This window comes from Engystomops pustulosus, chromosome 3 (assembly GCF_040894005.1).
Source record: "Engystomops pustulosus chromosome 3, aEngPut4.maternal, whole genome shotgun sequence".
NCBI classification, from domain to species: Eukaryota; Metazoa; Chordata; class Amphibia; order Anura; family Leptodactylidae; genus Engystomops; species Engystomops pustulosus.
Genome location: NC_092413.1, coordinates 199,231,768 through 199,297,656, shown reverse-complemented (window position 1 = coordinate 199,297,656; position 65,889 = coordinate 199,231,768). Strand labels below are relative to the sequence as shown.

The following is a 65,889-nucleotide window of genomic DNA, read 5'->3' as shown; positions in this document are numbered from 1 at the left end:
TTCTAGTTTCTACTGGTGACCAAATCTGGTCAAGAATGTACAGGATTTTGTGGGCTACTGCGTTTCCTGTGCCTGAAATAAGCCATCTTGTCTTGTCTCGTTCTTCCATCACATCTTCCGGCTTCATGGACTTCCCCAGAATATTGTTTCTGATCGGGAGGTTCAGTTTGTGTCTAAGTTCTGGTGTTTCCTCTGTAACCAGCTTCAAGTAAAATTGGACTTTTCTTTCACCTATCACCCACAGCCTAACAGTCAGGTGGAAAGAGTTAATCACACTCTGGGCTGCTATCTCCGCCATTTTGTTTCTGCCCGTCAGGACGACTGGTCCACTCTGTTGCCATGGGCCGGAGTTCTCTAACTCTCTGGATTCAGCATCTGCCGGCTCTGCTCCATTCTTTATTAATTATGGACTGATTCCTAGCCCTCCTTGGACGTCCCTGCTGTTGAGGAGTTGGGACAGGATCTGAAGTCCATTTGGGAGCAGAAAAGTTGCACCTTCCTCCCACCATGCAGATCCTGAACTCCTTCAATGGAGTTGGATATTCACTAAATGTTTAGAATACCTTTCATGATCCCTGGTTTTGTAATTATTAGTTGATATCTTCAGAAAATCACTTGAAAGAGAGATCATATTTGCAGATGTTGTAGTGTCATAAGAGAATGTTTCGGTCGTCATATCCCTGAGGGTGCTCGTGTGAAGGTAGACTCCAGTATATCTGTATACACGTCACTCCGCTTGGAAAACAGTTGTACAAGTAGAGTACCATCCCGATTCAATATTGAAGAAGTAATTCGGCACTCATATGTTGAACAAATTCAGTTATCTGTTGTATTATACCTTTTCATACCCTGTAGATACTTTTTTACTTACTTACTGTACTATTTGTATATATTTCACAGTTTTTTTGAAGAAGGTAATGAATTAACCGAAATGTCAAAAATTAAGTGGATTGCATATATTTGGATGGAATAAAATATTTTTCGAATTTGTTCAACATATGAGTTACTTATTCTATATTGAATCGGATTGGCACTCTACTTGTGCACCTGTTTCCCAAGTGGAGTAATGTCTATGCAGATGTCACGATATCACCGATTCATGTACAACTCTAACGCACTTCTTGCAGTTTTCAGAACATGTGCTTTCTAGGAGTGTCCATAGAAGATTAACCAATTGACCTTGCGTACCCCTCAGGGGGTCGGAAAGGTCATGTTTTTGTCAAACATAAAATCACAAATCAAATAGTCATAGATTCATGGAATCACAATGTCATGGATTCATAGAATCACAATATTAAGATTCATAGAATCACGATATTGTGATGTCACGGATTCATTAACATTGCCTCAGGGTTCCAAAAGGTCACGATTTTGTCACATAGAATTACGGATTCATAGAAGCGCCCTTTCAGGGGTCTAAAACGTCACCGCTTTGTCACACATAGAATCACGATATCATGAGATCACGGATTCATAGAATCACGATATTCTGACGATTCCTAGAATCACGATATTCTGACGATTCCAGGCATCACAATATCACGGATTACTGGAATAACGATATCACGGATTCCCAGAATCACGATATCACATATTCCCTGAATCACAATATCATGGATTTTCGGAATCACGATATCACGGAAACCCGGATTCCTGGAATAACAATATCATGGATTCCTAGAATAACGATATCACCGATTCCTGGGATAACGATATAACGGATTCCTGGAATCACGGATTCCTGGGATAACGATATAACGGATTCCTGGAATCACGGATTCCTGGAATAACAATATCACGGATTCCCGATATCACATATTCCCAGAATCACGATATCACGGATTCCCGGAATCACAATATCACGGATTCCTGATATCACATATTTCCGGAATCACGATATCACGCATTCCCGATATAACGGAATAACGATATCACATATTCCCGGAATCACGATATCACGATTTTCGGAATCACAATATCCTGGAATCACGATATCACGGATTCCCGCTATCATATATTCCCGGAATCACGATATCACGGATTCCCGGAATCACGATATCACGGATTCCCAGAATCATGATATCACGGAATCACGATATCAGGATTCCCGATATCACAGAATAACAATATCACAGGTTTCCGGAATCACAATATCACGGATTCCCGATATCACGGAATAACGATATCACATATTCCCGGAATCACGATATCACGGATTTTTGGAATCACAATGTCCTGGAATCACGATATCACGGATTCCCGATATCACGGATTCCCGGAATCACAATATTACGGATTCCCGGAATCACGATATTACGGATTCCCGATATCACAGATTCCAGGAATCACGGATTCACGATATCACAGATTTTCGGAATCATGATATCACGGATTTTTGGAATCACGATATCACGGATTTTCGGGATCACAATATCCCGGACTCCTGGAATCACGATATCATGGATTTCCGATATCACGGATTCCCGGAATCACAATATCACTATATCACAGATTCCTGGAATCACGATATCACGGATTCCCGATAGCACAGATTCCTGGAATCACGGATTTCCGGAATCACGATATCACGGATTCCCGATATCACGGAATCACGATATCACAGATTCCCGGAATCACGAAATCATGATATCCCGGATTCCTGGAATCACGGAGTCCCGGAATCACAATATATCACGGATTCACGATATCACGGATTTTTGGAATCACAATATCCTGGAATCACGATATCATGGATTCCTGATATCACATATTCCCATAATCACAATATCACGGATTCCCGGAATCACGATATTACGGATTCCTGATATCACGGAATCACGGTATCACAGATTCCCGGAATCACTATATCATGGATTCACGATATCACAGATTCCCGGAATCACGGATTTTCGGAATCACAATATCCTGGAATCACGATATCATGGATTCCTGATATCACGTATTCCCGGAATCATGATATCACGTATTCCCGGAATCACGATATCACGGATTTTCGGAATCACAATATTCCGGACTCCTGGAATCACGGATTCCCGATATCACGGAATCACGATATCACGGAATCACGATATCACGGATTCCCTGAATCACGATATCATGGATTCCCGGAATCACGATATATCACGGATTCCCGGAATCATGAAATATCACGGATTCCCGGAATCACGATATATAACGGATTCCCGGAATCACGGATTTTCGGAGTCACAATATCCTGGAATCACGATATCATGGATTCCGATATCACATATTCCCGGAATTGCGTTATCACGGATTCCTGGAATCACGATATCACAGATTTTCGGAATCACAATATTCCGGACTCCTGGAATCACGGAATCTTGATATCACGGATTCCTGGAATCACAATATTCCGGACTCCTGGAATCACAATATTCCGGACTCCTGGAATCACGATATCACGGAATCTTGATATCACGGATTCCCGGAATCACAATATCACGGATTCCCGGAATCACGATATCACGGATTCTCGATATCACGGATTCACAATATCCCGGACTCCTGGAATCACGATATCACAGATTCCCGGAATCACGATATCACGGATTTTCGGAATCATGGATTTTCGGGATCACGATATCACGGATTCACGATATCACAGATTTTCGGAATCATGATATCACGGATTTTTGGAATCACGATATCACGGATTTTCGGGATCACAATATCCCGGACTCCTGGAATCACGATATCATGGATTTCCGATATCACGGATTCCCGGAATCACGATATCACATATTCCCGGAATCACAATATCACGGAATCACAATATCACAAATTCCTGGAATCACGATATCACGGATTCCTGATATCACAGATTCCTGGAATCACGGATTTCCGGAATCACGATATCACGGATTCCCGATATCACGGAATCTCGATATCACAGATTCCCGGAATCACGAAATCATGATATCCCGGATTCCCGGAATCACGATATCACGGATTTTCGGAATCACAATATTCCGGACTCCTGGAATCACGGATTCCCGATATCACGGAATCACGATATCACGGAATCACGATATCACGGATTCCCTGAATCACGATATCATGGATTCCCGGAATCACGATATATCACGGATTCCCGGAATCATGAAATATCACGGATTCCCGGAATCACGATATATAACGGATTCCCGGAATCACGGATTTTCGGAGTCACAATATCCTGGAATCACGATATCATGGATTCCGATATCACATATTCCCGGAATTGCGTTATCACGGATTCCTGGAATCACGATATCACAGATTTTCGGAATCACAATATTCCGGACTCCTGGAATCACGGAATCTTGATATCACGGATTCCTGGAATCACAATATTCCGGACTCCTGGAATCACAATATTCCGGACTCCTGGAATCACGATATCACGGAATCTTGATATCACGGATTCCCGGAATCACAATATCACGGATTCCCGGAATCACGATATCACGGATTCTCGATATCACGGATTCACAATATCCCGGACTCCTGGAATCACGATATCACAGATTCCCGGAATCACGATATCACGGATTTTCGGAATCATGGATTTTCGGGATCACGATATCACGGATTCACGATATCACAGATTTTCGGAATCATGATATCACGGATTTTTGGAATCACGATATCACGGATTTTCGGGATCACAATATCCCGGACTCCTGGAATCACGATATCATGGATTTCCGATATCACGGATTCCCGGAATCACGATATCACATATTCCCGGAATCACAATATCACGGAATCACAATATCACAAATTCCTGGAATCACGATATCACGGATTCCTGATATCACAGATTCCTGGAATCACGGATTTCCGGAATCACGATATCACGGATTCCCGATATCACGGAATCTCGATATCACAGATTCCCGGAATCACGAAATCATGATATCCCGGATTCCCGGAATCACGATATCACGGATTTTCGGAATCACAATATTCCGGACTCCTGGAATCACGATATCACGGATTCCCAATATCACGATATCACGGATTTTCGGAATCACAATATTCCGGACTCCTGGAATCACGATATCACGGATTCCCGATATCACAAAATCATGAAATCACGGATTCCCGGAATCACGATATCACAGATTCCCGGAATCACGGATTTTCGGAATCACAATATCCTGGAATCACGATATCATGGATTCCTGATATCATGTATTCCCGGAATCACAATATCACGGATTCCCGGAATCACGATATCACGGATTCCCGGAATCACGATATTACGGATTCCCGGAATCACAATATCACGGATTTTCGGAATCACAATATTCCGGACTCCTGGATTCCCGATATCACGGAATCATGATATCACGGATTCCTGGAATCACGATATCACAGCTTCCCGGAATCACGAAATCATGATATCCCGGATTCCTGGAATCACGGAGTCCCGGAATCACAATATATCACGGATTCACGATATCACGGATTCCCGGAATCACAGATTTTTGGAATCACAATATCCTGGAATCACGATATCATGGATTCCTGATATCACATATTCCCATAATCACAATATCACGGATTCCCGGAATCACGATATTACGGATTCCTGATATCACGGAATCACGATATCACAGATTCCCGGAATCACTATATCATGGATTCACGATATCACGGATTCCCGGAATCACGATATCACAGATTCCCGGAATCACGGATTTTCGGAATCACAATATCCTGGAATCACAATATCACGGATTCCTGGAATCACAATATCACGGATTCCTGGAATCACGATATCACAATTTCCGGATTCCTGGAATCACGATATCACGGATTCCTGGAATCACGATATCACGGATTCCTGGAATCACGATAACACGGATTCCTGGAGAAATCTAACCTCCTGCGCCTTTCAGAACCTGTGCCTTCTGGGAGTGTCTATAGTAGAATAATTAATTAACCTTGCCTCAAGTGTCCAAAAGGTCCAGTTTTTGTCACACATAGAATCACGGATTCATAGAATAATAAAATCACAGATTCATAGAAGCGACCTTTCAGGGGTCTAAAACGTCACGGCTTTGTCACACATAGAATCATGAGATCACGGATTCATAGGATCATGATATTCTGACATCGCAGATTCCTGGAATCACCATATTACAGATTCCTGGAATCACCATATCACCGATTTGTGGACAAATCTAACCTCCTGCGCCTTTCAGAACCTGTGCCTTCTGGGAGTGTCTATAGTAGAATAATTAATTAACCTTGCCTCAGGTGTCCAAAAGGTCAAGTTTTTGTCACACATAGAATCACGGATTCATAGAAGCGACCTTGCAGGGGTCTAAAACGTCACGGCTTTGTCACACATAGAATCACGATATCATGAGATCACTGATTCATAGAATCACGATATTCTGACATCACGGATTCCTAGAATCACTATATCACGCATTCGATATTGTGAAATCAGGGATTTTTAGAATTAGGATATTGTGAAATCACGGATTCATAGAATCACGATATTGTGATGTCACGGATTCATGGAATCGCAATATCACGGATTCATGGACAAATCTAACCTCCTGCGCCTTTGAGAACCTGTGCCTTCTGGGAGTGTCTTTAGAAGAATAATTAATTAACCTTGCCTCAGGGGTCCACTAAGGTCATGCGCCCGATGTCCACTAGGTGTCGCTGCTGCGCTGAAGTCCGCCGGAATTCGGCTCTTTCGTGTCGGTGTATGTGAGTGCTATTTTTTGCGACACAAATTTAAAAAAAAAATAATTACACGGCTTTTCCGAATCCGTTGGGATTTCTGACGGCCACGCCCCCCAATTTCTGTCGCCTGAAAGCCGGCGCTGATGCACCACAATCCGATTGCGTGTGCCAAAATCCCGGGGCAATTCGGCGCAAATCGGAAAAATTCAGGAAACCCGACGGAGAAACACGATTCGGACCCTTAGTAAATGTGCCCATATTACGGATTCATAGATTCGTAGAATAATGAAATCACTGATTCATAGACCCCTTTCGGGGGTCTAAAACGTCACGGCTTTGTCACACATAGAATCACGATATCATGGAATCACGGATTCATGGAAACTTGATATCACGGATTCATAGAATCACTCTATTATGCATTCATGGAATCACAATATCACGGATTCATGGAATTACAATATTACAGATTCATAGAATCATTAAGATTAAGTGACCTTGCGTACCTCTCAGGGGTCTGAAAAGTCACTCTTAAGTCAGACATAGAATCATGAGATCAAGGATTCATAGAATCATGATATTCTGAAATCGCTGATTCATATAATCACTATACTGTGAAAGCACGGATTAATGGAATCGCGATACGATGGAATCATAAACCCCTTAACGCTCTGTGCCGGTATAAGGAGTGTATGAAGAGGGCTCACGGGCTGAGTCCTCTTCATACAAAGGTGGGGGTTTTTGCATTTTGCAGAAAACCCCCACCCCCATTAACCCTGTCATTGTCGCCGGCAGCGTTTAAAAGACGGCGGCGCGCGGACGCCGCCATCTTTATTACGATCGCCGCGCCCCCGAACGTCATCGGGGGGCGGCGATCGGTTGCCATGGTAGCTTCGGGTCTTCTTTTGACACGAGGCTACATGGCTTCTGCAGATTCGTTACAATGAGCCTGTGGCTCATTGTAATGAATGACCTGCAAAAATGCCATATATTGCAATACAGAAGTATTGCAGTATATGGTAGGAGCGATCTGACCATCTAGGGTTAATGTACCCTAGATGGTCTAAGAAATAGTGGGAAAAAAAAGTTTAAAAAATAAAAAAAAATTATAAAATATTAAAAATTCAAATCACCCCCCTTTCCCTAGAACTGATATTAAACATAATAAACAGTAAAAATCACAGACACATTAGGTATCGCCGCGTCCCAAAATGCCCGATCTATCAAAATATAAAAACGGTTACGGCCGGCGGTGACCTCCGAGGCGGGAAATGGCGCCCAAATGTCCGAAATGCGACTTTTACACCTTTTTACATCACATAAATAATGAAATAAAAAATGATCAAAATGTCGCACAGACCTCAAAATGGTAGCAATGAAAACGTCGCCTCATTTCGCAAAAAATGACACCTCACACATCTCCGTGTACCAAAGTATGAAAAAGTTATTAGCGTCAAAAGATGACAAAAAATTTTTTTTTCTTTTTTTGTACACATTCGTTTAATTTTTGAAAATGTATTAAAACACAATAAAACCTATATAAATTTGGTATCACCGCGATCGCACCGAACCAAAGAATAAAGATGAGGTGTTATTTTGAGTGCAAAGTCGAAAAAACTGAGCCCACAAGAACGGCACGTGCGTTTTTTTTTCAATTTTTCCACATTTGGAATTTTTTTTCAGCTTCGCAGTACACGGCATGTTAAAATAAATAACATTACGGGAAAGTAAAATTTGTTACGCACAAAATAAGCCCTCACAGGTCTGTACACGTAAAAATGAAAAAGTTATGGATTTTTGAAGTTGGAGAGCGAGAAATGAGCGGAAAAACCCTGCGTCCTTAAGGGGTTAAGATTAATTGACCTTGCTTACCCTTCATGTTTTTGTCACAAATATCATGAAATCACAGATTCATAGAATCAGGATGATATGAAATCATGGATTTCAAGAATCATAATATCACAGATTAATGGAATCACAATATCACCAATTCATGTACAACTCTAACGCACTTCTTGCGGCTTTCAGAACCTGTGCTTTCTGGGAGTGTCTATAGAAGATTAATTAATTGACCTTGCGTACCCCTCAGAGGAACAGTGGATAACTCTAACTCACTTCCTGCACCTTTCAGAACTTGCACATTCTGTGAGTGCCTATAGAAAATAAATTTACCTTACGTACCCCTTGGTGGTCCGAAACTTCAAGTTTTTGTCACACATGGAATTTTGAATCACGGATTTATACACTCACTATATGATGAAATCACCGATTCATGGAATCACAATATCTTGTATTTATGGATAACTATAACTCACTTCCTGAGCCTTTTAGAACCTGTTCTTTCTGGGAGTGTCTATAGATGAATAATTAATTAACCTTGCATACCCCTCAGGGGTCCGAAACGTCACAGAATCATACAATCACGGATTCACGATTTCATACAATCACGGATGCATAGAATCACAAAATCGTGAAATCACGGATTCATAGAGTCACGATGTTGTGAAATTACAGGTTCTAAGAATCACGATATCACAGATTCATAGAATCACGGAATCATACAATTACAACATTGTAAATGCCTGGTATCATGTAGTCACAGAATCATAACCATAATATCATGAAATTACACAATGATATTAACACAGAATTATGATATTGCGATTATACGATTCAGTGATCAAGCATGAAATCATGCAATATCATACGAACACAATATAATGGAATCATATTCACAATATCAAGGAATCGTACAATCATTCAATCACAGAATCATTTAATTTTGCCAGTTTTTAAAAATTCCCCCAATTATCTCGGAATCAGACAATCAAGGAGTCACAGAATCAATAAAATATACAATTATGATATCACAGATTCAATAGCTCAATGCAATAGCTTTAAATCCCTCTCTTGTTGGCTGCTAACAAGTTCACAGTGGCTGACCTGTGTCAATTACAAGCAGCATCAACAGCCTTGCTTTTCACAGGAACGTTTGAGGGACTGGCCGCACAGTTTGCCATAGAAGCCAATGGTGCCACAGTACCATACCATCCACAGGAAAAAGATAGAGATAGACGGACACCGTGCCTCCCTATGGAGAGGGGAGTGTGGGCGAGTGCACGTCAGTGTGATGAGGCCCAAGAGTAGTTGTATGACATATAATTCCTCCTATATACCAGCAGACTGCACTGTTTCCTGTAGAATTCCTCAATCATTTGCACTAGTTAAAAAATAGCAGTTGTACATGATAGAAAACATTACTTTTTCCAAATGTGGGAATTTCTTAGCCACTCGACAAACTCCATTAGCATGTCCGGCTATTCAGGCTTACAGAATATTGACCATCAAGGTAATTTCAGGGCATGCCTATTTACTTGGAGCCACGAGTACAGGTCAAGCAATTCCTTTATTAGAGAATAAATGTAACAATCTATTCTGCGGATGGAACTAAAGATAGACCAAAGAGACACATAAGTCTAGCTCAAAGGGAATGCCCGGTCTGTCACACTCATCTGACCTTGTGGGACTATCTCTCAGCTGACCATAACCCTTTAAAAGATATTTATCACTATTGGTCTACTTGCACGCAAATGTAGGCAGCACAGTGATCTAGCCTCAAAAACAGCAGCTAGTTTATACGGCTTGTATTACACCCGATCACGATACACGGTGTCACACTGACCGAGCCGTGTAGCCACACTGTAAAATATAGGACATTACCTATATTTGGCTTTCTATGGAGAGGGGAAGGGGTGAGGAGCTCTCACCCCACTCTCCACCACATATTATGCCGGACCCCTGTATGCACGAGGCCTTGCTAGTTTGGCACCACCTTTAGCTTTCTATTGAATATCCCAGCCTTCTAATTTTGTCATTGACTCGGGAATTCCCTAATGGATATTTGTCTTGTTTACTGCAGTGCGATGATATGTTCTGCTCTCTTCATTTTATTACAAAAATCTTAACCAATTGAACATAAAAATGGTTCCGAAAAGGAGTCCTGTGCTTTAGTGGTCACTAAGTCAGTACTAATTTCTGTCTGATGCAGAACATGAAACATTTTCCACTTCACTACCTCATTCTTCCGTCTCTTTTACTGGTTTAATATTAACCCATGAAATCACATTGACCTTCACATAGATCTCCGCTGTCCTTGTGAAATATCATTTGTACAAGTGATGCATTGTTTTATGTCCTAGGCGGAGCCTCCGCTCTCAGTCCAGAGAACATGAAAACATTTGCAGTGACCCTAAACCTTTCTTGGTGTTAGCAACGTACAGTACAACAAGCTACAATAGTGCTATGGCGACTTCCTATAACTTATCCCCGTCATGGCTGAGTAGAGATAGCTTTAAGGGATAAGTGAATATAAAAGGTCGCATAACTTTTACTATTCATCACTAGCAGTGTAGTTCTTAACCCCTTATTAACTCCTTTTTGATGTCAACATCAAAAGTTCTTGTTTCTAAAATAAAGCATTTCAAGGGCTAATAAGTTTATAATGCATATTTATACGTGGCTTCGGTCGCTCCAACTAATCCGTATTTAACGTTCAGATTGTGTCGCATGCTCTATGTTAGATGCACCACAAAAAAAGATGGTGAACTGTGTCGGACCTGAGCGGGGAAGCGACACATTCATGATTTCTGGCTCTGCACAATCTTAGTGAATCGCTGCAAGCAGCATTATAGACAGACAATGCACTTTCAGTGAACTCGAGCGGCCATGTTAGTAAATTTGCCCCAGTATTTCAGTCACCAGGCATAAGGCAGTGTGCTATTGGACGGTACTTTGCCTGCATGCTCCGGGATAACAAAGGCAGCAATAACGGCTTATTCCTTCTCCTAGTAAATGTAATTTACATCACTCAGCATCAATGAGTTTGGGTGCACAAGCAGTCTACCACACCATACTTATTCAAGCAGAAAAAACTGGAATCATGGACTCCAGCGCGATTCACTAAGATTGTGTGCCCGATTACCTGTATGTGTTGCTTCCCTGCTCAGGTCCGCCGGAGTTCACCTTCTTCTTCCTAGTGCATTGTCTTGCGACACAATTTAAATGTTAAATCCTGCACTCAGTCCAAATCCGTCGGATCGTCCAACGGCCTGCCCCCGATTTCTGCCACATGAAAGCCGGCACGGATGCGGCAAAATCCGATCGTGTGCGACACAATCCCCTGCTAAATTCCTGCTCCGGCGGCGCGATCCCCGAAAAGTGGGAAAACCTGACGGAAATACGGCCGCGGGACCCTAAGAAAATAAGCCCCAATATCTTTTTTTTTATTCAGGTTAAAAAATAGTGTTTGTAGCGTTTTGGTCAATGCAAATCAGACCTTCATCAGGCACGGATTGCAAGGCATATGCAAGGGAAATGGGAGGATCTGGTACAATGACCGCTCTGGCGCTCAGTGAAGGTTCCCCCTAGAGATGAACGTCTGATTTGCTAAGACCGAAACGTTGCATACACTTTTTGGATTGCTATACTTTTTTTCACTTGAATTAAAATAAAATTCCTTCCCCTACATCACACTGCTTGTAGCTTTATAGGCTCAAATGTGATGGCTTACTTCCTTTAAATTTTATGTAGAGGCAACCCGGCCCAGTCACAGCCGTAACGCATCTGCATTTTCACCATGTGCTTGCCTCAAAGCTTAGCTTGCCGGGTTTCACAGAAGGTAGATCCCCACAGGAAAAACATAGCAGGTGCTGAGGCACTTTGGTTAAAATCTAATTTAGTTATTCAGTTAAGAAACTTGTTCAGACATGGGGGGTCATATACTAAGGGCCCGATTCGCGTTCAACCGACGTGTTACCCGAATATTTCCAATTTGCGCCGATTTCCCCTGAATTTCCCTGGGATTTTGGCGCACGCGATTGGATTTTGGCGCACCGGCGCCGGCATGCACGCGACAGAAATCGGGGGTGTGGCCAAACGAAAACCCGACGGATTCGTATAAACGCTGCATTTTTTTAAAAAAAAAGTGTCCCGAATCCACCGCAGAGAACGCGCCGCTGGATCGTGAATGGGCCAGGTAAGTAAATCTGCCCCATGGTGGTCTCACTCTTGCAAGCGTGTTGAAGCTGAAACCACTCCATCCGATTAACGGCTTACTGGTCCTGTAGTCTCCATGTGGTGGCCTCCCCACTCACAAGCAACCCAGACCGAGGACAAAGTATAGACATACATGCTCTTCATTCTCCTCTGTCAGCACCAAATTGGGGCCCTCCATAACTTTGACAACAGCAATTGTCGGCCGATCTGCAACACCTGCTGTACGTTGCGTCCCTTTGAGGAGGCCACATTATTTGGGAGACTGCACAAGTCTACTGAATTAATGTTGTCATTCAACTCCCACACGTCCTGGAAGGGGTGCGAATACCTGGCTTGCGGGAGGGACACAGGATATGTCCCCTTAGTTGACTGAACTGGCCCAAGAGGAGGATGAAGTGAACAAGGTCAACAAAGAGGTGCATACCCAGGAATTTGCCCACGAAGGATGTGTTTCATCAACCCAAGCGAGGCGCTAGAGGAGATGGACAAGTTGCTCTTGATCTTCTGGTGCCATTTTGGCAGTGTGGTTCACACTAATGCAATAGGAAGTAGACCCCAATATAAAATTATATCACAAGCTCTTGTATATTATTCCATGATCAATTGCATCCAGCTAGATAAAGCAGTTGTAACCTCCATTTCTGTTGCCTGTTGCTAAGATCTTCTTAAGCACAAAATCTGCTCCAGTTACTTGCTGTATAAGTTACTGTTCTTCCCTTTTCACAGGAACGTTTGAGGGACTGGTATCTGGCCGCACAGTTTGCCATAGAAGCCAATGTGTCTTTAACATATTGTATATTGTATTGTAGGCTTTTTAGTGAAAGTAGCCGTTTATAGTATTGCTAGGAACAGGCTTCCCATTTTGTGCTGGACATTTCTCAGAATTACCAGTAATTTTACTGTATGTGAGACCCTTCTGCCCCCTTGATCCCCCACTCTCACTCTGGTGTTTGATGGGCAGTCAGTAAATATACATGTGACTAGAACCCACACAAGGATTTTGTGTACTCAGCAGACACAACTCAGCTCTGAAGGAGGGGGCGACTGCAGTGGAGGAGTCTAGTGAAGAAGCTTACTGGAATTAAATACATTCTTAAGGCTGCATTCACATGGCTGTTGGGGGGGCGTATATAAGTCGTATATGTGTCCCCCATAGGCCTGCAATGGGTGCACCATGATATACGGAGCGGTACGGTGCAGCACTGTACCATTCCGTAACTGGGGAAAAGATAGGACATGTCCTATCTTTCCCCATAATAGGGCGCCAAGCGCCATGTTTCTCTATGGAGAGGGGCATACGCACCTACGTGTGCCCGCCCTGCTACGGTACGGCGGGCACACGTTCGCCTGAATGCAGTCTAAGGAATAGTAGCCCAGCAATCAAAACTTTGACATGATTGATGTCCAAGTACAGAAACGTTATAGTGTAAATAAATATTAAAAAAAAAAACATTATTGTTACAACAATGGGATAGAGGGTGATTTTCGACCTTAATTTACTTCCAGATGTCCTTCCGAGTAATAAATACAGATCTGTTCTGCTGGAGGCCAGCTCTGGAAAGACTCAGTCTCCTCGGTCGCTGATAATATTGTTTCTTTCTGATGATAATGATTTAGATTGATTGCTCTTCAATAAAGATATTCTACCATCAAAATACATCATGATAAACCAGGGACAATAACTCCATAGATCCAGGCACCGTGACTGTGGCTGTATATTTGTTATCCATGGTCTTTTTCCTTCTAAAATTAACTTTTTACCAATGTAACATTGCAACAAGCTACAGCACGGAGAGGCTTCCCAGGAGCCCTTCATTCTCCTTAGCATAATTTTAAGGAAGGAGTCTATGGATAACAAATATAAGAAGATTGCCACAGTCCCGGTGCCTGGATCTATGAGTAAGTGTCCCTGGTTTATCATAATGGATTTTGATGGTAGATTTTCTTTAGAGAGAGACCAGGCTGTAGAGAGAGTAACTGAGCATGTGTGTCCGCTAACACCTCAGCTTATGGGGACGTGCATATTGTTTTATCCAGTTGGTAAATGTCGTTGATTTCCCTGCATTGTTACATACAGCACTTGCATTACATTTATTAAGGGAAATGTCGTAAGATAACGCACTGTGCGCCAAATTTAAAATCCACCATTGCAGGCTGATAAATTTTTTGCATTTTAAGACAATGGGGCAGATTTATCAAGCAGTCTGAAAGTCAGAATATTTCCAATTGCCCATGGCAACCAATCACAGCTCAGCTTTCATTTCACCAGTGCTCATGAATATTTTAAAGGGGAGCTGTGATTGGTTGCCATGGGCAATTGGAAATATTCTGACTTTCAGACTGCTTGATAAATCTCCCCCACTGTATTGCACAAATGGTAAGTTATCCTTCAAGGGATAAACCCTTTAATTTGTAGTCATGATCATAGTGCTAAGTGACTCTTCGGCCTACTGAAATGGCGCAGTTTGTTTTCCTACAATTTGTACTTGCAGAACTGAAGGTTTGTAGGATTTTCTTATGCACAGATTTAATCATAACCTCTTTTTTTTCCTTAAAGGAAACCTACCACTTGTAGTGGCAGGTTTCTGATGGAAATACCGGGCACCAGCTCAGGGTGAGCTGGTGCCGGAGCTTATCTTAGTTAGTGTTTTAAACTTTATAGCCGGCGCAGGCAGGTACGCGCTCGTCGCTTACCGTGTGCGCGGCTACATAGGAAGTGAATGAGAGCCGCACGCAAGGTAAGCGCCGAGCGCGTACCTCCCTGCGCCGGCTATAAAGTTTAAAAAGTGTTTTAAACCGCGATACAGCGGTTTAAAACACTAACGAAAATAAGCTCCGGCACCAGCTCACCCTGAGCTGGTGCCCGGTATTTCCATCAGAAACCTGCCACTACAAGTGGTAGGTTTCCTTTAATTATCCTAATGTTTTCCTGCAATAACTCCACCTGACCTCAATCTGTGCAAGACTTCTGTTGTTTCGGGACAGAGCTACAAATCTCCTGCCTGTCACCACATCAGCTGTTGTGAATGGTGACTATTTAGAGATGTAAACCAGAGGGATTCCCCCTTCCGGAATGTCAATGCCTCTCAAAGAAGGTTAAAAGCAAAGAACAGATCATCCCATTCTGTTCCCTTACTTGGCTTATGCATAACTTGTCTGTAGCCCTATGCATAACTTGTCTGGGTTACCTAAATTTGTTACTCCTGTAATAATATATCCACTAATTCTTCTTTATTCGGGCACTGTACAGATAGACTATGGCCTGATGAGAGTTGTTTTTGAATACCCTACAAAAATAAGATACAAGAGGATTAGTAAATCTGCCCTATATAATATAGAGCGTAAACTTACATCATACAAAAATATCCAACTTTACACCACTTATTGGTTGGCTTATAATAGTAATTCCTTTATTTATATAGCGCACCCAGATTACACAGTGCTGCACAGAGTTGCCAAATCAGTCCCTGTCCCCAATGGGGCTCACAATCTAATCAACCTACCAGTATGCTTTGTAGTGTGGGAAGAAACCGGAAGACCCGGAGGAAACCCAGGCAAACATGTGACCTGCAAACATGCTGACCTGGATGGGACTTGAATCCAGGACCCCTTAATTTGCTAAACTGGTTGAGCTTGAGCAACCACAATAAGTGGCTACAACATATAATATAAAAGGTGCAGCATGTACTACACTTTTTGAGTGCAAATTATTCCATACAGGATAGATAAATTTTGGTGCATTACTAAATATTTCCTCTTGAACTGCAATCTTATGTAACGTTTTTGCTTTCTTACTGCCACAACTTATCATAGTTAGATAGGAAAACTTGGCATTCCCTTATATTTTCATTAAAGAGCTGAATGAGGCTTTGTTCCTGGATCTCCGGGATGCTCCAGGTCCCGGGCTGGAATGCATCACTTTACTCTACACAATGGGAATTTCAATCAACTACCACTAGGATACCGAGCAACACATGCACGTGAAAAGAGAGAACGCTGGAATCGATCACTTCATTGTATCAGCGAGAAGAAAAGATCAAACATGGGTCACATATGGGGAAAAAGAATGAACAAAAGTACACACAGGAATATAACATTGTCTAACGGGGGAACTGTGCAAATCAATAAAGTCCTCATTTTTATTGCTCCAATCCATCCGGTATGAATAATGTAGCTGTGTTTGATGAAAATCATCCTGCAGTTTTTTGTACACAGCTTTTAGACCTATTTGTCTCTTGGCTTCAGACTACAGAGGCCTCCTGTGTGAAGTTGGATCTTGCAGTCATTTGTTGTTCCCTTTAACCTGAGAATTATAAATCCTAGGCAGAAGTTGAGAAGTTTTTGTGGTGTATAACACAGTAGAGACATACACCGCCCTTAAGTGCCCTCTGCAACTCCTTCAGAGTATTAGTGATTCCCCCTTTATAGATTGCAGTATGCTCAATCCACAAATTTCTCTCCATATAAGTTTTCCAGGATGGGATAGGTAGAACCACACTTCTTTTAGCTACCTTGTAAGACAGCTCCCTTGATATCAAGCATGACCTTCAGGAAGCCTTTTGACATGTTGTGGGATTAAAGCCAAACCAGTATATCTATTTCAGAAGGTACAGACTCCCAACTGTAGACAACACTGTTTTGACCTGATTGGGTCTCTTCAGTACAGTGTAGGGAACTGGTTTGGCTGAGTGGGAAGCTTGTGACTAGGGCCAGGAAGTAAGAGCTCTCCTTACTGCCAATTAATGCCGACGTGAGGAGACTTATAACCATGGACGTTCCAGTAGAGGATTCTAGGAAAATAAGCAAATATGTTTTCCAAACCACGCCTCTTGTAGCTACCTTGTAAGGCAGCTCCCTGGATATCAAGCATGACCAACAAGAGGCCTTATGGTATGATGAGGGATTAAAACCAAACTACATGGCGGCCTTAATTGGCAAACTCTCTGTAAGGAGAACTCTTACTTCCCTACCCTAGTCACAAGCCTCTCACTCAGCCAAACCAGTTCCCTACACCAGTTCCCAGTTGAATTAGTGTCTACAGCTATGAATCTGCTCCTTCTGGAATATATATACTGGTTTGGCTTAATCCTTCATGATTGTCATTAGACTTCTTGTAGGTCAAACTTGGTGTTAAGGGGGCTGCCTTTTAACGTAGCGAAAGAAGGCATTGTTTTACATTTCCCATGTTGGAAAGGTATTTGCATATTTCCCAGCATTACAACCTATCTGAGAACAGAAGCCAGAATTGCACAGAATATATTTGTTTGACAAAATTATGAAACTTTATTCAAAATACATATTAAAATTTACAAATAATTCATGGTGAGACAAAGGTTTGCACAGAAATGATAGCTTGTGCTGGAGGAATGGTACAAACATCAAGCAGTCAAGGTATAGAAATGGCATTAAAGCAGACTTACTAGACTACATAAGGTCATTTTAACATAATTTTGAGGTGCCAGGAAAGAAGTGCAAAAGACACCTCGGGCTGACAGATTAGTATCTGACTAAAACCTGATAATGCATTCAATTTTATTGTTACCTTGGCACAATGGAATCACAACCTCCCTGGTGGATGACACCCCGACGCGCGTTTCGGCACGCTGCCTTCGTCAAGGGGCAGCATTCCCTATTGGAGCATCAATAGCTTTAAGTCTCCACACGCCTATAAGCCTTAATCAGCAAACTGAGGAGAACTCTTACTTCTGACTCTAGCAAGAAGCCACCGACTTGGCATAATCATAGGCATAATCTCGAAGAGCTTGACCTTATGAAAACTGCCAAACCCAGCAAAGATCTGGATCACTATTGCTCCCTTACTCTAGAACCATCAGGGCAAGCATCGCTTGTGGCTGTTTCAGATTGTACTGCCAGACATGGGGACCACAACTTGAAGACCCTCACCATTAATGTAAACTCTATTTCTGTTCAATTAGTTTTTACAAGTGAGAACAGAGCACATTGCAAACGTTACTTACATCATAGGCACAAGTACAGCCCGCCAAATCCGTGTCCCTCCACATCCAGCCTTGTGTGTTCAGCATGTTACAATATAAAGGGCCAAGCATTCCTCAGCCTATACAGTTACTGTAAGTCATCGGGGCGGTGACTGCAGGGATTACTGGAAACAAGTTTCATAGTAATAAGTTGTTATACCTATATTTATTATTTTTGCCCTTTTAATATTAGTTTGTGGCTGATCTCCATAAAATCTGTAGTCTAGTGGCGTCCCAGCTGCCTGAAACAGGATCTAATCCACCTGGAAACTAAGATAGAAGGAAAGGCTAAAATCACTTCCTGACAGATCTCATCTTGGACTTGTGTAATGGAAAACAACAGGCGCCGTACACCCCAACCAGGATGTGCGCTCTGTAATACACTGACCCAATTAAAGGGGATTTAGTGGTGTTTTGTGTCATCAAACTCTTATATATACTCCACAGTAAATAGGGGATGCACTCTGATTTGTGCTCTAGGCTGGTGGTACAGGGACCTATATAAGTCTATAGGGCACATTTATTTACCCGGTCCCGTGGAGTTCACAGAAAGTGCATCGTCTAACGATAATGCCCTGTGCCGCGATTCACTAAGAACGTGCGCCCGATATCCTGCATGTGTCACTTCCCCGCTCAGGTCCTCCGGAGTTCACCATCTTCCTGGTGCATGTAAGTGCTTGATCTTGCGACACAATTTGAAAGTTAAAACTTGCGCTCAGTCCGAATCAGTCGGATCATCCGCCGACATGCCCCCGGATTTCGGTTTCATGGAAGCCAGCGTAGCTGCGCCACAATCCGAACGCGTGCAACATAATCCCAGTGCAGACACCTATTAAATACCTGTCAAAGCTGCGCAAATCCTGAAAACCGTGAACAGTCCGTCGAAAGTGCGATCCGCGACCTTTAGTAAATAAGCCCCACAGTGTCTGAGCGCCTCAGGTAGTTTGGAATATTTTTGTGACTATTTAAAGTTAACTACAATTAAGCTGACGCCCTAATAAACTCAATGCAGAAGTTTGCCGGGTCACAAAACATACATCAATGGTCATTGTATAACACAGTAACTGAGTGGTGGAGGAGCTTGACGGGGAAGAGGTTGTATAACACATAGAAGGCTAATGCTAAGTGATCCAATGGTTGCACGACACAAAGACTTGGAGAGAATTGTTATGTCTTTAAAGGGATTCTCCAGGCACAGAGAAAAAATGGTCACTGCACGCCTCCTCGGGACTTCAAATCCCACAATCCTTTTCACCACTGCCATGAGCTCCTGTGCCTCCATGATACTCACAGCCTATGAATTGTAGGCGTGAAACACGCCTGAACACGCACGATTGTGATTGTACACCGTCAGAATTTAGTAATTTCCTGAAAGCTGACTGTGTGCATCAAACACAACTACATCAAAATGGTGTCACAACAAACCCCCCTGAACCCCAAAAAGTACTGTAATATATGAGATACTCAAGTGTTCCCTTCACACACCTAATTTCAATGTATACATTTCTATTTTAATATACAGTATAGAGATCCATATATATAAAAAACGTACATTGTGTACACATCATATATATCTATAAACATATCGTTCTCATTTTTTGGTGTGTGTGTACATATATGTAATGCACATGCCTGACTGTACTATCCATAACATTTTTATAGGGACACGTACAAATACATGTATCCTCCAACATAATGTACACAAATCATTCCAGTCCCACCAGAGGTTCCGATATGTAACCCTGTATATATCACTGATACAATTACACGTATCTGCGAGGGGGAATACTGAGGTCTTTGGGTAGATCTAAAGGCAATTGGGGGGTTAAAAATGGGTGTTACAAATCACCCTTTTATTACCTGTATATCGGCACCATAGTCTGTAGCACTGTACAAAGCTTGTCACCAGTCAAATCAGTCTCAGTTCTTAATGGACAATGTAAGTTAGATTGGTGTATCCTAGTTCATATACATTGGAACAATAAATTGTGACCTAATAAACTGGTAGTCATGTGGGTTTCTGACATAGGGGAATGACATCATTTGGGTTCAGGACTGTTGCAAATGGAGAAAATCTCTGCAGAATACATTGCCTTTAATGTAAGTCAAAGGGCCTAAGCTGAATGTGTATGACCGATACAAATGGTGCCCAAAGGACTCCATTGGCATATTATGGGCCATATAGACTTCTGTTAAAAGTTTCTATACTTTACAAGAATAGAACACAGAAGGGCAGTGTGAATATAGGGTTTTTCAGCTTCCATGCCAAAATATGGTAGGTTGTTCAACTTCACTATTTCTCAGTGGGGAATAGATTGTATTTTTCTTGTTGCTGACAACTAAACACGTCAAACTTTTCTGAAATAGTCCCAAGTTTGCTTGAGACTATTATAAGTGACCTAAAAATGAAAGCTGGACAATATCACCAAATAACTACAATATTACATGTTTGTGTTTAAACTCCATTATTGTATATGTACAAAATCAAGTAAAAAATTTCTCTTGGTGTCCTATGTATATTGCACCTCCACCTACATCCCGATGTCTATAATTATCCTTCGTGTTCCAGAACACACAGATGCTTCCAATACACAGCAAAATGTAAGCAGTTTGTATTACACTTTCCAACTTTTGGTGAAAATCCACCAGTTCCACCCAATTTCCGTTGCTGTTTTAAGCTTAGATTCCAAGGTTTCACATTTTCCATGCTGTATTATTCTAGGCTCTTGTCCCTGCTCCGCCTGCTGTTGGCCCAGACACTCCTCTGTCTGAGTTAACTTTTTACTGCAGCTTCTGGCTACAGAGCAAAGTGCTTTTTTTCTTCCAGGCTGACTTTAATATTTAACTGTGTGAGGCTGGTGCCTGACGGAGAAACTCTGGGCATCGAGGAGGAACAACTTAGTACATATCACAGTGAGAAATGCAGATTTTAAAAGTGAGAGGTTTTCTATACAGAAGGAGCAGAGGTTCTCCAGACTTGGACTTTGATGGCTAGAGTCACAGATGTCCTTTTTGGATAACTTTTTACACCTTTGATGCTGAAGACGAATTCTAAAAAGTAAGGATATTTGCCTGATGTTATGTTCTGCATGTAAGACCCTACACTTGTGTATTGTGCTGCTATGGGCAGTGGCAGCAGCAAGTCCAAAAGAAGAATTATTACCTTCTGCAGCCAACAGCCTCTGCACCCTACAGAGATACCCAAAGGAGAAGTACAACCAAGAGTCAACTACGAGAAGGAAAGTCATGAAAGGAACGAAGAAGGGGCCACCCAGCCTGTTTTGGAAACTACACACAGCAGGCACCCTCTAGTTGACCCAGATCTGCAGCTACTAGATGACATACTGACCGAGTCTGAGGATTGCTTGTCATGGCAGGAGCCTTCATCTAAAGGACAGAAGATGACAATTTCGTCCCATGAGTCGCTGTCACAGGGCCAAGAAGATCAAAGGCCGGATAAGGAGGTCCGTAGAATGCAGAGAGTTATACCAGGGCTACAACAAGGGTCTCCTGAAACCGAGGAAACCCAAGATAGACGCCAAAATCTGGGGGACAGCTGCGGCAAAACAGTGAGTAGAAAGCATACAGTATAGACTGACACAACGCAGGACTACAAAGCTGCGCTGGCATTTCTACGTAACGCAAAAACATGAGATTCTATTCTTTAATGTGACACAAAAAGCATGTTTCTAGGTGCTATAGAACAGAACATAAAGGCTTCCAAAGTGACCCTCCTCCTGCAACCACTAAACATGACTCATCTCATGTGAAATGTTATTAGAAGCCTCATATTTGCCTGACTTTGGGTGAGATTTTTTTAATGAGAGTTCCCATAAAATAGGGAATTTAAAAAAGGAAATTTTCCTTTAACATTCAACTTTTCTACTCTTTATTCATTAAAAGGGTTTTACAATAATCAACATTTTTCCTTTTATTTTTTAATCATCTTTTGTTAAATTACATGTTATTTCATTACGAAACCATTTACAATACACTAAAGTCCAACAAACAAAATATAAACCATTATAAAAAAATAATGAATTCATTGACCTTGGAAGTTAATGATCTTTAGGACACCGTTAACATCCAAAACATTGTTTGTATCAATATATCTTGTTCATTATGTCAACTACATTTATATTTGGAAATGTAGCCAATTTCCCATTGGCCACAATTAGCCTTTTTGTGGCTGCAAGTAGTCTCACCAATAAGTGATGGGTTGTGGACCACAAGTACCTCTTAGCTGCAGACTTCCATGTGTGCCTCTTTGTAGTCTTTGGGACTTCAGGCTCCGCTTATAGGAGGAGCTGGTTCTGAGATTTGCCATAGCAAGACAGCTATAAGGTCCTCAGCTGACAATCCTAGATCCTGTGAATTCACTTTGAAATACTGTAGCAAGTAATTGTGCTACATGTAAAATACATATGGGGACGATGATGAACTCATATCCCCTTAATTACAATAACTAATTAGTGTGGGGCCGACTGGTAACACAAGACAGGTTATTGACATTAAAATTTTTACATTATAAGATCCAAGGTCTTGGCATTCATGCATATCTGTTACAATGTGCTGATGGCACATTGTAACAGATCATGTGCAAAACCACCATATACTGCTATACTGTAGTATAGCTGTATATGGTAGGATCGATCAGACCACCGAAGGTTAAAGTAACCTAGGGGGTCTAAAAAAATAATAAAAAGTTCTAATGGCCCCCCTTTTCCTAGAAAAAAAAAAATATAAAAATCATAAACATATTAGGTATTGACATGCCCCAAAAGTCCCAAACTATCAATAAATGTAAACAGTTATTCCCGATTGGGCACTCTATAATGACAAATAGCGCCCAAATGTCTGAAATGCCACAAATGTAACTTTGCAACTCAAAAAAAACCAAAAACTTGTGCAGTCCCACAAATGGTATCAATGTAAACATAACCCGCATAGAAATGACCCCTTAAAAAAGCTCTATATACTAAAATCTGAAAAAGTTATTAGTGTCAGAATGTGGCAAAATTAAGGAATTATGTTTGTACAAAATTCAAACCTACATCATAGATGACCCAATACATCACTGGGGTTGTTGCTGGTGTGATACACAACGATCAAACTGTGCGTCCAAAATGAACTAATATATATGTATAAAATAACTCCTGCCCCGACAACTTGTATATACCTCAAGATCAGTACAGTGAAGGTTGTGGCACCTATACTAACATGAAACGGATGCCCTACAGAATAAACACTAATACTTCATGTTAAGTAGAAAGCGGATGTCTCTCAGGATCCTGGTAAAGCTGGGGATCTCATGTCCTGTGTCTGAGGTGCAAGTGTAGAGCGGAGGAGCCCCGGCCGGTAGATTGACTCGATATACTCTGTGTAAGGACCTGCCAGAAGTGACACTGTGGCTACTTTGGGGGTCACTATTGCTAAAAATGGGGAACACATTATTAATCACAAAAACTGTTACTGGCCAGTGAGGGGACCCCAGCACAAAAGCGAGCGCCATGTCTATATCAGCACAGACTTCAGTGATAGAAAGTAATAAGCGATAAGCCATTACAGCTGCCCAGACATAAGATATCCATATGTAACCATCAGCATTGCAGAATGGCATCCAGTGTGTAGAGAAGTAACAGGTGACTTGCGTCCAAGGTTTTTACTAGGAAAGCAAATATTCTTCATGCAGAATTGGCTGCCGTCCAGTACAAACGACCTGACTGCGTATACAGATTGTACAGGATATCTGCTTCCAGCATCACCTTGTAGGAAAGCCAAGTCAAAGTGCACACAGTCGTAATACAGATTCCATCAAGAAGAACCCATGAAACATAAAATAAAAAAACTTTTTAAATGAATTCCCTAATGTGTGATGGTAGTTGTGATATATAGTGGGGCACATTTACTAAGGCTTTGGGACACACTTTTTTTCAGACTGTGCCCTTTTTTCAAAAAGCACAGGTATTTAAGTAGCGGTTGCATTGTGATTGTGTCGCACGCAACCTTTTTTTGGTACAGCTGCGTTGGCTTCCATGCGACACATTTTAGGGGACGTGCCGTGAGACAGATTCGGACTGAGCGCAGCTTTAACTTTCAAATTGTGTCGCAAGACAATGCACTTACATGCACCAGGAAGAAGGTGAACTCCGGGGACCTGAGCGGGGAAGCGACACATGCAGGATATTGGGCGCACAATCTTAGTGAATCGCAGCACAGGACATTATAATTGGACAATGCAGTGTATCTGAACTCCGGGGACGGGGTAAGTAAATGTCCCCCAATATGTATAGTCGAGGGCAAACAGGGCAAGTATGGTCTTTGTAGTGTAGAAGGGGATTTTTTTATTTTTAAATCCGATTACGTATGACACAATCCCAGTGCAAACGCCTCTTAAATACCTGATGAAGCTGCACAAGTCCCGATAACGGCGAACAGTTGGATGAAAATGCGATCCGCTATCCTTAATAAATGTGCCCCAGTAGCTCTGATTAACCCCTACAGACCCCACAATCACGTGACTTATGGTTCTGTAGAGCCAGTGGCAGTGCCGGTTCTCCTCCTCTCTACATCGTGCTGTGAGGATCAGAGAAGGAAGAAGTGGTAATAAACTGCTTCTGCCTTCTCCTTAGGGTCTCCAGCTACCTCTGATTGCCTGAGACCCAATCCTGCGACTATTGGGACTGGTAGGAGAAGACTACTACAGAAGAATACTACAGTAAAGTTTAAAGACGTTGCTTTAGACTCGAGACCTGCACCAGCTAATTTCTAAAATGAGTGGGTGGTTGGGATCGAGTTAATGAGACCCTACTGTATCAATATTGGTGCTCAATATCTAATGGCGGGGGACTCTCCATAGAAATTTGATTTCAAAACATTGTGATTGGGAGAAGGAGCCACAGCTTGCTATCCCAACCATGGTATAGCTAAGACGGGAATATCTGTTTAGTATGGAGTTGGTCCCACTTTAGCAGCTAAAACAACTTCTTCTCTTTTGGAAGGGTGTTTTACAAGATTTTGGAGCGTGCCTGTGGGAATGTTTTTCCCATTCATCCAGAGGAGCATATGTGAGAACAAACACTGGATTTTTGGATAGGAGGTTTACAATCTCCATTCTAGTTCCCAGGAGGTGTTTGATGGGGTTGAGGTCAGGGCTTTTTATGGCCACTCAAGTTCTTCCACTTTACACTTGCCCAACCATGTGGGAGGGCCATGATGAGTCAAAAAAGGGAAGTTACAATTGTCCAAAATGTCTGGCTATCCTGAAGGAAAAAAGTTATGAGTTCCCCTCACTGGGACCTCAACGATCATTCAAGTGTTAAAATGCTCTTGGGGAGATAACACATATAAAATGACAAGTCGATTCGGATGGAAGCCTTCATCAGGTACACGGTAATTATTAAAAATGGTGGCATACAGTATACCTCCTACCTGATGTATGCAATGTATCAATATTAGAGATGAGCGAACACTAAAATGCTCGGGTACTCGTTATTCGAGACGAACTTTTCCCGATGCTCGAGTGCTCGTCTCGAATAACGAACCCCATTGAAGTCAATGGGAGACTCGAGCATTTTTCAAGGGGACCAAGGCTCTGCACAGGGAAGCTTGGCCAAACACCTGGGAACCTCAGAAAAGGATGGAAACACCACGGAAATGGACAGGAAACAGCAGGGGCAGCATGCATGGATGCCTCTGAGGCTGCATAATCGCACCATTATGCCAAAATTATGGGCAACAGCATGGCCATGACAGAGTGACAGAATGAAGCTAGATAGCATCTAAAACATCCAATAATTGACCCTGACACTATAGGGGACGGCATGCAGAGGCAGCGGCAGCAGGCTAGAGAGTGTCATGGCGACATACCCTAAATGGACTCAGGCTTCAAACCAATGGGTGGCAGAGAGGAACCAAAGGAGGTGAGCAAGAAGCGCTCAAATAATATCGGTACATGATAAAAGTTTGCCAGTATATTTTGTGGATTACACAGCAGGGTGGCGACAAAGTTAACATGGAAGCCATGAAAACAACCCAAAATTCTGCCTGACACAGCTCGTTTGATAAGGGGACCATGTATGGAGGCAGTGAACTAGTAGTAGATTAAAGGTGCTGCAGTTAAAACTATGTTAGTTGGATCTTGGCATGGAGCTGGCGCTCCGCTGCCAGGCGAGCTTTCGCCAATCCAAGCCCCTGTCTATAGGCTACTCCCCAAACAGCACTTCTAAGAACCTTTTGTATAAGATCAAGTGTAGTAGCGTTCTTATAAGTTTAGGATATGGCGGGTGAGGGGAATGTAAACAGATGCGCAAGAAGCGCTGAAATAATATCCCTAAATGGTAAAAGTTTGCAAGTATATTTTGTGGATTACACAGCAGGGTGGCGACAAAGTTAACAACTTTGATGTGGAATGCCCTGTAATAGCTCTTGGGCGGTGTGCCTTTTATCGCCTAGGCTCAGCAGTTTCAGCACCGCCTGCTGTCGCTTAGCGACGGCACTGCTGCTGTGCCTAGAGCTACCGACTGATGGCGCCATGCCCACGGATGGTAATTCGGAGGAGGAGGAGGTGGAGGAGGGGTGGGAGGAGGTATAGTAGGCCTTTGAGACCTGGACCGAGGTAGGCCCCGCAATTCTCTGCGTCGGCAGTATATGACCAGCCCCAGGGTCAGACTCGGTCCCAGCCTGCACCAAGTTAAGTGTAGTAGCGTTCTTATAAGTTTGGGATATGGCGGGTGAGGGGAATGTAAACAGATGCGCAAGAAGCGCATGATGCGCATGGAGCTGGCGTTCCGCTGCCAGGCGAGCTTTCGCCAATCCAAGCCCCTGTCTCTAGGCTACTCCCCAAACAGCACTTCTAAGAACCTTTTGTATAAGATCAAGTGTAGTAGCGTTCTTATAAGTTTAGGATATGCCGGGTGAGGGGAATGTAAACAGATGCGCAAGAAGCGCTGAAATAATATCCCTAAATGGTAAAAGTTTGCCAGTATATTTTGTGGATAACACAGCAGGGTGGCGACAAAGTTAACAACTTTGATGTGGAATCCATGAAAACAACCCAAATTTCTGCCTGACACACCTCGTTTGATAAAGGGACGATGTATGGAGGCAGCTATATGGACGACTTTTGGAGGTAGCAATGGAGACAACGTGTGGAGGCTGCTATGGAGACAATTTAATTTGGATAGTGCCTGTATGTGGCAGTCCCAAACATTTTTCAAACCAGAGGAGCAGGTAGGTGGCCCTCCAGTAAAATGGGATAGATTGAGTGCCTGTATGTGGCAGTCCCAAAAATGTTTCAAACCAGAGGAGCAGGTAGGTGGCCCTCCAGTAAAATGGAATAGATTGAGTGCCTGTATGTGGCAGTCCCAAAAATTGTTCAAACCAGAGGAGCAGGTAGGTGGCCCTGCAGTAAAATGGAATAGATTGAGTGCCTGTATGTGGCAGTCCCAAAAATTGTTCAAACCAGAGGAGCAGGTAGGTGGCCCTGCAGTAAAATGGAATAGATTGAGTGCCTGTATGTGGCAGTCCCAAAAATGTTTCAAACCAGAGGAGCAGGTAGGTGGCCCTCCAGTAAAATGGAATAGATTGAGTGCCTGTATGTGGCAGTCCCAAAAATTGTTCAAACCAGAGGAGCAGGTAGGTGGCCCTGCAGTAAAATGGAATAGATTGAGTGCCTGTATGTGGCAGTCCCAAAAATTTTTTAAAACAGAGGACCGGGTAGGTGGCCCTCCAGAAAAATGGAATAGATTGAGTGCCTGTATGTGGCACTCACAAAAATTGTTTCAAACAGAGGACCGGGTAGGTGGCCCTCCAGAAAAATTAAATGCATGAAGTACTATAGCAAGAGCCAGTGGGCCCTGTCAAAAAATAGCCATTTTCCTCTGCTTTACTGTACAAAGAGGAGGAGAAGGAGGAAAATGAGGAGGAGGAGGAGGAGTGGATCAATTATTCAGGTTGAGCTTCCTTCACCTGGTGGAGATTGGAAATTCTGAGAAATCCAGCCTTTATTCATTTTAATAAGCGTCAGCCTGTCAGCGCTGTCAGTCGACAGGCGTGTACGCTTATCGGTGATGATGCCACCAGCTGCACTGAAAACCCGCTCGGACAAGACGCTAGCGGCAGGGCAGGCAAGAACCTCCAAGGCGTACAGCGCCAGTTCGTGCCACATGTCCAGCTTTGAAACCCAGTAGTTGTAGGGAGCTGTGTGATCATTTAGGACGATGGTATGGTCAGCTACGTACTCCCTCACCATCTTTCTGTAAAGATCAGCCCTACTCTGCCGAGACTGGGGACAGGTGACAGTGTCTTGCTGGGGTGACATAAAGCTGGCAAAAGCCTTGTAAAGCGTACCCTTGCCAGTGCTGGACAAGCTGCCTGCTCGCCTACTCTCCCTCGCTACTTGTCCCGCAGAACTACGCACTCTGCCGCTAGCGCTGTCAGAAGGGAAATACTGTTTCAGCTTGTGCACCAGGGCCTGCTGGTATTCATGCATTCTCACACTCCTTTCCTCTCCAGGGATGAGAGTGGGAAGATTTTGCTTGTACCGTGGGTCCAGGAGAGTGAACACCCAGTAATCGGTGCTGGAATAAATTCTTTGAACGCGAGGGTCACGGGATAGGCAGCCTAGCATGAAGTACCAGCCATATGCGCCAGAGTACCAACGCGTAAGAATTCACTCCCCTCACTGGCCTGACTGTCCATTTCCTCCTCCTCCAACTCCTCCAACTCCTCTTCTTCTGCCCATACACGCTGAACAGTGAAGGACTCAACAATGGTCCCCTCTTGTGTCTCGCCAACATTCTCCTCCTCTTCCTCCTCATCCTCCTCCACCTCCACCTCCTCCGATATGCGCTGAGAAACAGACCTCAGGGTGCTTTGGCTATCAACAAGGGAATATTCTTCCCCCGTCTCTTGTGACGAGCGCAAAGCTTCCGACTTCATGCTGACCAGAGAGTTTTTCAACAGGCCAAGCAGCGGGATGGTGAGGCTGATGATGGCGGCATCGCCACTGACCATCTGTGTTGACTCCTCAAAGTTACTCAGCACCTGACAGATATCAGACATCCACGTCCACTCCTCATTGTAGACTTGAGGAAGCTGACTGACCTGACTACCAGTTCTGGTGGAAGTTGACATCTGGCAGTCTACAATCGCTCTGCGCTGCTGGTAAACTCTGGATAACATGGTCAGTGTTGAATTCCACCTCGTGGGCACGTCGCACAACAGTCGGTGAGCGGGCAGTTGGAGGCGGCGCTGCGCTGCCCTGAGAGTGGCAGCATCTGGGCTGGACTTCCTGAAATGCGCACAGATGCGGCGCACCTTCGTGAGCAAATCAGACAGATTGGGGTATGTCTTGAGGAAACGCTGCACTATCAGATTTAACACATGGGCCAGGCATGGCACATGTGTCAGTCTGCCGAGTTGCAGAGCCGCCACCAGGTTACGGCCGTTGTCACACACAACCATTCCCGGCTTGAGGTTCAGCGGTGCCAGCCACAGATCAGTCTGCGCCGTGATGCCCTGTAATAGCTCTTGGGCGGTGTGCCTTTTGTCGCCTAGGCTCAGCAGTTTGAGCACCGCCTGCTGTCGCTTAGCGACGGCACTGCTGCTGTGCCTAGAGCTACCGACTGATGGCGCCGTGCCCACGGATGGTAGTTCGGAGGAGGAGGTGGAGGAGGGGTGGGAGGAGGAGGAGGCATAGTAGGCCTGAAACACCTGGACCGAGGTAGGCCCCGCAATCCTCGGCGTCGGCAGTATATGAGCAGCCCCAGGGTCAGACTCGGTCCCAGCCTCCACCAAGTTAACCCAATGTGCCGTCAGCGATATATAGTGGCCCTGCCCGGCAGCACTCGTCCACGTGTCTGTGGTCAGGTGGACCTTGTCAGAAACGGCGTTGGTCAGGGCACGGATGATGTTGTCTGACACGTGCTGGTGCAGGGCTGGGACGGCACATCGGGAAAAGTAGTGGCGGCTGGGGACCGAATACCGAGGGGCGGCCGCCGCCATGAGGTTGCGAAAGGCCTCGGTCTCTACTAGCCTATAGGGCAGCATCTCCAGGCTAAGCAATCTGGAGATGTGCACATTAAGGGCTTGGGCGTGCGGGTGGGTTGCACTATATTTGCGTTTCCGCTCCAGCGTCTGGGGTATGGAGAGCTGAACGCTGGTGGATGCTGTGGAGGATCGTGGAGGCGACGATGGGGTTTTTGTGCCAGGGTCCTGGGCAGGGGGCTGACTAGCAGCTGACACAGGGGAAGGAGCAGTGGTGTGCACGGCCGGAGGTGAACGGGCTTGTTGCCACTGAGTGGGGTGCTTAGCATTCATATGCCTGCGCATACTGGTGGTAGTTAAGCTAGTAGTGGTGGAACCCCTGCTGAGCCTGGTTTGGCAAATGTTGCACACCACAGTCCGTCGGTCATCCGGTGTTTCCTTAAAGAACCTCCACACTTCTGAAGATCTAGCCCTCGCCGCAAGAGCCCTCACCACGGGAGCTTCACTAGTTGACAGTGGCGCTGATGCACCAGCTCTGGCCCTGCCTCTCCGTCTGGCCCCACCACTGCCTCTTCCAACCTGTTCAGGTCGAGGACTCTCCTCCGTCTCAGAAGCACTGTGTTCACCCGGCCTCTCAACCCAGCTTGGGTCTGTCACCTCATCATCCTCCGATCCCTCAGTCTGCTCCCCCCTCGGACTTCCTGCCCTGACAACAACTTCCCCACTGTCTGACAACCGTGTCTCCTCATCGTCGGACACCTCTTTACACACTTCCACTACGTCAAGAAGGTCATCATCACCCACAGACTGTGACTGGTGGAAAACCTGGGCATCGGAAAATTGCTCAGCAGCAACCGGACAAGTGGTTTGTGACTGTGGGAAGGGTCCAGAAAACAGTTCCTCAGAGTATGCCGGTTCAAATGCCAAATTTTCCTGGGAGGGGGCAGACTGGGGGGGAGGAGGCTGAGGTGCAGGAGCTGGAGGAGTGGGGATTTCGGTGACATGGGTGGACTGCGTGGAAGACTGACTGGTGGTGGACAAATTGCTCGAAGCATTGTCAGCAATCCACGACATCACCTGTTCGCACTGTTCTGGCCTCAACAGTGCTCTACCACGAGTCCCAGTAACTTCAGACATGAACCTAGGGAGTGTAGCTCTGCGGCGTTCCCCTGCTCCCTCATCAGCAGGTGGTGTCTCACCCCGCCCAGGACCACGGCCTCTGACCCCTGCAGTAGTTGGACGCCCACGTCCCTGCCCTCGTCCTCTACCCCTAGCCCTCGGGTTAAACATTTTTAAAATGAGAGTTATAACTTTTTTGTTTTTTTTACTTCTTTTTGTTTTTTTTGGTGTTTTTTTGTGTTTTTTTTTTTTTTTGGTGTTTTTTGTTTTTTTTTTTGAGTTTTTAAAACCAAACAATCCTATCCTATTGCTATGGCTATTTTCTAGCCAAGTATCAAAGGAAGCACACTACTATGCCAGATGAGATGACACTGAGTTATTGCCTAATAGAAATCCAACCCCTACTGAATTTTGCCACTTCGGCCTTTGCTATGGATATGTGCGCCACTAAGCGCAGAACACAGCGGTCGCAAGTCTCACTACAAATTGCTCAGAATTGGCAAGTACATGCACTGCAGAAACTACAGCCACCAGCAGATCAACCAGAAATCAAATATATAGAACGCTACTGTAGGCTTCAAGAAGCTGTTTGTATTCTCCTATGGCTATTTTCTAGCCAAGTATCAAAGGAAGCACACTACTATGCCAGATGAGATGACACTGAGTTATTGCCTAATAGAAATCCAACCCCTACTGAATTTTGCCACTTCGGCCTTTGCTATGGATATGTGCGCCACTAAGCGCAGAACACAGCGGTCGCAAGTCTCACTACAAATTGCTCAGAATTGGCAAGTACATGCACTGCAGAAACTACAGCCACCAGCAGATCAACCAGAAATCAAATATATAGAACGCTACTGTAGGCTTCAAGAAGCTGTTTGTATTCTCCTATGGCTATTTTCTAGCCAAGTATCAAAGGAAGCACACTACTATGCCAGATGAGATGACACTGAGTTATTGCCTAATAGAAATCCAACCCCTACTGAATTTTCCCACTTCGGTCTTTGCTATGGATATGTGTGCCACTAAGAGCTAAACACAACGGTAGCAAGTCCCCCTGCTAATTCCTCACAAAATGGTAAAAGATGCAAATTAAAATAAAAAAAGTAGAACGTTATTGTAGCCCTAAGAAGGGCTGTTGGGTTCTTTGAGAATCACTCCTGCCTAACAGTAAGCTAATAGAACACCCTAACGCTTTCCCAGCAGCAGCTCTCTCCCTAGCGGCATCCAGAGACAGAATGATCCGAGCAGCGCGGCCAGCGGCTAGTCTATCCCAGGGTCACCTGATCTGGCCAGCCAACCACTGCTATCGACGTGTAAGGGTACCACGTCATGCTGGGTGGAGTGCAGAGTCTCCTGGCTTGTGATTGGCTCTGTTTCTGGCCGCCAAAAAGCAAAACGGCGGGAGCTGCCATTTTCTCGAGCGGGCGAAGTATTCGTCCGAGTAACGAGCAGTTTCGAGTACCCTAATGCTCGACCGAGCATCAAGCTCGGACGAGCATGTTCGCTCATCTCTAATCAATATCCAAATCTACAGTAAAGAGAAAACTGCAAGCAGTTCATGAGCTTCAAGAATAAAAAGGCCAGAACAGTTCTGGAAGAACAATCTTTGGGCAGATGAATCCAATATCAACCTCTACCAGAATGATGGAAAGAGAGAAGTATGGCGATGTGACACAGGACGGAAGCAGATGGATGAATTTTGAGGTATCAGAGACTATAGAGACCTACTATGTGCCCAGCCAAATGCAGTCAGATTGACCAGATTGGTCTGCGTTTCATGATACAGATGGACAATGACCCAAAACATTAAGCCAATGTAACCCAGGAGTTTATTAAAGAAGTGGAATATTCTAGAATGGCCGAGTCAGTCCCTGATCCCAAACCAATTAGGCCGCATTTCACTAAAGTCTAAACTTCAGTAAGGACACAAACAAACAGCAACTGAAAACCGCAGCAGTAAAGGCCAAAGGAGGAGACGAAGCGATGTCTGGTGATGTGCATGAGCTCAAGACTTCAAAGGGATTTCTACTAAGTATAAGAAAGTGACATTTTATTTACGATTATTGAATTTGCGCAATTACTTTTGAGCCCCTGGAATGAAGGGATCATGTTTAAAAAAAACTTATACTTTAGTTCCTTACATTTTTATGCAATCATTTCGTTCAACCCACTGAATTACAGCTGAAAGTCTGAACTTCATCTGCATCTGGATAGTTCAAAATTAATTGTGGTAATGTACAGCAGTGGTCCCAAACCGGCTGCACCCAAAAAATTATTTCCAGGGAACGGGTCAGGTAACCCCCTTACCATGGTCCCCGGGGAAAAAAAATTGAGTAACCCCATATCTAATGCCAACCCTTTTCTGTAGTTCGCTCCTGATAGTGTCCCCTTTTCTGTTGTCTTGTTGGACATGAAATGTCCAGCAATGGCCTCCCCTTACTCGTAAAATGTCCAGCAGCAGCTTCCCCACACTAGTAAAATATGCAGCAGCCTCCCCTCACTAGTAAAATGTTCAGCAGAAGCCTCCTCTCACTAGTAAAATGTCCAACAGCAGCCTCCCCTCACTAGTAAAATATGCAGCAGCAGTGGCCTCCCCTCACTAATAACATGTCCAACAGCAGCCTCCCCTCACTAGTAAAATATCCAGCAGCCTCCCCTCACTAGTAAAATGTTCAGCAGAAGCCTCCCCTCACTAGTAAAATGTCCAGCAGCAGCCTCCCCTCACTAGTAAAATATCCAGCAGCAGTGGCCTCCCCTCACTAATAACATGTCCTGTAGCAGCATCCCCTCACTAATAATATGCCTTGCAGCAGCCTCCCCTCACTAGTAAAATGTCCACATCAGAGCCATCCCTTGCTAATGAAATGTCCTGACAAAGCAGGCAGAGGCATGTCTATGCTCACATGCGCACAATAAGATGTCACACAACCACGACACCGCTGTGTCATAGTGTGTGTGTGCGGGCAGGGAGCATAGACGTGCCTCTGCCTTCTTTGCCAGGAAGAGAATAAGATGAAGCCACAGGGAGAAGCCGGAGGTAAGTATGGAGGGCTTTTCCTAAGTTTAAGTTCTTTGGCTGCAGGCCGGGTGTTTCACAGCCCAAGGGTTGGGGGCCGCTGATGTACAGAACCAAAATTAGAGAAATATTAACTCCAATATTAATGTCCAAATATCTATGGACCTAACTGTACAGACACTTTGGACTCTATATAAGATGATACATTATAGAAGTGCTTTGTATACTTAATTTCTGCAGAGCTTTTCAAATGGTAAATAAGGTTAAGTTGTATCTATTTTAAGTCACTTCATAAAAGTTACAGCTTCAGAAGTTGCACAACCTCGGACTTTGCATGTGACTGACCTCATAGTTAATCTGAGGCTACAACTTGTGTATTGGTTGCTGCATCATCTATTTTTTTACAGAAGTTTCACACCTCATCATAATCTGGGACTGTTATGGTATGGGAACTATTCAGTGTACAGGCAGTCCCCGGGTTACGTACAAGATAGGGTCCGGAGGTTTGTTCTTAAGTTGAATTTGTATGTAAGTCGGAACTGTATATTTTATAATTGAAGATCCAGACAAAAAAAATTTGGCTCCAGTGACAATTGGAGATTAAACATTTTTTTGCTGTAATGGGACCAAGGATTATCAATGAAGCTTCATTACAGACACCTTACAGCTGATTATTGCAGTCTGGGGCTATAGTAAAGCATTCAGAACGCTTCACCAGAGGTCAGAGGGGTCTGTCTGTAACTGTGGGTTGTCTGTAAGTCGGGTGTCCTTAAGTAGGGGACCGCCTGTATTCTTAGTAAAGTAACAATAGGCCTCAACAATAGGCCGCGCCTCTTCTGTCTTCATGCCGGCTCAGGGCCGCGACAGCTCCGTGCGCACGGAGCTGTCACGGCCCTGAGCCGGCATGAAAACAGACAAGGCGCGGCCATGGAGCTGCCGCGGACCTGCGGCATGAAGATGAAGATGAAGAGGAGCTGTCCGGGCCATCGGAATGGTGAGTAGTAACTTTATTATTTTTTTACCGGCAACAGGGGGCTGGCAGGCTATATCGATAAAGGGGCTGACAGGCTATATTGTTATCGATAAAGGGGCTGGCAGGCTATAAACATAAGGGGGCTGGCAGGCTATAAACATAAGGGGGCTGGCAGGCTATAAACATAAAGGGGCTGGCAGGCTACATACTGAAGGGGGCTGGCAGCTATATACTGGGAGGCTGTGACCAATGCATTTCCCACCCTCGGCTTATACTCGAGTCAATAGGTTTTTCCAGTTTTTTGGTGGTAAAACCGTGTACCTCGGCTTATACTCGGGTCGGCTTATACTCAAGTATATACGGTATATTTTTTTGACTTAATAAAAACTTTCATAATGCTTGCATACATCCTGTCTTGCTTCTGTAGTTTATAACTTATACCTTGGGATGTTTATATGCTAGTTATACCTCTTAGACCCCCTTTCTGCTTGTTGAATAGGCCTCAGAGTAATTCAGAATTAGCTGTTTGGAAAAGAAGTAGTAATAAGAGAAGAGATCATAAAAAGGCAAATAGCATCCATATCCATAATATCCACACAAAATCAATTTTACCCTTTTTTCTCCAAAATCTCGGACGTTTTTAAGGGTTTCCCTTATGGAGTTATAAACCGTTACATTGTAGAGTATTGTAGTTGCATAGACAGGATACACACAGTCCCCATTATAGCCATACAATACCTTGTTAGGTTGGATATAAAATTTCCGGAGCATCCTGAATCGGATACATGGTCAGCCATGGATCAGTTGTGATGTTTAGATGACATGCCAACCACAAATGGCTGCAGAATTTAATAGGGTCTAAAATATTACCAATGTTTTCTCTGTTTCAGGCTCCAGGAACCAGAAGCGTCTTTGAAAACAACAACTTATCCAAGTAAGTACATGAAGAATACAATTGTATGCGTGAATTTTTAAGGGAGATCCATAGAGCTCTAGCGAAGATTCTGCACAAGTTTCCCATTCATAGATGACTAACACCCCTCAAAACAGGACATCTTTAGCCGGCTTTGAAGTGCCAGTAATCCATAGGGCCACATATCACAGAACAATTGGAATTATTCGGAACTATGCTGTATATAATGCAGCTATACAAAAATCACCCATAGGACCGGAGTACTTGGGATACTTACATATCTAAATATGGGGTTAGTTCTGTTTTATTAAGCTCTAAACATGGTAAAGGTGTTTGTCCTCCTTGTATGTGATGGGGTCTAGTGTATCCTGAGCCACAAGAGAATCAAAACTTATTCCATGGCTACTAACTATACAAAAGCTAAATAGCAATCAATAGTAAATGTAAATATAATTGGCTTTATGGTATACATTATACGGGAAATGTCCTTTTTTCCATTCCTCCCATGGTCCCTCTCTTCCTTTACAAAATGAGTTTCACGCTAAGTTCTTGGCTGAATCGTGTCTTGCTAGAAAGACGGACAAAAGCTGAGGATTCAGATTTACATACGAGCCTATTGAGAGAGGAGGGGGAGGAATGAGTCGCAGTAGCTAAGTCTCCACCCAGTAGCTCAGAGGCAACTGCAGATCACAGACAGAGAGTGCAGAAAGCTCTTATATAATGCAATAATCTAAGTCAATTTATACAAATTGTAAATAGATTTGTACAATCTTTGTTAGCAGCTAAGGTACGCTTCAATAAATGAGTTTTTTTGTGTACAAATGTTCAGTTTATAATCTAGAACAGTGTCTACATTAAATCTATTCTGCAAAGCCACATTCACTCTCCTATGGAATTTCTGAAAATAAAGTTTGGGAAGTAGAATCAATTTTCTTTTATCACAAATCTCCCCCACCCACCCCCCACCTTATGTCAGAAACTGCACATTTTGTTATTGAGAAAAACTATATTCTTTACTTGACTCTCTTTTAGGCATACGTGTCCCATGCATCTGGAAGAACGAACCCTTATAACATATGATGACACAGAGGAAGCCCTGATGGACAGTATTGAAGAAGAATACTCACAAAACCATCCTATACCCCCGGTGTGTTGTGGAAAGATGTGAGAGACAAAACTATCAAACTTGAAATGTATAGGTCATGTCAGTCAAAATCCATGTCAGAAAGCAGGACGGGAGATACTGACTTGTTTGGTGAATAAACTCTAAAATAGTGACACAAAGGGGTACAAACAAATACATCTAATACTATGGGGCACATTTATCAGGGCCTCTGCGCCATGTCAGTGGCGTATAGGCCCTGAAATAATCGCAAATGCTAGCTTATTGCTAGCACTTGCGATTATTTTGCCCTCTCCACCACCTTCATGCCAGTTGGGCGTGAAGAGGCATGGGGGGGGGGCACGGCTGGTCGAGCAAAGGGCACTTTCCCCTCGGCGGCACTCGCTGCTGCTGACAACTTTTCACATGTGAAAAGTCTGGCGTAGAATAAACGCTGCACAGAACAAATAATGCGAAAATGCCGCAGCGGGGGCAATCATACGCCGGCACACGATAAAATATGCCCCTATATGTCTATGCTAACCCAGTGGCTAAGACCAGTGTTGGACTGGAGTTACAGAGCATCCTCTGGTGGGCTCAGACTCTCCCAATACTGGACCTCATACATGAAGAAGAAGACCAACTAATTTGAAGCCTAGTAGGGTCAATTTCCTTGGGAATGATGAAGGGTGGACCCCAGAATAACTTTATTTGGTGGGCCCAAGAAACTACCACTACATAAAATAATAATCACAGGACCTGGTAATTTTGAAGGATTGGGAATGTTGAATTTCAATTCACAATGTTCCCCTTAGAGATGAGCAGTTGGATGTCGGGCTGCTCCTCATTCTCTTCTTCCATGGACAACAAATGCACAAAGTCCGAAAATTATAGCGAATCAGGGAGGATTAGCCGTCAGATGAGTGTTGAGAAAAAGGCTACTGAATGTATAGAACCTAATGCCGGTGCCTGTAACTCAGATGCAACCAAAATATCTAGGAAAAACAGCTGTTTTGTAGTGGAAATATTCATTATGGGGGGTATTGGCATTTTGTGGGAGCAGGATGGATCCGTTATCTTACATGTTCCTGCTCTTGAAAATGATGTCTGAAATTTGCACTTAAATCTGTGATGCACTTTTAAAACTTTAGCGCCTTTGTCCAGATGTATCTTAGAAGGCCAAGGAATAATAGGACAATGCTAAAGCGGATACTACAAACTATGGCATATATATTATATTCTGTATATAAATCACTAAGATTTAGTAATGGGACAATGCTGTAATGCCAAGAGCAGCAGCTACTGTTAGTATGGTATGAAAAAAGGGAGTTGGATCCAATATTGGTTCCCAATAGCCATGTAATTTTTCTTACAAAAAGTTGTGGTTCTTGAGGTCCATAGGAGGTGGTTGTAACACTATGGATAATCCCTTAATATCTAAAGGCGGAACAACCCTTTAGGTTGGCCATACTCATTAGATAAATATTGTCTGAACCCACGAATTTTAGGGTTGTTCGATGATGTAATGCATGGGTAGTCAAGTATCAAAACGCCAAATCCATCCCGGAGCATTGTGCCAATTTTTTTGCTACCACCAGATTTTTAACAATGTCCCCATTTCATCCTTCTCTCTGGTAAGTGCCTATGACCATTGTAATTTTTGAAAATCGAGTATATAGTAACCACATTGACAAAGATGCCATAGCCCAGCCTTGTGTCTGCACACTATTTTATATATATACACAGTATTTATGTGTCTAGACCAGTGATGGCAAACCTTTTAGGCGCCAACCCGGTTTTTATTTATTTATCGCGAGGTGCCAACCAAAAATTAAAGCAGTAACTTTTTGCTCCCTGTTCAACAGCTTTCAATCATTTTGGCCTCCTGAGGACAGCAACACAGTAGAAAGATGGAAAAATCATCATCATTTTAGCTTCTTTCCACTGTCCCTCAGCACACAGAGAATCATGGGGCCAGCAGGAGGTCCTCCAAAGATAATTCGGCCCTGTCTACTCATTCTCCCTCTTCCTACAGTCCCAAGTAGCGAAGTAAGTATCAAAATATGACTGAAAGCAACATCTTCTAAGTTGCTTGGAACTGCAGGAAGATTCTTTGAGTCCTGTCTGGTGTGCTGGGGTGATGGCCCATGTGCCCACAGAAAGGGCTCTGAGTGCTGCCTCTGGCACCCGTGCCATAGGTTCGCCACCACTGATCTAGACCTTGTGAGTCGTTCCAATAGTAACCTATAATGGAGACTTTGGTTATTGTATTTGTTCTTGAAAATAAAAAGCCATGGGGGGCGGCTGGTGCTGGTCATCTGTTACCCTCTGAACCTGATACCCTAGAGTCGAGTCATGTGTTAAACGAATAATACAAAATACATGCAGTTTATTGTCATTATTGCTTCCATTATTACTTGTATTTAGTATTATAAACGGTATCAATGTTTGTGTATGCAGTTCCTATGCAGACTTATGCATTGTTGGTTACATATTACTGCCCACCATCTTTTACTATTTGTGAGCTAGAAAGGAGGCCTAATGGAGTGACATATAGATGATCACCCTACACATAAGGTGTAAACACAGTGTGTAACCATGGAGATACATAGCTCTGTATAGGAGCTGCATACACCAATTGGTTTTAGTTAACGCTGTTTGCTATGTTGCTTCATTATTTCTTTTATTTCCAATGTAATAACAAAAATTACAGTAAAGACATAAACAGCTATTTTTGTACACACCCTTCACACTTCTGCCACCATGAGTGGTCCGCCCTCCATTGGGCGTAGTCTGCACTGTAAAGAACCTGATACCTGAGTAAAAAAACTCTACGTTGATCATATGTTTCTTTTGTTATGTGAAATCAGTCCCTGTCCACAATTGAGCTCACAATCTAATCAACCTACCAGTATGTTTTGGAGTGTGGGGAGGACCCGGAGGACCCGGAGGAAACCCACGCAAACACGGAGAGAACATACAAACTCTTTGCAGATGTTGACCCTAGGACTTTAACCCAGGTCCCCAGTGTGTTTTAGTCTGGCATCTGTTTTTCATGGATCCTCATAAACTATACTGTATGATCCGAAAAACAAGTTCTGACGAGGACATGTTCTACTTCTTAACAGATCGGTTATACAGGAGGTGAGCACTGATCCATTACATAGTATTACAATTAGTGCGGCCATGTGCCGTCCATTGTTCACTATCATGTACATCTAGCCATAGCCATGGTTTTACTTCCCTGATGTGGTTGGGAGATACTGTAAGAGCTGGACGTTGTAACTCCAATAGAGGTGAGTAGGAGTTACGTAAACCGCGCGGCTCACTGCTCTATGCGGTTTCTGTAACTAGCTAGCTCAGCTCTGTATGACTGATGATGTGACAGAAATAGTGGAGAGCTGCTGCTTCCAGATTTATGTGCAAAATCTCAGCTAATGCTAGGACTCGGCTACATTCACATGAACGTATGGGGGACGTATATACGGCCGGCGTATATGCATTCCCCATACAACGCAATGGGCTCACGGCACCATACTGTTCCATAGCCCGTAGAAAGATAGGACATGACCTTTCGCCGGGATATGGCACCGTGCATTCCTATGGAGAGGAGCGGGGTTGAGCAGTGCCGACGTGTGTTCGCCGTGCTACGGTACGGCAGGCACACGTCTGCAGCCTGTGTGAATGCAGCCTTAGGGCTGAAACGCCTAAGAAAAGTATGTGATCTATGGAGCCTTTGGATGAAGCATTGTAATTTTTAACCATAACGCCGGAACACCATGTTTATTGTAATTACTCCTCTATGGTATACATGAACTTATTCTTGGGTCTGTTGGACACAAGCAAGTTTGTTCCGACAAACTCACTGTGGATCGAACCTGAACTGCTGATTTATTTATGAAAATGTTGGTGACTAGACCGGTGCAGATCTAGAATCCACAGTCTTATTATTCTGCACCAAATAAATCACACTGGATCCTGTATGTGGAGTAGTTTATGACTGTGGAGTCTACCTTAGACCAGATATTAGTTTCCGAATTCATTTTCTGGCGCGCTGGCCAAGCCACGCCCCCTATTTGGTGGTCACGCCCCTTGTCTGTCAAGTTGGAAAACTTCCCAACAATGGTCTAAAAATTAATAAATGTGCCACAAGACTGATATATCTCCCGCAGAGATTGTAGATTCAGTCCGGTAAATCCCACACAAGCACAGAGCAAGTTTTTTCGGAAATAAACTGGCTGGTGGGTAACGGGCCTCATTCTCTATTCACACAGTGCGGATTCTGTATCCGATCCATATAACTGGAAAATTTACAGCCTTGTTCAACATCAAACATCAATTTTTACAGAAACTAATAACATGCCCCCTGTTTTCGATCCATATTAACCCCAATTGAGCTATTACATGTACGGATCTGCTGCCCCCAACAACACATCCGCAGCAGAAACCTGGGTCGGGCTGCAATAAAGTATCTGACGTGTGAATATCGCCCTAATGCTATTGAATGCTGGTATTTCTGTCAGCTGTGCCAGCCGCCCCCTGCCAATGTAGCCTGGGTTATTATTACTTGTGTTGTCACACAGGATGTGCAGATTACAATTAGGAAGTTTAATAGGACTCGCTGTCCTCCGCAGAGATGTAACCAAGGAAACGGTGGCAGGAAGAGAACACATTCCCCAGTGGTCAGGGCTCTGTGTATAGCACTTGATGCTTCCCTTTACAACACACCCAGTGTTTAATGACCCAGGGTCTGTGCAGCCAGGGCTTCCATGCATAAGCGGGTAGAACTTTATACTTTACAAGTCACTGGAAAGTTTCCTAGTTATTCTCATAAACTATTAGGGTCAGATAAAAGTAATCTATTAACCATGTGCAACATCCCCCACCGGGGCCTAGCCCTTGAGGTGAGGCCTGGAGACAGCCGGGGCCCGCGGTACCGGAGTGGCTGGCGGTTGCGGCCTAAGCACGCTATTGTCACGGTGCTTGGTACGGGGGAACCGGAGGGCTGTCCTACAGCCTGGCAGGTCTCCAGCAGGGTGGTGTTGGCAAGAAAAGATGAGGGAGCGGCTGCTATAGCGGATCTCCCTGGGGCAACCCCTTAATGTCCCGAGTGTGAGTCTCTGGGTGATGGACAGGGTGCCGGTGATGTAGGCAGGGGTAGTAGCAGGGACCAGACGGAGGCAGAGGTTGAACAGAAACACTTACAGTTCTTTATTGGAACCGCAGCAAACGTGCCTTTAACAAGATGGTGGAGTACTGGAGAGGTATTTGGAGGGAGCCACAGGATATAGTTCACCAGCCTGGATGTATAGGGCAGGCTGGGAGGCAGCTGTGTCCTTAGAGGAGGCTTCAGCTCGGTCCTGGATCTCTTCAGGTATCACCCTTGAAGGTAGGATGATACCCCTTTCCTCACTACGCTAACCCTAGTCTTATCTTCCACTTCAGGCAGGGGCTAGGCTCTTCCTGCACTGGTCTGGTGTGCTAGAGACCTGAGCTGCTGCTCAGCTAACTACTCTCTGCTTGCGTCCTGCAGACCCAGAGGGCCTGACTAGGACCGGTCTCTCTCCTGAGAGAGATTTCTCTCTAAGAACTCTAGAACATTCCTGGCCAGGGGGTTTTATTACCTCCCTTTGGTCAGGTGGTGGCTGCTCCTCCAATTACCTCTCAGCTCACAGAGACAGGATGTAACACAGATATTGATTGACATTATTACATCACAGATTAACATCTGCCTTGCCAGGCAGGATTAACCACTGCAATTTCCCCTTTGTGATGTGGTGACATGTTATGGGGCTTATTCGCAAGCACTACCTCGCCATTGCATCGGCGAGGGTGTTGCACATGTGATGGAATCCTGGGAATTTAAAGAGAACCTGTCAGGGTATTATCCTCGCTTCACTTTCCGCAAATCAAGAGGCGGCGCTGGCGCATGATCTGCTCATGTGCATCAGATGTGCCTCATGGGACTTGATTTAGGTCGATTTAGGATCCTGAAGCACAGGTCCATTAGGTGGTCAAGGGTTTCAAATCAACCTGACAGGTCCTCTTTAAGGGTGCAGTCACACATGATGCGTGCACAGGGGTGGACCTCGGTCTGATCGCATATGTATTTCCCTGCCCCCGTGTGCATGCACAGCATTTCTAAACGCCATGCAAGCACCACGTGTGACCGCACTTTCATGGGAATCGGTAACCAGCATTTATTTACCCCCCAACTAACTGCTGTGTGGCGTAAGGCGATGCCTACACATGGCACCCATACCTTTGTTTCTATTGTCCAGCTGCTCCTTCCATGTAAAAACTTTAGAAATATGTAAATTAAGCCCCAGTGCTTTGTCATAGAACCGCCGGGCACCGGTTCCACAACCCACTGGACCCAGCAGTGATGTACCTGAAGTAGTAACAAAAGAAGGCACTGGTTGGTGGAGATGTAGCTATTTGGTTCTGATGTTGCACCTGTCACGAAAACACTAGAGCTTTCCCTAGAAAAGTTTTTCACCAAAATTTTTTTTTAATGCGCAGAGGAGAGAAGCAAGTAAAAATGTGGCTGCACATGAGCGCCATTCTGTAGACTGCAATAATATCACTTCACCCACAAAAAGTATGTAATGAAAAGTTCTACAATTTTCCAATATACTTCTGTATCAATTCCTCAATTTTCTAAATGTCTGCTTGTTATAATTATATAGGAAGTTTCATTGTTTAATTCCAGGGGATAGCAATCTGCCCCTGGTCATGCGATGTCACACAGGTGCATGGCTCATTATATCCCTGGTCATGTGATGTCACACAGGTACACGGTTCATTATATCTCTGTCATGTGATGTCACAGGTGCACAGCTCAGTATATCCCTGGTCATGTGATGCCACCAAAGGTGCACTGCTCGTTATATCCCTGCTCATGTGATGTCACACAGGTGCACAACTATTATATCACAGAGAGTAATGAGCCATCACTTGTGTGTGCATTGAAGCTTTCTACAGAATGACAGCAAGCAGAGATCTAGAAAATATCTGCTTCATGAGGATACAGAAAGTATATTGGAAAATTGTCATTACACAGACAATATCACTTGTGAAAGTGATACAGGCAGTCCCCGGGTTACATACAAGATAGGGTCTGTAGGTTTGTTCTTAAGTTGAATTTGTATGTAAGTCGGAACTGTATATTTTATCATTGTAATCCCAGCCAGAACTTTTTTGGTCTCTGTGACAATTGGATTTTAAAAATGTTGGGTTGTCATAAGAACCAGGATAAACAATAAAGCTTCATTACAGACACCTGTGATAACTGTTACAGCTGATCATTGTAGCCTTGGACTAAAGTACAGTAAATTACCAATATCCAGAGGTCCGTTTGTAACTAGGGGTCGTATGTAAGTCGAGTGTTCTTAAGTAGGGGACCGCCTGTATATCACTTTTGCTGAAAGTGAACAAGTGGGTTTGCCGCATTTCAGAAAACAACCAGTGCTGGGGGCGAGACACCAAACATTGTAGTGATATATAATACAAGGAGCCCAAAGAGAGGACCATATACCATACATCACTACAACTCTCATTCTCAGCACTGTGGACGGTCCATGAGGGTTGTGTGGCGTCAGCCTTGCCATCTTTTCATATCAATGCTAGATACGGATTCCGGACTCCTCTGAGAAACAATAAAAATCGGCTGTAGTAGATTTAACTCTGATTTTGGTTCTGAAAACTTGGTTCTGTAGTCCTAACGGCATCTGAGGTGAACATCAAATATCTAAGGGATTTGTAAGTGTATGGGAATCCTCATTAACCACAGATAATCTATATTGCTAATATATCTAATAATGTATGTCAAAAATGAGTACTTCTGTATACAGCTGTGTAGTTGTATATACAGCTCCGAAGTAAACCCATGTGTTTGTGCAACTTCACACTAGAATTAGGACTTATATCAGGTGTCTATATAACAGGTCTCAGTGAGATGACAACGCTGGGTTTTATGGGGGACAAGCCATCAGTTCCACCATGTACAACTTTGAGGGGAAATAGTAAACAAGTCCATTACTCATGTCAACCAATCACAGCAGAGCTTTTATGTTTTACAATGCATTCAAAAAATAGAAGCTTCACAGTGATTGGTTGCATGAACCTGCTCCATTACTTAATAGTTTCACAGGAAGATTTATCATAAGTATCAGAGCAGAACTGTTCTAGTTGCCCATGGCAGCCAATCAGAGCTCAGCTTTCATTTTCCCACAGCTGTTTATAAAATTATAGCTGAGCTCTGATTGGTTTCCATGGGCATCTAGAACAGTTTTACCTCAGACACTTCTGATAAACGTTCCACATCTCTGTTTGCCAACAATGAATGAATGCAAATAGAAAAATCATCTCTCTTCTACTGACCAATCAAAGTGCTTGTTACATTTCTTCAGGCTAGAATATGAAACAAAAGCTGAGCCATGATTGGTTGCTATGGGCAGCAAGGCCTATTTTTGTGTCTTTAGTTCAGCCCACAGAGATATTTCTGCCAATCCTATACTTTATCTTGACTGGTACAGAGTAACAAACATTCAGCAGTTGTAGGTCAGGGCAGGATTTCGGCTGTTTATGATGCACGTATATGGTAACAGTCATACTATACTAAACGGAATATGATATAATAGGTGTATTTACAACTATGGTCTCCATGTTGTGACTGTCGGTGAACTACAACTCTCAGCACACCCTCACAACTGGAGATCCACAGGTTGAAGACCACCATGGTCATGTCAAGTAGATAAAACAGTCAACAATTAACATGAATTCACCATCTGCCTCCCATAACTTAGATATTAAAGCCGCTATCTAACAAGTCTGAACAGATACAAAGATCTAGATCTGCAGCCCCATGCCCACTGCGCCAAACCATTCAAGCGGAGGCGCTAAATTTATTGAGTATCACTCAGCTCCTTCGGTATGCTTGTACTGTATTATCACTGGATCGTGTTATTCCTCTATTATTCCTCCTGGAAATACTAGACTTACTGTTTCCATTACTTTCAGCAATTGCTGTGTCCTCACTACACATTCCGACACTGATCACTTTGTATACAAAGCGGCACATTTACTTACCCGTCCGGAGGAGATCCTGAAAGTGCATTGTCCAACGATCATGCACTGTGCCGCGATTCAAGAAAATCGTGCGCCCGATATCCTGCATGTGTCACTTCCCCGCTCAGGTCCGCCAGAGTTCACCTTCTTCCCGGTGTATGTAAGTGCTTGGCTTACGACACAATTTTGAAGTCAATTCCCGTGGTTTGTCCGAATCCATCGGATCGTACGATGGCCCTCCCCCGATTTGTGCCAAAATCTGATTGCGTGCACCAAAAACTCCTTTTAAATCCCTGTCCCAGCAGCGCAAAACGGAAATCGTTGGGATGCCCGGCGAAAGTGCGGTCCGCTGGACCCTTAGTAAATGAGCCCCAAAGAGTCACAACAAAATGTATTCCAGGAGGAATAATAGAGGAAGTGCACAATACAGGGTGCCCATAATAAAATAATTAATAGAATAATTAAATAATAATAAACATGAAGACCCAATTTAATGCCACTTTGTCAAATATTGACTCAAATTATAGTTATTTAGCTGTTAACCCAATATTAATCGTATTCTATTTCAGTTATTTAAAGGAGTATTCCAGGATTTCTTTTTTAATATCCTATCCTAAAGATAGGCGATCAATAAAAATTGGATAGACAGGTAACTGACGCTAAATACAACGGAACTAAACAGGTCATGTGACAAATGGATGTGACATCACAGGCCTGAGAATAGGAACTATGGTAGCACTTAAGAGGGGATTGGTGAGGATCCGGTGTATTATTATCAGACCCCCCACCATGATCCTGGAATACCCCTTTCAGCCAGTTCCTAATATAGTCAGTAATGGTTCCAAACTAGAGTTTAAACCGAACCCAAGACCAGAAGGAAGTGAAGCAATCCGTGCGGTCACACGAGGTACAAAAAACAAAGTAAAAATAGATGATGAGTCTTCAGTGAAAACATCCTGGGATAAGAAATCATCGTATGAGGTAATAATACTGAGAGAATACGTGTCACTTCACACATACGGCCACTAGGGGGCCATCGTGGACAACGGATTGCGTTACGATTAACCAGTTCCTGTGCTGTATATATCGACAAGTGGGATTTTTTTGATAAAACCCGCTTTTTAACTGCTGGCTAAAAACGAGACATTAATTTCGTCACAGTCTGAGGAGATCCTTGAAGAGACTTGATACCAATCGATTTCATATCCTAAAATCCCTGCCATTGTGTAAAAGTGATAGGCGCCCCCTTACCCCAGACTTGTGATCAAACATCCTAATAAAAAAAAGAAATACACGCAGATAAAATGGATAGAATAAATGTAATTAGAACATACAATGAATAGTGCAATAGATATAATAGACACAAAGTATCAAATTCCCTTGGATAAACATGCAGGGCAGGGATACAGACAGCGCCACGGCCTATGTGGCATCAAATATACGCCGGAGGTCGCCAGCAGGATGCCCTCTATAGGTACAAAGACATCAGTGTATAAAACATTACTCAAGGGCAAATTACCCACAAGATGCCCTTATGTCATTAAGAAGACGCATTCTTAAAGGGATTGTCCATTTTGAATTTTTTTTTTTTTTTTTTTAATTGGCAACTACTAGTTACACTATTTCCCCTTAATCTATGATCCCATTACACACCCCATTAGGGCTTAACAGTAAACTTTCAGAAGTGTAATAAAGCAATCTCAGTAGGCCATCCTCATGCCAATAAGACAACTTTTAGACTTGGTGGCATTGGCATCAAATACTTTGAACAACTATTTAAAGGATGGAGCTGGTCATAAGAAGTTAACCCCTATACACAGGTTAGGGGATAACATGCCGATTGTAGGGGTCCTTGACCCCACGGGGTCACAGGAGTGGGGTCAGTTGTACCCCAAATGAAAGGAGTGATGGGTCGGAAATGCACATTGCCACTCCATTCACCGTCTATGGTACTGACAGATGTAGCGGAGTACTGCACCACTCTCCGTCAGTGCCATAGAGAAGAATAGAGCAGCAGACTGTTCTGTTCATTAGGTGGTACAACGGACCTAGTTCTTGTGATCCATGGGGGTCCCACCACTGGGACCCCCACAATCATCACTTATATATCCTTATCACACCCCAACAAGATCTGCAAATTTATAGATCCACCCTTATTAAAGTCGCTCAGATCCTTAGGTTTGCCCACTGCTTCCCTGCTGCCTCATATCCCACATCTTGGCAGGCGCCAATGTCAGGAGAAAGTCCATGCCAATCACTTACGTCCTATTGCTGATCGATAATATAACATCAAATATATACTGTAGCAAAAGTTTTCAAAAATTGTGAAAATTGTATTAAAAATGTTTTCGATAGCCTACAATTTCCCCTGTTCTAGTGTCCCTATGACAACACTTCCTGTCCTGATTCTATCTTTCTTCAGCCTTGCTACAGAGACAATGTGAAATCTGGACCCAGTCAATGTTTAGAAGACAATAGACAGGAAGTGAAGTCATGGGGACAATGGAGCCCAGGCCTCAGTTCTTAAAACTATCAGATATGATCAAGTTTTATGCCACTTCAGGAAGTTTCCTTGTAAAAAGTGTGTTTTGCAAAACAGGACAACCCCTTTAAGTGAACTGGCTCAGCCTTCTAAAAAAAAGTTACATCACTTTATGAAAGGGGCAGTGCCAGATGCCAACTACTGTGCCAACTGTAAACAACAGACTGATAGGAAAAGGATTTTTTAGATTGTCCAGACGTTCCAAGCACAAAATGATATATACCGAGTATTGAAAGTCACACCACATTAGAGGGGTCGTGTCACCAGATTTTACCCCATTATACTACAGTACTACCTCTGAGGGCGGTCGAATTCTTGAGAAATCTTGGCCATTTGCTTACTAAAAATCTCCTCCAAAGTCAAGTGAAAATGAGCAGAAAAGAGTCATATTTTGCTGGAACAAGTCAAGTTTGAGGCTGCAAGGGAAGTGTCACTTCAGATGACCCCATCTTCAGTTCTATTGAACCTAGAAACACTTGGTGTCATATTAAAGATAAGAATATCATCTTTTAGATGGCATCAGGCTTGTCGTGCTCTCAATTACTACCTGTATCTCCGGTTCTGTACATCACAAAAACAAAAGCATTATGAAATCTGATGAGCTTCTTACCTTAATATGACACCAGCAACATGTTTCTAGGTGCTATAGAACTGAAGATAGGAGTTTCTGAAATGACACTCCTCTGCAGCCTCTAAATCTGACTAATGTCAGGCAAATATGACTCTTTTCTGCTCGTTTTTTTTTTTATAGGTAAAAAAGCTAGACTTCAAATTAAAAAAAAACAGCATTTCATCCCCTACCTGCGGGGGGCGCTAGTTTAATGGAGTCAAAATCTGGTGACAGGTTCCCTTTCGTATTAAATGTGTCTTATATACCTGCAATGCTTACGTTAAATGTGTACATCCTAGATGAAAACAAAGCCAAAATATTTTTTTAAAAATTAACAACAACTTTGCAAAATTGGGGTCTACTCAGAATCATACACATAATGCATAACTTGCTTATTGCCACAATAATAGGATTTATTTTCCTATGTAAACGGCTGGTAACAAAGATTCATTAAAAAAACACTAACAAAAAAAATAAAATAAAAAACTTGCATTGCATGGAAACTTGCATACACATTGATGGAAAACTGCAAAGAGAAGGTAAACTCAACCAAAGGAAGAAGTGAGGGTCTTGTCGAGTCTCTTGGTGCTTAAAAGATAAAAATTAGGAATCTGCTTTTTTTTGTTCAGTCTTACACCGGCGCAGGCATGGACACCAGCATGCCTAATGGGGGCGCTGTGCTCCTCGAGGGGTCTGTCGTGGTTATTCTGTTAAGTTTTCCCACCTCGGCCTGCCACGTGGGCACCTTCTTGGTGGTCATGTGCCGCCGGGCGTGCTTGGTCAGGTGATCGCTGCGCATGAACCGCCGATCACACACGGGGCAGGCAAACTTTTTTTCGCCTGTATGCGTTCTACGGTGCCGAGAAAGTTCGTCTGATCTGGCAAATTTTTTATCGCATCCGTCCCAGTTACAGCTGAAAGGTTTTTCACCTGCAAGATAAAAGACATCAATTATTATACAGACAGTCCCCGGGTTACGTACAAGATAGGTCCTACAGGTTTGTTCTTAAGTTGAATTTGTATGTAAGTCGAAACTGTATCTTTTATAATTGTAACCCCATACAAAAATTTTTTGGTCTCTGTGACAATTGGATTTTAAACATTTTGGGTTGTCATAAGAACCAGGATTAACTATAAATCTTAATTACAGACACCTGTGATAACTGTTATAGATGTTTATTGTACAGTAAATTACCAACATCCAGAGGTCCGTTTGTAACTAGGGGTCATCTGTGAGTAGGGGACCGCCTATACAGGAAAAGATAGGGTCATCCCAGACTATGAAGATCCCCTCCCCCTTAACGTGTGGGGACCCAACAGCGGAATCCTAAAGATTCTTATAGGTCACAATCCACACATTCTATCCACAGGATTATTAGAACGGAGGCAACAAAAGTCCCTCAACATTCTTCTAATCCACCTCAAATATTCAGCGCTCACATTTTTGATCTTTTCTTAATTTTGGTTACCTGTTCTCCCGATCACTGGGGGCGAGATAGGTATACAATGTGACAATCCCTCAATGACATTGTTCAGACTCTTAGAAGACGTCTATGAGGACCCTCTGACATCTTTTTTTCCTTTACTTCTCAAAAAAAAAAAAAAAAAAATTCCCCCTGGAAAGAATTGGATTTCCCTTAATAGAGCTTCAAAATCTGTACTCAGGCCTAAACTTTATCCTAAGAGACACCTTAAGTAAATCACGATAAACAAGGGTCACTCACTCATTGATCCAGGCACCGTGACTGTGGTAATCTTAATTTTGTTCCTTCTAAAATAAACTTTTAAAATTAAGCGAATGAGTCAGAAAGGTTCTGAGGATGTTAGCAGAGCCTTTAAGAGCTCTGGCATCACAGGCTGTTACACTGTCTCACCCTTCCTTCTCTGCTTTCTCAGAACTTCCCCCCTACCTCCATCTTCTTAAATCTTACACAGTGGGAGAGGGAGGAAGTGCTCCTGTACAATGTAACAGCCCGTATAGCTACACCACGGAGGCTGGTAATGCCCCCTCAGAGCCCTTCTGGCTCAATAGCATAATTTTAAAAGTTGATTTTAGAAGGAAGGAGGCCATAGATGACAAATATAAGAAGATTACCACAGTCTCTGTGCCTGGATCTATGACTAAGTGTCCCTGGTTTATCATTCTTGATAGTTGATTTCCTTTTAAGTGATATAATGTTAAAAAAAAAGTTTATTTTTTTGAACCAAAATTCCAACGTTACGTCCAAGAAGTGCGTGGCTCACCTGTGTGGGTTCGAAGGTGCGCTTTGAGATGTGAACTTTTAAAGTAAGTCTTTTTACAGCCAGTGAAATTGCACACATAGTTGCGTCTTCGGGAGAAGTCCACTTGGGGCGGGCTGCATTGGCCTGAAGTTATGAAGACGGGGGCAGGGGCGAGAGGAAGTAACTTTGTGCTCCCGACTGTCATTAGAGTCTGAGGACATTGTGTTGGGGGCTGTGCAACAGGTGCTTGAGGAAGGACAAACATGACGGTCCCTTGAGACATGGGTGCGCCCATTAGGACGGGCTGCGGGAGCGGTGCGGTTTGGGGTAGGATCGGCTTGATGGTATTGCACACTGGCTGCGGGGAAGGCTTGATGAAGGCGGAGAGAACACTGGCTTGTGCAGTGACCGGAATCATCTGGCAGAGGACAGGGGGGCTCGAAATGGGGACAGAAGCCAAGGGATTGGTCTCCACTGAATGTTCATTTTCACATTTCACCGGCTCGTGTTCTCCGCGCCGGCTACACATTTCTGTATTCGTACAGGAATTATCAGTCTGTGGGGGAAGGTGCAATAGTGAGGAACGTTGTGACCCATCCTCTGGGGTATTTGTCTCTTTGGTGGGCTTGGAATGTTTGACTTCACACCTCTTAGGGGACAAGTCTTCAGCGGCTGGTGTGTCTGCTCTCACAAGAGGCTTGGGGACGTGACGAAAAGCAGAGGAGTCGCCCGTGTGACGTATGACGCTTGTGACCATCGCCCTGCAAGGCTTGGAAGAAACCTCTGGCTCCCGAGAAGACTGTGGGCTGTGGATCCCTGAGGCGGACGATGACAGCAAACAATGGGAAGTGCTGGACATTACCTTCAAGGGTTTGGAATAGGTCACTTGGGAGGCCGGAGGGAGTGTGGCGATGGGTTCAGCAAATTCTGGACTGTGTGGAGGAGTCATGCACTGGAAGATAAAAAGTCATGGGAGAGGTCAAGATGGGAGAGGAGATGTCAGCATTTATTCAGAACTGTTGGGCTGGAACCAAATTACATACACATTTCTATTACTGGGGCTAAATTAGGAGGCTAGCCTAGGTCACAACAGGCTACACACCAGGGAGTACCCGTGCACCTCTCAACACTCATTCGGCTGACAGCTATTGCTCCTGACCCCATATTTGGCCAGGCATATAGGTTTCCCAGAGTGGAGCAGGAAGTTAAACAACTCTGCCGGTGGCTTATCTCCTAGGAGAACAAAGGACCCAGCATGACGAAATTCCACATCCCTGATCCTTCCTCCCCCAACATGAAGAGACAGGAGGTCCAGCCAAAAACTATATGTATTAACGCCTTGTAGGGGGTTGGCTAAAACATTCAATGTCATCATCTTTCAACCAAAGATGGTATAAAATGCCAATAGGTGGTGGGTCCCTAAAAGTTACAAGAACCAAGGACACATTGCTCCAAAACATAGGGAGGGAAGTTGTGTGTAAAAGGGTGACTTTACGCCTAGGCTCCACCACTTCATTGTCTATGGGACTGCTGGAGGTAGTGGAGGACATGGCAGTATCATAGGCAATGAAGAGCCTGGCACATCTAATGCTCATCCCGCAGATCGATGATGGAATATGACCCCCAATGTCACTTGGGAACCACTACCGACCTGAATGTCTTCCTCTATCCTTTGCATAACACACAATCCAACCCCTTTAAGACATGGTGAATACATTACAAAGACGTTAAGGTCAAGCAGAACTGACCACCGGGCTCCTAGGGTTTAGTTACCTCTGGAGCAACCTCATTACATTTATATGCAAGGCTACGAGCCCCTGACTACATCCAAGGATATCAACTATGGTCAGAACAACTGCAGGCAACACCGGCTTCAAACATCTCAATTATATAAGAACCCCTGAGTATTAAGTCTTGGGGGAAGTTACTATAGTAAAGACTTTCCATAAACAACAGCATCTGCCCTAGCGCTAATGATGGGAAATGTGAAGATCCAGACTCCTGGTCGCTTCTTATTAAACAAAAATATGACAAGTGATGTTCTGCAGGGGGTGGTCCTCTAACCCAGCTCTGCATTTCACCCCAAGATTAACACTTGTCAAGTAGAACCTAACCCCAGGAGGCCATCCTTCACTTCATGGTCAAAGCAAGCACCCATCACAGATGTGTTCTTACCAAGGTGGCTAAAGAATGGAAATCCTTCGACATGGATGGAGAAGATTCACAATGCATGATGAAATCTGAAGAGTCGGAGGCTGGGGTCAACGGCCGAATCTTCAGTGCGTCCCCCTTCTGGCTTCGTTGACCCCAGGAACTCATACAGACCAGAGCCTCCACCGCTTCAAAGTCATTCTGCTCCAAAGTGCTGCATGAGGACCTTTCACTGTCATGTCTCTTCCGTTCCAGTATGGACTCACAGATGTCCATGAAGTCAACCTGCAAAGAAGAAGATCGCTTGGTTATTACAGCTCACGCCCCAAATATACACATGTGGCTGACTTACACACACATGTGGCTGACTTACACACACATGTGGCTGACTTACACACACATGTGGCTGACTTACACACACATGTGGCTGACTTACACACACATGTGGCTGACTTACACACACATGTGGCTGACTTACACACACATGTGGCTGACTTACACACACATGTGGCTGACTTACACACACATGTGGCTGACTTACAGGTTCTACCAACCATCAACGATCCACACAAACCACCACAAACCAAAAAAACAAAGTTCATCAAGGTCTAAAAAAAATCTGCCTGGCCTCATTCTCCATCTCCTTAATATGCTCTGTGTAATGTCTGGACACCATGTTGGAGCAGAGTTGTTCTTGTTGTTCCTCAGCCTCATAAAGTAGGTGCACGTATCTAATGAGGTTACTTCTGTAAAGGAGTCCTTCCATAAAGCCATAAATCAATTAACACGTACAGTATTTATACCATGATGTCACCCACTACACCCACATTGGGTGATGATGACAACACCCACTCCACGTTCTGTACAGTCAGCAATTGTAACCGAGGAACGATCACATGTGACATCAACATGTGACAGTGGTGGCCGTACATGTATAGTATTCAGTCACAGTATCTAGATAGATGATTACGGTGTGATGGATCTATCAGCTACCATCTACCTCTATACATCTCATATCTATCCACCCCCAATCCATCTAATATCTATTAGATATCTATATATTCATCTCCCTCATATCTATACATCTCACATCTATCCACCCTCCATCCAGCAGTCATCTCCCACATATCTATATCTATCTAATATCTATCAGCTATCTATATATTCATATATATTCATCTCACTCATATCTATCATCCATCTATATTTTCATCCCCCTCGTATCCATCTAGCTATAAATCTAATATACCCATCAGCTATCCATCTCCCTCATATCTCATATTTATATCTATATCCATCAATCTTTCTACCCATTTAAACATCCATAACATAGTCTGAATCTTTCGACTTGTGTCTTCACTTGTGATCACAAAGTTTCTAAATTATTATATATAGACAGACAATTTACTTTCCGACTCCTAAATTGATAATGATTATTTCAACCTACCTACCTACTTTTCATGTCTCCGTCTATCTACCTCTCTATAGTTATCTATCCCTCGTATCTCTCTCCACAGTTACATAAAACATACTGTATATAACAATGAAAACCTTAAAACACAAAATCTGCAAAAACCTTAACTATGTCACATCACAGCGTCTGTTCCCTAAGTTGGATGTAGGAGGGAGATCGAGGAGCTCGGTGCTGCCGCTTACGTTCACTTCCCCACGTCCTCAGATAACCTGCAACAACATGGTGTTCCTGCCTGTATCCGAGACTGCGATCCCAGGCTGGAGACGGATTGCGGCAGCCAATGATTTCCCAGCACGGTACTGACCGGCGGACACACCTGCGGACGCCCCCCGCCTGCCCATCTACCCCCAGCAGGATATCTGCGGTTATCAATAACGTGGATTATTCCGTATCCTGGAGATGAAGTATAGCGAATAGCGTAGAATCTATAAGGCTGCAGTACGATTACTTATCATGATATGACAAACTCAGCTCTGCTACATCAGCACAAAGACATGATCAAAGCTGTTCACACCAATGGGAGGGGGTTCCGAAACTAGGGAGGAAGTAACAAAGTATCCATCAATTCTAAACTGCTCTGGTCATTTCCTGTGCTGTCACCATCACTAATCTCCCAGGCTACAGCCATTAGTCAGCCACAGGTCATCGCTGCACAAAGGGTTAACCTTAAAGGGCCATGTCCGCTTATTCTATACAGTTTTATGACATGTTATACATTCTAGGTCTAATACTAATTCTTACTCTACCTATGCGCTAAAAAAACTGATCCACAGTTGTGAAACTATAACTCCCAGCATTCCTCGATAGCCATGAGGGCATATTGGGAGTTGTAGTTTCACACTGAGAGAGCCACAGGTTGTAGACTACAGATATACCCAGTGCTATATAGTACTTATGTTATGAAATTACAACTCCCAGCATACACTGACAGCCACAGATTGGCAAGGGAACGCTGGGAGTTGTAGTTTCACGACAGGTGAATAACAAACAAATAACAGACCACCGAGATACACAATGCTATATATCTAATAAAGAGATTGGCTGTTACGAAACTACAACTCCTAGCATGCACAGATATCAGAAGACGGGCAAGATCATGCTGGGAGTTGTAGTTTCACAATGAGTGATATCTCATAATAAGAGTTTGTCTGTTATGAGACTACAACTCCCAGCATGCCCTGAAGGTTGCTGATCCCCGACCTAGCACATTCTGTACAGACACAAGCAGGATATCGATCATCGTCATATGTGTCCCCTAGTCCAAAGAGCTGACAATCAAGTGGTTAAAGGGGCACTGTGCTCCCACACCCTGATAGGTTTCACAAGAGGTCAGCTGTTGTCAGCCATGTATTATGCTGATGTAGCGCTTTTCTACTTTCTGGGGAGGAGGGGGGGGGATGGCTGATCGGAGACAATAAGAAGTTAAACAACAACGCCCCACCTAAGACAAGCCAGCAACAAGCTGTAAGCCCCGCCCATTCCCAACCCTCTCCTCCCACGGGGGCGGAGCCTGGGGGTCCAAATATAGCTCTTCCATACGTCATCCATTAAAATAGCCATGTGAGGAGGGCAGGGGGCAGGATCGAGGGAACTACATGGGTGTGAACAAGGCGATGAGAGGGCTGGGTTTAAAGGGGTTCAAAAAAACAGCCAAAAAAAAATACACAGCCAGTGGGGGCGGCTGTCATCCCCCACCCTAGCACCTTCCCATAGAGCATCCAGAGGAATGTAAAGGGTTAATTGTTAGCTAGAGCATAGGGAAGGTATAGACCTCTCTTATACAATAACAGAGCAACAGATATCATACAGGTAGCGGCAACGTATACTGTGGCGCGGTACAATGCAATATATAAGACAATACACTAAATTAAAAGAAGAAGTACAAAAACACAACAGCTACAGGTATACAGAGCTATATAGAGCTAGATACAGGTATACGGAGGTATATAGAGTTATACAGAGGAAGATACAGGTATATAGGAGGTATATATATCTAGATAGAGGTATATAGGAGGTAGATATAGCTAGATAAAGGTATATAGGAGGTAGAAATAGCTAGATATAGCTATATACAGGTATATAGGAGGTATATAGAGGTAGATATAGCTATGTAGAGGTATAACAGGTAGGTTGGGGTACATGTATGATAGTGATGGTAGTGACAGCTGCCCCCCATTGCTGTCACAGCCCCCCTATATGTCAGAGCATTGCTGTGTACAGGACATGTCTGGGCATTGTCCATGTATGAGGATGCCCGTATACACAGATGCCCATGGAGAGTGGCACCGGTACCGGGGCTGCCATTGTCTGCTGCGGTACTTACAGCTGGAGGAGGCTGCTGCTGTCTGTCCGCCGTGTTCACATTCAGCATGTTGTCCGGCTGATACAATGTAACAAAGGATGGGGAGTCCTGTGCGGTCCTGTGCCGCCCGCCTGAGCCTGTGCCGCTCATCAGCAATAACAAGCTCGCCCTCTCAGCACTGGGGATGTCATGTTGCATGGGAGGGCCGGCTCCGGGCTGCAGAGCACGCACTCAGCCACCAGGGGGCGGGCGGGGAGGAGGCATTCTGAGGACAGAGCTCTCACGGCACCTAGCGCCTGCCGGCCAATCACAGAGCGGCTCCGAGGACTCGCCGGCCAATGGTAGAGCTGCCGGGGAGCGTGATCAGCTCGTGTAGCGTGCGTGCCGCCCGGAGCTGAGAACGCGGGGTGAGAGAACTGGAAAGTAGGGGAAAGGTCGTGCGACTGACGGGGCGGGGCCTGTGACGAGACTGACATGTCAATCACCGCCCCGCCCCGTTCCAGCCTGTAATGTGTAAGGGGGCAGCCCAGAGAGGAATGTGTGACCCGGGTCACCCGCACACTGTGTACATTATATACTGCATGGTCTATACACACGTTATATACTGCACGTTATATACATACATTATATACTGCATGTTATATACATACATTATATACTGCATGTTATATACATACATTATATACTGCACGTTATATACACACATTATATACTGCATGTTATATACACACGTTATATACTGTGTGGTCTATATACAGGTTATATACTGCATGGTCTGTACACACGTTATATACTGCATGTTATATACACATCTTATATACTGCACATTATATACATACATTATATACATACGTTATATACTGTGTATTATATACATACATTATATACTGCTTGTTATATACTGCACGTTATATACATACATTATATACTGCTTGTTATATACTGCACGTTATATACATACATTATATACTGCATGTTATATACACACGTTATATACTGCTTATTATATACTGCTCGGTTATATACATACATTATATACTGTGTGGTCTATATACACGTTATATACTGCATATTATGTACTGCATGTTATATACACATCTTATATACTGCACATTATATACATACATTATATACATACGTTATATACATACGTTATATACTGTGTATTATATACATACATGGTCTATACACACAATATATACTGCTTATATACAGCATGTTATATACATGCATTATATACTGTATATTATATACATACATTGTATACTGCATGGTCTACACACATTATATACTGCTTATTATACACATACATTATATACAATATGCTATATACTTCATGTTATGTACATACATTATATCCTACATGGTATATACATTCCATACCGCATGTTATATACATATTTTATACTGCTTATTATATACATTTCATACTACATGTTCTATACATTATATATAGGGCATATTACATACATTATATACTGCTTGTTATATACATTATATACTGTGTTACATACATACATTACATAATGCTTATTATATACTGCATGTCATATACATATCTTATATACTGCATATTATACACATGTATACATTGTATACATAGAGTATGTACTACAGTACACACAGCAGGTACAGTACATTATATACTATAAGTATAAGGATATATAATAATAATTCCTTTATCTATATAGAACACAAGATTACACAGTGCTACAGAGAGCTTGCCAAATCAGTCCCTGTCCCAAATATACACTTTATATACTACATGTAAGGCTCATTTACACGGCCGTCGGCGAGGACATACATGCGGCTTCAAATTTGCGTGCCGCATATACGTCCCCATAGACGGCAATGGCCGCCGGCGGTGGCATGCTCTATGTTTTCCTGAGTGTGCGGCCGTGCGCCGCTATCTCCTATGGAGGGTCACCTCTTCCTCCTCTCCAGTTATGCCGAGGTGCGATACACAACAAGATTGCACAGCGTCCGGCGATTCACTTACATCGTTCGCCCGATATCCTGTATGTGCCGCTTCCCCAATTTAAATGTTAAATCCCGTGCTTAGTCGCATGAAAGCAACGCAGCCGCGCCAAAATCCAATCGCGTGCACCAAAAACCCCTTCTGAATGCGGTACAAATCGGAAATCGTAGAAATATCCCACAATAGTGCGGTCCGCGGACCCTTAGTAAATGAGACCCAATGTGTACTTTAACCCAGGGGCATCACTACAGTGGTAACAGCCATATGGGGCCCACAGTGCCAGGGGGCCCAAGCATCCGACCTAACATTCTAAAGATTGGAGGATGTGCACCATTATACACAGATTATACTGCACATTATACAGTATATGCACATCTTCCACAGTACACAGCTACATAAATGTGTGCGCATAAGTGTATAAATGTGTGAGTATATAAATATGTATATATTCTGAGGGAGTAGGGGGCCCTATTCAGAAGTCTGCTATGGGGCCCCGTTTTTCCTAGTTACGCCCCTGATTTAACCCCTTCAGGACTCATCCATTACACATATAGATGCAGGGCATAACTGTGTGTGTGTTTGTGATGTCATCGACCACAGGTCACAATCCCGTCGCCAATTCATAGAAACCTTGAGAACTTATCTTTCTTCTAGACTTTACTATTGACATGATGGCCCCGTGGTCTCAGTACTTATTATCAGCGGCCTGTGGTATTATCATTTGGTAGTTTATTATTATAGTGTGGCACAATAAGCCATCTGTAATCTGTTCCAGGTAATGTTTTAATGAATACGTTCATGGAATCGCACCCAGCAATTTCCCAATTTAGGACTATGTTTGGATATGACTCTTTAATGAGGTCATGTAACAGAAAAGGGACACAGTATTAACCCCTTCCCGACTTGCTCCGTACTAGTACGGCACGTGCCGGGTCCCGGTGCATGGAGGCTTAAACTTTGAATAGAGTTTAAAGGGAACCTATCACCAGGTTTTACCCCATTAAACTACCACACCCATCAGGTAGGGAATGAAATGTCCTTTCTAGAATCCCTTCTTTCATGTGAAATCTCGCTTGTTTGCCTACAAAAAAATCACCTCCAAAGTCATGTGAAAATGAGCAGATAAGAGGATATTTTGAGATGAATCAAAAGCTGCCGGGAGAGACGTCCTTATCTACGGTTTTCTATTATCTAGAAACATGATTTTGGTGTCATGTTAACGGTAAGAATCTCATCTTACAAAACCCAAAAGGCTTTTGATTCCGTTTCATTCAGCACCAAAGATACGGACAGTTAAATAAAGGTGGGAACGTGATTTTTACCTGCAGCTCGCATTTCCAACTATGTACCATATAAACTCGAGTATAAACCGAGTTTTTTTTTGTGCTGAAAAAAAAACTAACTCGGCTTATAATGGAGTCTATTTAAAAAATTAACACTGTACTCACCTTTCCATTGCCGCGCGCAGGACCTCTTCTTGCTTCGAATGCTACGATACCTCTTCAGGTCCTTCGAGTCCCCTCACGATGCTGGTTGCTCACAAACAATGACATCATTGTGTGTGCCGGCCATGCACGGGGACCCAAAGAATAGCTGAAGGACCTGAAGAGGCACTGGAGCATCCGAAGCGGGGGTAGTCAGAAAGGTGAGTAGTGTTATTTTTTTTTTAATTAAAGGCTTGGCATACTCGGGGCAGAGGCTGGCCAGCTATACATTGGGGGGGATCGGCTGGCTATATACTGCTGGGGCTGGCAGGCTATATACTGTGGGGCAGGGGCTGACAGGCTATATACTGCAGGGGCTGGCAGGCTATATACTGGGGGGGCAGGGGCTGACAGACTATATACTGGGGGGGCTGGCTGGCTATATACTGCATGGGCTGTTAGGCTATCTACTAGGGGAGCAGTGGCTGGCAGGCTATATACAGTGGGAAGGGGCTGGCAGGCTACATACCGGGGGGGCTGGCTGGCTATATACTGGAGGGGCTGGCTGGTTATATACTGCAGGGGTTGGCAGGCTATATACTGGGGGGAAGGGGGCTGGCAGGCTATATACTGGGGGGAAGGGGCTGGCTGGCTATATACTAGGGGGGCAGGGGCTGGCAGGCTATATACTGGGGGGCTGGATGGCTATAAACTGCAGGGGTTGGCAGGCTATATACTGGATGGGAGGGGCTGGCAGGCTATATACTGGGTGGCAAGGGCTGGCAGGCTATATACTGGGGGGCATTGGCTGGCAGGCTATATACTGGATGGGCAGGGGCTGGTAGGCTATATACTGGATGGGCAGGGGCTGGTAGGCTATATACTGGGTGGAATTGGTTGGCAGGCTATATAGTGGGGGATGGTCAGCTTTATACTGGCTGGAGGTTGTGACCAATGCATTTCCCACCCTAGGCTTATACTCGAGTTAATAGGTTTTCCCAGGTTTTTGTGTTAAAATTAGGTACCTCGACTTATACTCGGGTCGGCTTATACTCGAGTATACATGTCCATATCTGAAAGATGAGACTCTTATCTTTAATATGACACCAGTAGCATATTTCTAGGTACTATAGAACTGAAGATATGGGCATCTGAAGTGATAGTCCTTCCCCAGCCTCTAAACTTTACACATCTCAGGCAAATATAACTCTTCTCTGCTCATTTTCACATGACTTTGGATGAGATTATATTTAAAGGTAAACGGATGAGATTTCACATAAAAACCTGGATGGGCTGGGGTAAATATTTGGACAGGTTCCCTATAAACAGACAATAACTTTTTAGCAAACTGCATAAATCAATAGTACAAGTGACACCTAATATTTTCTATGATAATTACTCATCAGCTAATGTACATTATGTCTGATTGTAAACCAAGTATTGATAGTTTACATGTGCTGTCTTGTGATTGGTTCGCATACTCGTTGTTACATTATGATTCTACATATTTACTTTGTTGTACTGTTTACCCTTAATTTACTTTGGCAACATATTTGATTTGTAAACTTACACTAACTTGTAGTATAAATCGGCAATGCTCGAGGAAGATCATATTAACCATATTAACCGATTACTAACCAGTCGGTTGCTATTCTATGATCAATTTTTAAATATTGCTATTCGTTTGGAGTGCCTAATGACTTATTTGGACATTTAAAAAAAATCTACCACCAGACTGAAGGATTGTATACCGAGCACTCTTACATGCTGGTGTGTACCCCCTCTGGTGGGATCTGCTCTACTTTAAGCTTCTTTATGCCTTGTTTTTAAGAAAAAAAAAAAGCTTTCAAAATGATGCAAATGAGCCAGAGGAGTTCCAGGTTCAATCGATGTTAATGGAACCTGGAGCTCCTCAGGCTCATTTGCATAATTTTGAAAGTTTTTTTTTTAAGACCAGGACATAAAGAGCTAAAAGGAGAGCAGATCCTACCAGAGGGGACACACACCACCATGTAAATGTGCTTGGTTTACAATCCTTCAGCCTGGTGGTAGATTTCCTTTAAACTATCTATCTTCAATGTGTTCTAACTCCTCCATATAGAGACGCATCATTTTGGGAATGGGATTTCCATGGAACACATATTGGTGTGAAGTTCAGGTGTTAATATACTTTTTTCAAGGTACAAACACATTTTGTACATGGAAAAAAGTAGAGACATTGATCGATTACATGAACGTTTTATATGGGCATTGACATTACAGAGTCATAAATCCACAGAAGTCACTGAGTTCCTCTAGCTCTGCTGCTATCTACAAGATAACGTGTTCTCTGCAAAGGGAAAAAAGTTAATATTGAGCGGAGTAGCACTCGATTTTACTGCTCACCAGTGTTTGACTAGTAGATAGGAGAAGCTTAATAACAGAAATGAGGACTTTACCCCTTTACCGGGAAAGTGCAAGTCAGTCATTTCTGTTATAGTGTGAATGTCTATCACACTGCTGGCGAGACGGGGACGACTAACACTGATATAGACAATTCTTACTGATGCATATAGTGTATGGGGGTTGTATCTTCATGCTGGATCAACTCCATAGTGATGCTTATGAGATAATGGAGGTCTCCACAATATTTAAGTTATTCTTTATCCAAAGGATAGGGGGTAAGTAGCTGATTGGTGAGGGTCTGACTGCTGGGACCCCCACTGATCATTAGAATAGGGCGCTTAGCTTTTCAGACGATATGGATCTCACTGATGGGTGGAGGGGCAGGGCGAGCATGTGCTGTTCGTCCTATCGCTCCACCCATCAGTTAGAAGGGAATCCCAAGTCTGTTGGGGCCCCCTTTTGTGATTAGTGGAAATCACAGCCATTGGACCCTTACAATCAGTTACGGTAGTTATCCCCCATTCTGGGGATAACTTAAATACTTGGGACAACCCCTTTATGAACAGGATAATAATAATAATAATAATAATAATAATAATTATTTATTAATCTAGCACCTACAGATGCACAGAATTTGTCAAATCAGTCCCATGGGCTCACAATCTAATCAACCTACCAGTATGTTATGGAGTGTGGGAGGAAACCAGAGGACCCGGAGTAAACCCACGCAAATACGGAGAGAACATACAAACTCTTTGCCGATGTTGACCTGGCACTTCAACCCAGTTCCCCAGCGCTCCAAGGCTGTAGTGCTAACCACGAATCCAACATGCCGATCTTTTTAAAAGTCCATTAGATGTAATGGGGGGCTTTTATTAATTGCTTTCCAAAAGTTTTTTTGTGTGCCATATTTATGAAGTGTTCACATCACAATATTGGTCCTTTTCCAACACTCACACACACTTTTCCTGCACTTCTTTGTTCCCTACACTTTTTTGTGTCGCACAATTAGACCCACATTAGGCAAGTCTACCTAGTTCTATTTCAGCTTTATGAATGTGGAGTCAGGTCAGACACTTTTCATTTATGCATCAATTTATCAAGCCCTTGCACCACAATCTAACATCCCAATTTAAGTTACCACACAATGCGACACAAAATGGACCCTGTGACACGTGACATGTGACGTATCTCATAGCTCATATAAGGCATACTTAGTACTATCCTGAATATTAGGGCTGAAACAGACAACTGTGGTTTGTACATGTATCACGAACCACGCAGTGTCCTGTATCACGGACGGACCACAATTATGAGAAATATAGTGATACATGATGCAAGGAGTCCCTGCTTCCCCACAGAACATCTGCACCAAACTATAAGATCAGTATCATTATATCATATCATCATTACATCACTATTCTAACACTGGGGATGGTCCGTGAAACAGGACGCTGCATGCAATCAGCCCTCTTACTGATGAGTTCTCACAAGGACACACAAGTCTGCAGAATGGAAATCTGGGATAATAACCAATTTAACAACGAAAACTAAGCAAATTCTCAGCAATTTGTTGACGTTTCACTTTCATAAGTACTTTTTCCATAAAAAAAGATGATTTTATGGAACGCATGGAATAAGTTAGCCACAAAGGACAGATGTATCGTCTGATTTCAGTGCATTGGCTTTGCAGCCTGTAGTACAGCCAAGAATGACACATAAACAAAGCCGACAGACAGTCCTCCCCTGGAAAGTCATGAGTCAGACTTGTTTTGATGCAGTGATCATATGGTTAGAGACACCTTGCAGCCAGGAACACCTCCTTACCATCATCCTGC

At 43.6% G+C, this 65,889-nt stretch overlaps 2 protein-coding genes across 3 annotated transcripts; one reads left to right on the top strand and one right to left on the bottom strand.

Moving 5' to 3' along the window:
* The first annotated feature begins 21,523 nt into the window (after window positions 1–21,523).
* LOC140122564 (uncharacterized) lies at window positions 21,524–38,504 on the top strand. Its single transcript, XM_072143572.1, has 3 exons — window positions 21,524–22,348; window positions 36,769–36,812; window positions 37,824–38,504. Exons 1-3 carry the CDS (start codon window positions 21,902–21,904, stop codon window positions 37,957–37,959), a joined length of 627 nt encoding a protein of 208 aa, XP_071999673.1. The 5' UTR covers window positions 21,524–21,901; the 3' UTR covers window positions 37,960–38,504.
* Window positions 38,505–48,534: 10,030 nt separating this feature from the next.
* Window positions 48,535–58,535, bottom strand: KLF11 (KLF transcription factor 11). Of its 2 annotated transcripts, none has more exons than XM_072143570.1 (4): window positions 58,286–58,535; window positions 54,513–54,773; window positions 52,359–53,289; window positions 48,535–51,044 (listed from the first exon to the last, which is right to left on the bottom strand). In XM_072143570.1, the coding sequence occupies exons 1-4, from the start codon at window positions 58,460–58,462 to the stop codon at window positions 50,746–50,748; spliced, it is 1,668 nt and encodes a 555-aa protein (XP_071999671.1). In that variant the 5' UTR covers window positions 58,463–58,535; the 3' UTR covers window positions 48,535–50,745. The 2 variants fall into 2 exon arrangements, with proteins under 2 accessions (XP_071999671.1, XP_071999672.1); XM_072143571.1 differs by lacking the exon at window positions 58,286–58,535 and adding an exon at window positions 56,145–56,165.
* Window positions 58,536–65,889: the final 7,354 nt, after the last annotated feature.

What these genes read in the sequence shown, in the direction of transcription:
- KLF11 (XM_072143570.1), bottom strand. Translation starts at nt 58,462, where the DNA reads ATGCAACATGACATCCCCAGTGCTGAGAGGGCGAGCTTGTTATTGCTG. An exon ending in AGCAGCAGCCTCCTCCAGCT is followed by an intron (nt 54,774 to 58,285) that starts GTAAGTACCGCA and finishes TCTTCTTTGCAG; the next exon opens with GTTGACTTCATGGACATCTG. An exon ending in GCACCTTCGAACCCACACAG is followed by an intron (nt 51,045 to 52,358) that starts GTGAGCCACGCA and finishes TTTATCTTGCAG; the next exon opens with GTGAAAAACCTTTCAGCTGT.
- LOC140122564 (XM_072143572.1), top strand. Translation starts at nt 21,902, where the DNA reads ATGGGCAGTGGCAGCAGCAAGTCCAAAAGAAGAATTATTACCTTCTGC. An exon ending in GGGACAGCTGCGGCAAAACA is followed by an intron (nt 22,349 to 36,768) that starts GTGAGTAGAAAG and finishes TCTCTGTTTCAG; the next exon opens with GCTCCAGGAACCAGAAGCGT. An exon ending in GAAAACAACAACTTATCCAA is followed by an intron (nt 36,813 to 37,823) that starts GTAAGTACATGA and finishes ACTCTCTTTTAG; the next exon opens with GCATACGTGTCCCATGCATC.